At 34.4% G+C, this 71,289-nt stretch overlaps 6 protein-coding genes and 1 long non-coding RNA gene across 26 annotated transcripts in view; 2 read left to right on the forward strand and 5 right to left on the reverse strand.

Annotated features, from left to right (window-relative positions):
- The first annotated feature begins 5,223 nt into the window (after positions 1–5,223).
- LOC114182418 (peroxisome biogenesis protein 5) lies at positions 5,224–17,409 on the forward strand. 6 transcript variants are annotated; one of them, XR_003604092.1, is made up of 17 exons: positions 5,224–5,478; positions 5,560–5,688; positions 5,825–5,954; positions 6,584–6,777; positions 7,379–7,633; positions 8,510–8,626; positions 10,096–10,263; positions 11,324–11,517; positions 12,251–12,497; positions 13,150–13,234; positions 13,573–13,682; positions 14,985–15,209; positions 15,614–15,679; positions 16,376–16,470; positions 16,652–16,735; positions 16,930–16,993; positions 17,077–17,409. XR_003604092.1 is itself a non-coding variant. In XM_028069310.1 (17 exons), exons 1-15 carry the CDS (start codon positions 5,362–5,364, stop codon positions 16,731–16,733), a joined length of 2,214 nt encoding a protein of 737 aa, XP_027925111.1. In that variant the 5' UTR covers positions 5,224–5,361; the 3' UTR covers positions 16,734–16,735; positions 16,972–16,993; positions 17,077–17,409. The 6 variants fall into 6 exon arrangements, 4 of the variants coding, with proteins under 4 accessions (XP_027925111.1, XP_027925115.1, XP_027925091.1 ...); XR_003604091.1 differs by having other exon boundaries at positions 17,080–17,409; XM_028069310.1 differs by having other exon boundaries at positions 16,972–16,993.
- A 1,936-nt stretch (positions 17,410–19,345) lies between these two features.
- LOC114162914 lies at positions 19,346–20,890 on the reverse strand. The gene is made up of 4 exons (XR_003599314.1): positions 20,773–20,890; positions 19,873–20,657; positions 19,711–19,795; positions 19,346–19,628 (listed from the first exon to the last, which is right to left on the reverse strand). It is a non-coding gene; the product is annotated as an uncharacterized LOC114162914 (long non-coding RNA).
- A 2,354-nt stretch (positions 20,891–23,244) lies between these two features.
- On the forward strand, positions 23,245–26,221 carry LOC114193925 (receptor-like protein EIX1). Its single transcript, XM_028083927.1, has one exon. It carries the CDS (start codon positions 23,354–23,356, stop codon positions 25,943–25,945), a length of 2,592 nt encoding a protein of 863 aa, XP_027939728.1. The 5' UTR covers positions 23,245–23,353; the 3' UTR covers positions 25,946–26,221.
- Positions 26,222–26,442: 221 nt separating this feature from the next.
- On the reverse strand, positions 26,443–30,964 carry LOC114193931 (vacuolar protein sorting-associated protein 9A-like). 3 transcript variants are annotated; one of them, XM_028083942.1, is made up of 7 exons: positions 30,883–30,964; positions 30,632–30,783; positions 30,001–30,148; positions 29,345–29,515; positions 28,656–28,832; positions 27,371–27,671; positions 26,443–26,992 (listed from the first exon to the last, which is right to left on the reverse strand). In XM_028083942.1, the coding sequence occupies exons 1-7, from the start codon at positions 30,886–30,888 to the stop codon at positions 26,748–26,750; spliced, it is 1,200 nt and encodes a 399-aa protein (XP_027939743.1). In that variant the 5' UTR covers positions 30,889–30,964; the 3' UTR covers positions 26,443–26,747. The 3 variants fall into 3 exon arrangements, with proteins under 3 accessions (XP_027939743.1, XP_027939737.1, XP_027939752.1); XM_028083936.1 differs by lacking the exon at positions 30,883–30,964 and having other exon boundaries at positions 30,632–30,848; XM_028083951.1 differs by lacking the exon at positions 30,883–30,964 and having other exon boundaries at positions 26,901–27,005; positions 30,632–30,852.
- A 6,242-nt stretch (positions 30,965–37,206) lies between these two features.
- On the reverse strand, positions 37,207–51,424 carry LOC114186551 (mitochondrial intermediate peptidase, mitochondrial). 10 transcript variants are annotated; one of them, XM_028074505.1, is made up of 18 exons: positions 51,191–51,424; positions 50,663–50,871; positions 49,983–50,064; positions 49,381–49,433; positions 48,747–48,801; positions 47,524–47,662; positions 47,370–47,424; positions 46,854–47,076; positions 45,906–46,001; positions 44,005–44,124; positions 43,771–43,896; positions 43,524–43,679; positions 42,659–42,775; positions 40,459–40,584; positions 39,529–39,596; positions 38,499–38,634; positions 38,193–38,358; positions 37,207–37,833 (listed from the first exon to the last, which is right to left on the reverse strand). In XM_028074505.1, the coding sequence occupies exons 2-18, from the start codon at positions 50,839–50,841 to the stop codon at positions 37,562–37,564; spliced, it is 2,169 nt and encodes a 722-aa protein (XP_027930306.1). In that variant the 5' UTR covers positions 50,842–50,871; positions 51,191–51,424; the 3' UTR covers positions 37,207–37,561. The 10 variants fall into 10 exon arrangements, with proteins under 10 accessions (XP_027930306.1, XP_027930298.1, XP_027930290.1 ...); XM_028074497.1 differs by having other exon boundaries at positions 50,663–50,924; XM_028074489.1 differs by having other exon boundaries at positions 50,663–50,981.
- A 7,240-nt stretch (positions 51,425–58,664) lies between these two features.
- Positions 58,665–60,948, reverse strand: LOC114181662. The gene is made up of 5 exons (XM_028068174.1): positions 60,803–60,948; positions 60,345–60,402; positions 60,097–60,276; positions 59,304–59,348; positions 58,665–58,754 (listed from the first exon to the last, which is right to left on the reverse strand). Exons 1-5 carry the CDS (start codon positions 60,946–60,948, stop codon positions 58,665–58,667), a joined length of 519 nt encoding a protein of 172 aa, XP_027923975.1.
- A 7,505-nt stretch (positions 60,949–68,453) lies between these two features.
- Positions 68,454–71,289, reverse strand: part of LOC114177567 — a 4,434-nt gene continuing 1,598 nt past the window's right edge. For all 4 annotated transcript variants that reach the window (XM_028062981.1, XM_028062988.1, XM_028062971.1 and 1 more), the window contains exons 4-9: positions 70,999–71,039; positions 70,823–70,899; positions 70,373–70,481; positions 69,610–69,623; positions 69,201–69,302; positions 68,454–68,695 (exon numbers count right to left, since the gene is read on the reverse strand). In XM_028062981.1, coding sequence (XP_027918782.1) covers positions 68,579–68,695; positions 69,201–69,302; positions 69,610–69,623; positions 70,373–70,481; positions 70,823–70,899; positions 70,999–71,039 — 460 coding nt within the window. In that variant the 3' untranslated portion in view covers positions 68,454–68,578. The remainder of the gene's footprint in view (positions 68,696–69,200; positions 69,303–69,609; positions 69,624–70,372; positions 70,482–70,822; positions 70,900–70,998; positions 71,040–71,289) is intronic.

Raw genomic sequence — 71,289 nt, forward strand, 5'->3', positions numbered from 1 at the left:
TGACCAAGTTGGCTCAGCTCTACATCCGTGAGATAGTGAGACTTCATGGAGTGCCTAGTAGCATAGTGTCTGACAGAGACCCCCGGTTCACTTCCAGGTTCTGGCAGGCACTGCAGGAGGCTATGGATAGCAGGTTGAGGATGAGTTCTGCTTATCATCCTCAAACGGATGGCCAGTCAGAGAGGGTGATTCAGTCCTTGGAGGACTTGTTGAGGACGTGTATCTTGGACCACCTTGGTAGTTGGGATGAGGTGTTACCGCTGGTGGAGTTTACTTACAACAACAGCTACCAAGCGAGTATAGGGATGACACCTTATGAGGCTTTGTATGGGAGGAGGTGTAGGACTCCTTTATGTTGGTACCAGGACGGTGAGTCAGTTTTGGTTGGACCAGAGTTGTTGCAACAGACCACAGAGAAGGTGCAGTTAGTGAGAGACAGGTTGCAAGCATCCCAGAGTCGGCAGAAGGCATATGCTGACAGGAGGAGAAGGCCCCTAGAGTTTGAGGCTGGGGAGCATGTGTTCTTGAGGGTGACCCGAACCACTGGTGTGGGGAGGGCTATCCGCTCGAGAAAGCTGTCTCCTAAGTTTTTGGGTCCGTATCAGATCTTGAGGAGGATAGGACCCGTGGCTTATGAGATTGCATTACCACCTCGGTTGGCTAATCTACACCCAGTCTTTCATGTTTCACAGTTACGGAAGTACGTGTTTGACCCATCACATGTGTTGGAAGCGGAGGATGTGGAAGTCAGGGAGAATCTCCAGGTAGTGGTACAGCCCGTGGCTATAGAGGATCGCCAAGTGAAGGAGCGCAAGGGAAGAGCCACCCGTCTTGTTAAAGTCTTATGGGACCGGAGGACAGGTGACTCTACTTGGGAGCTAGAGGAGGACATGAGGAGTTCATACCCACATCTGTTCTGGTAAGTCTAATTTTTCGAGGACGAAAAATTTTTGTTGTTGGGGAGATATTGTAAGCTCTCTTTTTTTTCAGTAATATAAAGTTTGGGCCTGGCCTTTTCGGAGGCCCAAGGCCCTGCCCTACAGAAGGACCCTATACCCTACATTGTCCCCTCATTTTGGCTCTTGTCACTTTTTAGAAGGCTCCCCCTCCCTTAAACTCTCTGGACTCTAAGAAAGGCAGGAGCTCTGCTAGGGCACGTAGTCACCTCCCATTTCCAAGCTAGCTTAACCCGTCAGGTACTCTAGGTAAGTTAAAACTCAAGACCTTTTGTCCGTTTTTCTTCTTCCCACTGTCTTGTACGCTGGTTTTGGAAGGGTTTAACTCTGTACTCGTGTTTCTGTCTTGGTCTCCATGTTTCTAGCTCTCTTCCTTGGTTCTGGAGCTGCTGTTTTCGTAGAGTTGCGGGTCTGTTGTTTTTGGTGCTCAAACGAAGGTAAGGGAAGCTAGACTCTTCGGTCTTAAGTGTTTCTGGGTTATTTGTGGTCGTTTTGAGTTCGTATGCGTGCCTAGTATGTTTTTATCGAATGATATGGGTTTGCATGTGGGTTTGGGGGTGGATCTGGGCGGTTTCCGCCGTTGCATGTGGGTTGACAGTGGTGAACGCTGCTATTTTCGCCCAAGCGAGCTTGTCTCGCCTAGGCGAGAGTATCAGAGTACTCACCACCACGAGAGCTCGCCTAGGCGACCTGTCCACGTTCTGAGCGACGCCATGTCTCGCTCAAGCGAGGAGGTCTCGCCTGAGCGAGAAATCGTGAACAATCCCACGTTGCCCATCTCGCTTGAGCGAGAATTCGTGAAGGGGTCATGTCACGCGTCTCGCCTGAGCGAGAATGCGTGAGAAAACCCTGTTGCCTATCTCGCCTGAGCGAGAGGGTGCTATGTTTCCTTGGCTGTTTGAGTGATTTGTTGTATGTACCGTTTGAATTATTCTTTCTAAATATGATGTGCACGAGTATGATTGAATATTTGGATTAGTGTATGGCTATTTATCGCGAACATGCAAGATTTTGGTGTGTTAGCATGAGTTATGTGTGAAGTTGTGTTTGGATGGTTGATAATGAGCATGAGAAATCAATGTGGAGATAGCAAGTGGTGGTTATGTGGTGTGAAACATGAGATCGGTGTGAAATAGGCGTAATTCCATGAGTCTCGTGGGGAGACTTAATGGTGGCGTGTAGTGTATATATTAAGATAAGGATTCAAGTAAGGATTGCATCTCGAAACTCTAAAGGGTCATTGAGTCTCAGGTAGAGAAATCTGACCCAAGTGGTGAGAGTAGCGGGAGGCCCTAGTCTCTGGCAGGATAATGGCCTTAGACGCTTGAAGGCTAACCTCGTGAGTGGTAGGGTGAAACCCATTGGCAATGGCTCTGCAGAGCAGTAGAGGCCACCACGAGTGCAGGCATCCAGTGAATCCGATCTTAATATATGTATCCGGATAATTGAGTCATAGTGTCCTGTTTGTCTGCTATAACATGATATTCTGTGTTTGTGTGTTGCATGTTGAGGAATGTTTAAGTACTTGTAGTTGTAGCATGATAAGCTCTAATTGCACTAGCTTACCCTTGCATGTTTGTTGTGTCCTATTGTATGTTCTCTTTTGCGATGATCACCTTCTGGTGGGAGCAGATGGAAGGAATGACCGGGATGGACCTGAGAGAAGCAGCGGTGCGGCCTAGATTCCCTGTATGAATGTCTTAGGACCAGTTTAATGGCTGTGAGGCCTTTTTAGTGTTAGTTGCCTGGAGGGCAACCCTTTTTGCAAGACTGTTGAACCTTTAGAATTGTGTTTTGTTTATGGCATGGATGTATGCCTAAATTCTCCCTAAGTACTCCTATGGATGACTGTAATAGTTGTTTCTCGTTCGTTTCATGTTCATCTGAAAGCTTCTCGTTACTATAACTGTGTGATATTTCATTCGGTAGATTTATCTATTAAAATGGGACGTCACATGTTTCTTTGAGGAAGTGGATATGGGGGAGAGTGTGAAGATGAATTTGTGTAGATTTGGATAGATGAGTTTTTGTGTTTTTTTTTAGTGGATTTAGAGAGTAAAGTAAGTGGATTTGGAGATAAGTTTTATGAGAATTAGTGAGAGATTTGATTGATGTGATAGATAAAATTAATTGTAAAAATAGATAGAATTAGGAAGTTACCAAAATACCTTTGATGGAAAAAAAGAATAATTTTCTAATTTGTTATAAAAATAATTATAATTAATTAATACAAATTAAAAAATATTGAAATTGTATGAAATTTTAAAATGAAAAAAATATTTTTTTATGAATGTAAAAAAATTTATCTAATTATTTTTAAAAAAAAATTATACAAATTTATATAAATAAAGTTAAACAAAAGTTAAAAAAAAAAAACACACACACACGACATCGGTGTCGTAACCGGTGTCATCCCTTTCAATGTTAAGGCACCGGTTACGTAACCGGTGTCATCCACACAACACACACTTGCACACTCGCAGCACCGATGCATATCACCACCATGCCACCTCGTGCAACTACAACCACGACCTCCGTGTAACCACAACCCACCCCTTCATCCTCTTCCTCCCCTACCACACTCAACCAACTCATCTTCTTCCCCCTCCATGGATTCAACAAGGGCATTTTCGTCATCTGCCCAACCAGTATCATCGCTGTTTTGAGGGGATGGATTAATTCATCCATCCCCCAAATACGCTCTCTCATATCTGTGAAAATCATTGAAAACGAACACGTTCATACATGAAAATCCGCTCTCTCAAATACCATTAAACAGTACCAATCCCAGAAACGAACATTGCGTTAATTTTCTACAACAATAGCGAAACATGATTTTAGGGAAATTTGTAATTCTGGGTCACTTTGACCAAAAAATTGTAAAAAGGGGTCCGTTAAAAATTTTATTGTAAAAGTGGGTCGTGTCATCAGAGGGGACGACGACATTAAAGCTAAAGTCGTCATCCCAGATACCGGTTTCCCTCTTTTATTTTTTTTTTGAATGAAGTCGTCAAGCGGAGTGCCGATTTCCTCTTTTGCGCTCAGCCTCGCCCGCAGCCACGGTCTCAGCCTCAGTCAGACCAAGCCAATTCCCATCATCTTTGAAAAAGAATTTATGCCACCAACTGCTCTTCCTTGAAAGCCCACTGTGCTTTTCCGCTTTTGAAATGAATCCATTAAGCCGCCTCGTTTTGCTGCCCAACTGAATCACAAAGTTGGATGAACCATGCGATACGAAAGAGTTCAAAAGCAATTTCTGATTAAAAAAAAAAAGAAAATCGGCACTCCGCCTAACGACTTCATTTAAAAAAAAATAAAAAAAATAAAAAAAGGGGAAACCGGCCTCTGGAAGGACGACTTTAGCTTTAATGTCGTCATTCCCTCTGACGACACGACCCATTTTTACAATAAAATTTTCAACGAACCCCTTTTTACAATTTTTTGGTCAAAGTGACCCATAATTACAAATTTCCCATGATTTTATTAATGTCTATTATTTATAATAATATTTTTTCTATAAAAGCTATTTAAAACTTTATAAATAACTATTTATCTCAAATAACACGAGTGACCATTTTTAATATGAGATTAGTCCATTTACCATATTTTTTTATATTCACAATACTCAAACCTGATTTACTTGCTAATAACATTTTTTTTTTCCATATAATGCATAACTCATAAATTACCGAATAAAATGTTAATTTAGTGACTCTACACTTCGTATTATTAGTTATACACGAACTCGAAATTATTGATACTTCATTATAAAACTGAATTTGATTGTTTATTAAATAAAAGTTCGAAGATTTTGTTAAGAAAATGACCAAGTCTACATTTTTCTAGAACTATTTAAAACGGAAATGAATTGAAAATGAGTGAAAGAAAATAAAATTATATTTTTTTATAGTTTGGTTGTGATGAAAATGAAATAATACAAATTATGTGAGACCCACACAAAACTTGTTTCTCTCCAAAATCTAATGTGAAATGAGATGGATTCTCTCTCTAGTTTGTTAAATTAAAAACATACTTTGAACACAAATATATTGATATTATATTTATAATTGAAAAACTAATATAGAAAAAACTTGTTTTTGTTTTTTTTTAATTTTCATTAAATATTTTTATATACTACATTTATTTATGTTCCATTTTGTTTTTCAAATTCCAAATAAATGGAGGTAAATTAATATTAATCTAAATAATACAATACAACTTTCATAAAAAATAAAAAAATATAATAAAAGAGAAAATGACAAGTATAGCACGCAGATAGAGATAACAAAACAGCGCAACCCACGAGTGTGGCGGAAGAAGGGAAGAACCAACCAAACCATCGAAACAGGCACCGCCAATCGGAAGAAGAACGGTGGCGGAAGAGTGAGAACTGCAACGGTGGGCCATGGCGATGCGCGACCTCGTTTCCGGTGCTGCTGCTTGCGGCGACTCTTCTTCTTCCTCCGCTAATCCTCTCGCTTCTCTAGCCAACGCTCTTGTTGGCTCTTCCTCCAAAACTCAGGTCTTAGTTTCTCCTTTTTTCTCTATTACTCTCTCTTCACTCAACACTGATTTCAATTTTTTTGTCGCAAAACTATAACAGGAAAGGCTGAAGGAGATTCCGACATCCACTCCCACTGATCCTACCTCTCAATTTTACTCCACCGCTCTTCCCGTCAATCACCTTCCCGGCTCCGAATTCGATAAGCCTCTATTGGATGCAAACTCTCAGGTTCGGTTTGGATTGGATTCTTGTGTCTGTGATTGTTTGTGCCGTGTGTGTTTGTTTGTTATAATGTTATATTATGTGATACTTGTCAATAATGAATGATTTGAGTTATTGTAATTTTTGTTTTGACCGAAAACAGGCTTCGGAGTTTTTGCACAGGTTCCGTGGCGCGAGTGGGCTGGAAGAGACGTGGGATGAGATACAGCGTGAGACCGGGGTTGCCGGACCGCGGCAACTGGTGCCGGCAATTCAACAGCCGCCGTTGGATGGTAGGTTGTGTTTGGATTGGTCCAGGGGATTGTTTGGTGTCAGAAAATGTTTTCTGATTTCATTTTTATTGGCTTTCAATAGGTTGTGCAAGAATAAGTGAAGACAGGTTTTTATGTTTTTAATGTTTGTCTTGCTTTTACTTTATGATCTTCTGGAAACAGAAAATGAAGTGAAAACAGAGAATAAAATCAGAATGAAATTAAGTGATTTTTTTAGCGTTTCTGTTTTTAATTGTATTTTTTTTCCTGTATAAACTTTGCTGAACATAAGATGGAGTGAAAATGGAAAATATAAACCGAAAATGTTTTCTTGAACAAAACGGCTCTTAATAGAAAATAATTTTACCGTGGCATTTTAAATTGCCTTCTTTTTTCCTGTATAGATTCCGGAAAACAGAAAATAAAGTGAAAATACAATTTATAAACATCCTCTTAGAAAATAATGTTATTCTTTTGACTTGCCATGCTCTGGTTGTTGTGTATGGTGTTTCATGTTGTTCCTGTCATGCGCTTTAGCAAAGGTGCTGTGATTAGTGGTGGTTGTACTGTGAACTTGGTTTTTTATTTGAATGCATTGAGAAACTGAGCACAGAAGAAGAGGTGTGGAGTTGATGTTGTTTTCTCTGCAGGGACACCGCAAAGAGTTCTATCGAGTTTTTTGCACTCGTTTCTTGACAGCAGCCGTGGTGGAGTACCTTTTCATCCTACCCCTCTTCCGATGCTGGGTTTATCCGAAGGTGATAAACAATGCATACGAGACCGTAGCAGCATAATGGCTAGGCATCTGTTTGCAGATAAAAGTGAAGAATTTATCGATGCACAAGTAAGGGAATTCATGAATACATTCATCTGGTTTCACTTACTTTAGTCATACTCGTTGAGGGAAAAGAGTAGCAGAAAAATTTTTAGTTGTTTGTGTATTAGAGATTTAGAGTTCAATGTTTGATTACTGATTAGGTGCAAGGATGATCACCTAGGGTCTGGTGTGATTGCTCAATATGTTCTTTCCGTGTAACCTACCTTTAAGTTTTGCTAAGTGATTTTTCTTTTTTTTCTTTGGGTTGATAATTAATCGTGGATTAGATTATATGGGTTTGGGAGTTGCTCCTGTACCATAGCAGTTTCTTCATGTACTTTGGCTGACCTTTTATTTTATGGAGTCAAATGTCAATCAGCATCACTTCGTTCTTAAGTTATATCTTCACCAAAGTTTTACTTAAAACTTAGAAAAACTCTTCTTGTAGAGTATGCCAATCTTTCCCTTTATAAGGAATGTGCAGTGATGATGTATTCTATCTACATGTGATTAGTAATGATTTCTACCAGATATTTTGCTTCATTATCTTAAATAAAATGTTGTCTTTGCCTATATTCTTTTTATTGGTCGATTGACTCTGAACTCATCATATGTAACTACTTTTCAGGTAAATGCACTTCTATGCTCTCTAGATATTGATAGCAATGTCCGTGGTAAGGGACCTATGCCTGAAAGATTTCGGGAGCTTGAGGATTATTGGAATGAATCTCAAGGCAATATGAGACCTGGTCCTCCTCCTGCTGCAGATGGGTGGATTACTGAATTTAGTCAACATAGGGGAAAATATGATAATCCTGATTCATGGGCTAACTCCTTTGAGCAACAACATGGTGCAAATGGTTGGGCGTCTGAATTTGAACATGTGAGAAGTCTTTAATGTTCTATTTGTAGCTATAATTTGAAGTTACTTGCACTTTTTATCTGCAAATTAATGTGGTATTGAGTCTATTAATAATGAAATTGAAATCTTTGAACTTTATTGAGGAGACTTGTTGTACTTAATTGTCTGTTGATGCAAACATTAAGGATTTATTCTCATATCTACGCTTCAAGGTTGTATATAGCCTGAAAAATGTTAGACTTCCAATGCCCATTTTTGGTCAATTCATGAAATCTCCTAAACAAGTTCATCATATACTTAGTCAGTGGAAATTACTTCCCGAGCATCACTTCCAACTTGTAATTTTAGATTTTCCTGGGCTATCACGATGCTTCTACAACTTTTTTCTCCATTGTAGCTCTATTCCTCTAAAATTCAGTTTCACCATCCTACATTTTTTTTTTTCTGTCTACGGGCTTCTGTGCCAAATAATTTCTTTGATGCAACGTGCTATTTCTTCATTGGTGTCGGTGTTGGCATCCATCACCTGTAGCACACATATCAGGAGGAAAGAGCAATTTCAGGAATGTCTTCAGAATATCTGACTGCTTTATTTCTTTTCTGTTTCGAGATTATTATGATTTCAATCAGAATATCCAAAACAAATAGAACCCAAATAAACAGGTCATGAAAGAACATATAACTAAAAAATGAAGGCATGCATCATATCTTGTTTTATAGAACGTGTCTTTGATGCAATGCCTTCTTTCTTCGCTGGTATTGATGTTGGTGACACTAGACTTGGATTATACTGGTACTTGTAGAAAATAATCAATTTTTCATCGGACCTGAGTATAAATTGTTATTTGTAATTCATTTCTTATTTTAAGATTAATTTTTCTTGCAATCTCTTTGCAGTCCCAATTGTCATCAGTAGGTCAAATGCAAGGTATGAACATGTCAAACTTTGCTGCAATGGAACAGACTCGTATGCTTGCAAATACATTGGCCCAAAATGGTGATCCTAAATTTCAGGTTTCTCTGCTACACATGACTTTTATATTTCCAATCTAGTACATCAAAATATGCGACACTAGTTCATTAGTTTGTCTTTTTGCTAATTTACTCACCCTTATCATTTTGTTCTTTTTTGAGTGAACCAAGATAACTAAAAGAGAAATTTGGGACAAATGTTTATACATCAATCCCTTAATGGATAATTGTTTACTCTTGCAAACTTCGGGAAACTTCAGAATGTATGGTTATTGTGTTCCTTAGCCTTAATTTCAGGTGCTCTACACACAATTTTTTTGGTCTTGCACAATGATAGAACTTGGGTATTATGGGGGTGTCTACTTCCCACATCGAGTAATATGGGATGCTTGGTGAAGGTATTATGGGGGTGTCTACTTCCCACATCGAGTAATATGGGATGCTTGGTGAAGTACTTAAGTTCTTGGGTCTTTTCTTCAATAGCTAGCTTTTAAGGGTGCCCCAAGTGTTTGGTTACTTATCACACATTGTCCATCTATCACATTAAAATCCATTTGATTTCTTACTTATATTCAATTTATTCAGTAGTAATTATAATATTTACAGGACGGGAAAGATCATTTGGTGCTTCTGGAAACGTGATATGATTCTAGACTCTAGGCCACTTAGGACAACACGAGATTTTGGAATTAATATGTTAGTATTTACAGTGATTGCTCATTAATTTTATAATGGGCGATAATTATTCTTAAAATATTTTTTATTTTTTTAATATATTAACAAGAGTCACGTGTGGGAATAATATTCAAGTGATGCTGATATTTGATCTGTTGGCCTGTAATATGTAGGAATTAATATGTTAATATTTACAGTGACACCTAGTTGATTTTATGTGGTACTTATTCTTGAAATATTTTCGAATTTTTAAACGTATTAACTGGAGTATGTGTGGGAATAGTATTCTGGTGACGCTGATATTTGATTTTTAGGCCCAGAATGTAATGCTGAGATGGGTATCTCAGCTATCACGAGTTCTTTGACATGGAATGGTGTTCTTTGTCTCCTTGTGTGTTAAAGCTTATACTTGTGTCTGGTATTTTCATTGTTGTTTTTCAAAGGTACTGTGTAGGTTTTGAGTTAATACCTTGCATTTTTCTTTTTGTTATATTTTGTTGTGTTTTGGCTGCATTAGAAAAACGTTTTTTTTTTTTATAGATTATTCAATTATTTAAAAATCAGGAAAAGAGAGATGACAAGATTGAGAAGGGAAAACTGTGAAAAATATTGATTATACAGAAAGTTTGGGCTATGCCATAATGTTTTATCGAATGGTATCCTTGAAAGCCCTATGGATGGAACATACAACTTTCTTATTAATATTGATGAGCTTGTCTTTTCTGCGCTATAATATTCATGCGCCCTTGCTAAGAAGAGTGTTCTATTTTGTTGTTGCATTTCTTGCCCTCCTTGAAATAAGATAAAATTCAATTACATGCTATTGTGGTATGCAGAACTCAAAATTCCTTCAATTTGTGTCGAAGATGAGCCGTGGTGAGTTGATTATTGATGACAATCAGGTTAAAGAGAATGCATTACCTGCATCTGGAGATTGGGCAACGGAATATGATCAACAATATAATCGTGGTCAAGCATGGGCTGGAGAATATTTAAATGATAAGGCATGTCCAATGACCATGAAACTATATTATTCTTTTGCAAGTGTTTTATATTATTGATTGGCATATATTCTGTTATAAGTCTGATATATCTAGATATATAGTTTTTGGGTTAAAGAAGTGCCTGTGAAAAGGCAAGCATGTCACTTCAATTTGATCAACCAAAGGACTGTATAAACTGTGCAACAATGCAAATTTTGACTCATTATATGTAAATATCCTTTCAAAATTCAGGGTTTGAATCAAATAAGCTGGAAAGGGTTGTAATTCAGTTTATCTTAGCTGGGTTGAGCTGGAGTTGCAGAACAAATTTTGTTATGGTGTTTGTAAGAGTTGGGAGGCTTACTTGGATTTTAGTTTCAATAAGTTGATTTCCAATTTATGAGCAATTTCTTGAGGTTAGGATCCAGGTCTTTGATGGTAATTTGGGTTTTTGTGGACAATAATATATGAATTCGATGATTTTTTTTTTCACTCAGATGAGGTTTTGAAAGGCTTTGACTGAGAAGGACAAGATTTCCTAGCCTATTGGTGTTTATACTTTGCCATATGATCAGAAATATTATCCAAGTTTTCTATTGAGTTCTTGAGAACATATTTATATGGGAAGTGGGTGTTAGCATGGGTTCTATGGTTTTCATCCTTGAGAGTGGGTTTTTTTCCCTTTCTGGGACTATTAAATTGCAGAATTACATGTATTCTTACTTATGATTGTAATGCTGTGTGCAAACTCTTGTGCAACTGTTTGAATAGGTTGTTGGTTGTTGTTATTCCTAGCCTCCATTTTACTTAATGTTTTGATGTGGGAGCCTTGGGTGCAAAGGTAAGATTGATTTGTCTGAGCCTTGGGTACATAGGGTGTGCCTGCATATATTTGAACCTCCTTATACCCAAAACTGGTGGGAGATTCTTGCATGAAGTCACCCTTTTATATGCATGCAAGTCTGATACATCTCACAGTCGGTTTCTTTTGACTTGATTTATTTTAAGAACAAAGTAAAATCATTGATGTGTTGGCGATCCATTTTCCTAAAATTTTTGAATGCTGACTTGTGGTTTCTAGGTTTATCACGGACCTGATCAGTGGGTGAATGAATATGCAACTGAAGGACGGCAGCATGATGCAACTGATGATCAGTGGGTTAATGAATTTTCAAAGTTGAATGTTAATGATTGGGCAGATGAATTTGGTCAGCAGTTAGGTGAAGCAGCCTTAGGAGACAGCACTTCTGATAGTTGGGCACAAGCATACGATGAGTAAGTCAAACTTTTGAACAGACTGTACTAAAATTGTTTTTTTTAACAAAAAATAATTATTTACTGGATTGAGTGACAAACAACAGATTTTGTTTTAATAATAAGAATATATGGAAAGAATCATAACTATGTTTCATCTTGTGTACTTTTGGTTGGGGTAACTTTTATGAGTAGAATTGGAAGTTGCAATTTGAAAGCTGGTTTTGGCTTATGTGTCTAGTATTCTGGATTGATGTTTTAATTTGGTTTTCTACTTTTCTTTATTAAAAGAAATATGTTAACCGATCTTGATTCCCTTTTATGAACCATGCAATGCTCGTTCTGAATCAGTGAGAACTGAATGTTGGTTTGACTTTTTTTTTTCAAAATATAGATGCTGCCTTCAAATATTTGCCAAACTAAATGCCCATTCTTATGTTCCAATGTTCTAAATAAGTGATACATAGTGAACAAAAGAATCCTGGATATTATTTAAGGTTAAGATTATTGGTTGGTCTAATTTGGTTGCTCAGGAGGATAACAGTTCTCCTAAATGTACTTCACTTTTTTCATCACTTGATTATTCTTTCACTAACATTAAAAACTGGCTGTTCTTGTTCCGTTCCTATTGTGTATGTTTTTCTCTTTTTACTTGGGTTATGCCATATGTTTTCTCTTTAGCATAAAAAATATTACATACCAGCGAGGAGGTTATTGCTTTATTAATCACAATTTCTTTGGGGGTTATATGAAGGTTCCTAAATGAGCAAGTTGCTTCCAAGCAGCAGTTAGACAGTTCGAGGGGTGTGTATGTCTTTTCAGATTTAAACCCTTATGTTGGTCATCCAAATCCCCTAAAAGAAGGCCAAGATCTATTCAGAAAAGGACTTTTAAGTGAAGCAGTTCTAGCATTGGAAGCAGAAGTCCTAAAAAATCCTGAGAATGCTGAAGGATGGAGACTGCTTGGAATAGCGCATGCAGAGAATGATGATGATCAACAGGTTAGGTTATGCCTTATTGATGGTATCCCCATGTTTGCGTAGTCTGAAATCCCATGTATTATTGTGTTGTTGCAATTTTCTGGAGCCATACACATGTGATACAGAACAAACAATTCTATTAATTAATTTGTTTAAATTTATATGTCAACAGTCTATGACAGAGATGGTATTTCTGTTCCATGCATTATGCCATTCAAATTTGCTTCTTTGCTTAAACCATCAGATGTTTGTTCTAGATATAGTTTTTGTGCTTCCAATTTCATTTTGGTTCACTGAATAGTATATTTGTTGGCCATTTCACATATACAAAAAATAATAATTACCATTTTCATAACATAACGTGAATACAAATCTTATTATTTCATGAACTATTTTAAACTCTTTTTTGCGGCCTCTAAGGTCTTGTTTTAATATGGAAATCTGCCAAATCTTCAATGTACATTTTATGCAGCCATTTCATGTGATTTTATATTAGACTATTTGGTAAAAGACTGATACTTTATTCTTCTTCCTTGTCCCTTGTTACTCCGTGTAATTTGTCTTTGTCAGCACTTATCACAAATTAACCGTGTTTTGCTTTGAGCCCATCACTCTTATTTTCAAATGTTTACTTTAGAACTTAACTGTTTTAAAACTATTTAAACTTACACAGGCTATTGCAGCAATGATGAAAGCACAGGAGGCTGACCCGACAAACTTGGAGGTGCTTCTTGCTCTTGGTGTTAGTCATACAAATGGTTAGTAATGGCTTCTGATTTATTGCCTGGACGAATAACGATAATAGCAACCTAACTTAAAGATCATTTGTCACATTAAATCTTGATGCTTGAGTTAATTTATATGTACATTCCTACTCAGTTTTGGAATTTTTCTTTGGTGAAAATTTTAAAAGTTGGATATTTCTTTAAATGAGCTAATATACTTTTACTTGCTTTGGAGGGATTCTTATACTTCATTGTGTACTCGTCTTCTCTTTTACTAGATTTGTAACTGAAAGCATTGATGCAAATGACTTGTAGGTTTTTCCATTTTATTCCTAGATATAAAATATTGAGCCATCTACTGATATTTGCAGAACTAGAGCAAACAGCTGCTCTGAAGTATCTATATGGATGGTTGCGCCATCACCCAAAATATGGAACACTTGCCCCGCCTGAGATTTCTGATTCTTTGTACTATGCTGATGTAAGTGGATTGATTACCTATGTTGGGATTTGTGTAAAGGATTATTAAATACCTGTAAAAACCCCATGCATACATTTTCCGGGTCTTTTATGACACCCAACTAGTTCCCCTCTAATTGGGTTGGTTCATTTTGGGATTAAGTGATAACTCCATGCTTAAGCTGGGGGTCAAATTCCAGTCCTTTTATAAGGGACCCAAGTGCCAAACCACTTGTGACTTTGGTACACGTTATAATTTTTTAATCAATAAACAAATGTATTTGAAAAGCCTTGTGGAGATGTGTTGTCTTTGCACGTTTTTTGGGTGTTTTGTGTAGTAATAAATATGCAATAGGCTAAACAGCAACCACAACAGCAATAATAATATAAGGAACTCTTTAAAGCATACCATATAGTATAATAAACTAAACAATAATAGTAATAAAATTTTAAAATAGCAGCCATCCCACAATGTGCCTAACCTGTACCACTAGCATTTTTTAAGCCGGCCATTCTAGGCTCTATTTGGGATTTGAAGTTGTGATGTCAAAATAAGTCAAATGCACAAGAATAAATCAATTCTCTAAATTGTGGTGACTGCATCTATCATTTCTAGTGATTGCTATTTCCTTATTTCCATATTTAACATTTATTACCTCTAGAGTCATATAAGCAAAAAATTGCCATGTTAAGTGAACTTAAAATATGAGCAAGTTCCAACTTCCAAAATTCTATTTAATGTATTATTATCAAAAATACCCATATATTAATTCTAGGAACCATCTCCAATAAATATGATCTTAGTGAGTTTATGTCTAATTCAAGCTTACAAAACCAACTTATAAGGTAAGGATTGCATCCTATTTATATATTATAATCTGACCTTACTCCTAGTCAATTTGGGATATCCAACATACTTCCTCATGCTGAGCAATGAATATCTTGAATGTGGAATTAAATATTTGTGGGTGGTCTAAGAGGAGCCTAATAATAATATCATGGAACTTTGACTGGGACAAACTGTATCTTAGTAAATGTGTGTATGCCTAACTCAATCTTACAAAATGTGGTTGTAAGATGAAGATTGCATCCCACTTACAAATTATAATTTGACTTCACTCCTAATTGATGTAGAATCTCCAACATGTGATTAAGGTTAATTTAGAAAATGTACTCCCATATTATATGAAATCAAGAATACTGAATGAACCTAACCACCATTCTTAAGAGGTGTGAAATTAGTTATTTTTGCTTGTATATGAGATGAAAGGGAGTATTAAATGTGATATCTAACAATTGGAAAGATTAATTTTCCTTTCTGCAGGTTGCTAGGTTATTCAATGAAGCTGCTGAAGTGTCTCCGGATGATGCAGATGTCCACATAGTTCTTGGGGTCATGTATAACTTATCCAGAGAATATGACAAAGCTATTGCATCTTTTGAAAGAGCACTGAAACTTAAGCCACAGGATTACTCATTATGGAACAAACTGGGTGCTACACAGGCAAACAGTATTCAAAGTGCTGATGCAATAATGGCTTATCAACAGGTGCTGTGTATAGAATTTAATGCTGCTATTGCTGTAGCCTGTAGCTTTAATGTATTTGTGTCAATCAAATGTAACTTATTGTGTCAAGATTTTTGGAAATCAAATGTGTGAGCATGAGGGGGATATTTATCGAACTATATATTAGGGAGTTTGCTATGTCTCGTTCCAAATCCTTCATTTTACTTATTTAACGGTATATCACTAGCTCTTTAGATATTTCCAGCTGTCGCAATAATATGAAGACAGTCAAATGTTCTTTTATTCATTCTGTGCAAGTTAACTGCCTTTTCTATAATTATATTATGAAGGTGTTTTTGGAGTGAACATGCAATCTATTTCTTTTAGTGAATTCTATTCTTTGTCGGGTGCAATTCTCCCTTTGACTAAAACAATAATCATTTCAGGCACTTGATTTAAAGCCTAACTATGTTCGTGCTTGGGCAAATATGGGTATCAGTTATGCAAACCAGGTCAGTTCCCCGCTGGGCATTTATCTTATCTGTATCGTACATATCAAGGTAGAAGTAGAATTTTGCTTGTCATTTCAGTTTTCACTATCTTTATGGTAACTGTATTCTGCCATGCAAATGTAAAACTCTAGCATGTATGTTGCATGACAGCTATATCAGTAAAAAGAAACTCAACTTTGGTATGATTTTGGGTTCTGGATTTCAATCTTTTCTCCAAAGCACTGGGCATTACATTGTACGGTTGGTGGGTGTACATTTGGATACCCATCTATGCAGTATGTTGGGACATGTTGGGGGCGATTCTTTTTGTTGTGGAATAATGAAGCATGTCAAATATTTTGGATAAGTTTAGCTTTTGTTGTGGAGATATTATGTTGCAGTTGTTTCTCTTAATGGTTGGAGAAATACACCATTTCCCTTTTACTTGTTTGGAGAAAGAGAGGAAGGAAATGGAGAGGAGGAAGATAGGATGAAAATACCCAACTTTTACTGTTTGAGAGGATAAAAAAGAATGATTTTTGGTTGGGGTCCATATAAAATTTCCCAAAAGTTGAGTTGCTCTCTATTCTATAACAGATGTCAAAGATGGAGGAATGAAAACGACAGTTATTTAACACTAATTAGCTATTTTGTATGTTGTATCTTAATTGTCATGATAAAATTAATTTATTATACCTACCTATACACTTCCTACAGGGTATGTACGACGAGTCCATTCGATATTATGTTCGAGCACTTGCCATGAATCCAAAAGCAGAGAATGCATGGCAATATTTGAGAATTTCATTAAGGTATATTATAATATATATATATATATATATATATATATATATATATATATATTATTACTATTATTATTAGCAGAGAGAAGTATTGCAGGATTTTACTGACAAGAATAGGAAAGTGATAATTTAAATTAGGTGTTGATTTTATATTCTCGTGACTTACCTTCTGTCTCATCCTATTTTCCAGCTGTGCTTCTAGGAATGACATGTTAGAAGCTTGTGATAGTCGTAATTTGGACCTTCTCCAGAAGGAGTTTCCACTACAGTAAGGGTGCGTTTGAGTAAACAGTTTAATTAAGCTCTTATGTAGAAGTTATTTTTATAATTGAAAACTTTTCAAATAAAAGCTATTTTTATGTTTATTAGAGAGGTTGCTTATTAAAATAAGGTGAAAACAACTTATAGACATGTAATAAGCTGATTCCATAAGTTTTGACGAACACTACGCAAATTCCATTATCATAGGTTCAAATAAGCTCCGACTTTTTCTGAGTGGGTGAATTACAGGAGGGACTCTTCTACTGTCGAGGTGGTTGCTTGAACATGAATCCTAATTTTCCTTAATACTTTTGGATGAGTAAATGGTACATTTTCTGACATTAAAGCTCGCAGTAGATGTCTGCTTCCGTAGAGATTTCTAGAAGAATTGCAAGGCGATCAAGTGACTAAGCCTGCAGGTGAATACGATGCATTATTCTATCAATCTTTGAACATACGGTGTATGTATATTATAGGCACATTTACAGACTCCATTTCTTAATGTTAGAAAAGCTACTTGTTAGAGAACAGCTGCAGTACTTAAGTTAAGGAATGCGACTTTCCATAATAAAGTTGAGCTTATCGTGTATGTAGATAAATACAAGTATACAAGAATAATCACATATTATGTATCTCATTTGTCGAAACTATAAATAACTTGATGACCATCCCACTTTCTAATTAGCCTTTTTGAGAATTATACTCTATTAATTATCATGTATTCAGCACTCATTGATTTGTTTGGATAATCTTGTGTGTCAGTACTTGTACAACAAAAATAGTTTTGTTCCTCTGGTGATGTCAGCATGTGGATTACTCGAATATCTTTTGGCTTAGTGAAAGACCAAATCTGCACATGCTCGTTGTCTTTTGTCTTTGTTAAAGGCTAAATCTTCATACCAAATCTATCATGTAAGGTATATTGATGTGCTTTATGTTGGTTGTCATGAGTCTAAGACAACTATTATTCTTTATTAAGGTTTGGAGGACCAACTACGTTAACTATGGCGGAGTTAATGGAGAAGATAATAATGAGGAATATTTATTAGGGTTCATGGATCATGGATCATGGATGGGGTCTTAATTTGGTGGACTGTTCGTAAAAGTAATCGATATATGTTTTTTCAGAACCAATATTTGGAAGTTAACAAGGACATAACAATTCTTTTAGTTTTTTTAGAACAAATTGATTTCTATCTCTCTGTATGTGTGTGTATGGAGAGTACGTATCTTCATTTATAAATAACGTAGTCCATGTACTGGTGTTGAATGGATACGTATCTTCATCTTTTTAACACCATTTAACTCTGGAAGTTTTCAACAAGTTAATTAACGTACTTTTCTGTTATGAACCGGTTATTCAAACTGGTCACTACGTTATTTAAAAAATTCTTTATACAGAGTTTTCGTCAGTATCATTAAAAACTTGCACTATTAACACAAGGACGGTAATTGCTATCCAATTATGACTTGTCCTGATTGCTTTGGGAGATCCAATGAGAAAGTACCAACCCTTATAATATTGCTATTATTGGTCATGAAGTATAGTAGAGATGGAACACATACCATCTACTCTTTTCTGGAAACTCGTTTTGTATATTGATTCACATGTTACTTCTTCTCTAGATGGCCTGATGGAAAAAAAAAATAACTTCTAATATAAATGGTATTATTAGTAGATACAAACAAGGAAGAGGCAACGAAGGGAGAAAGGGCGAGGTTTGTGGGGCATTTTCTCTTACAGATATAGGCTTGTGGGGCATTTTCTCTTAGAAACTGCTCTCGTTATTCTGTTGCTGGCTCATTTGACATGCAGAGGATGATTCATTTGCGACTTTATTCATCAACTTGGCTGCTTGCATGCTCTCCTCAAATTTGATTTCGTCCATTGAAAGTGATTTGGCATTTAAGTCAACTATAAATGACGTTGCTTACACTAGATTTGTGAAATAATATTTAGCTTCTGATATGAGTTTTGCTTGCCTTCCGAACAACTTGATGAATTTGAGGTTGGAATGCAACTTTGGAGGATTTGCGTAAAAGTGACAAACCAAAAGAAATAAATCAATCAGTGTCAAAAAGGGTAGTGTAAAGTGAAGCCTATTGCGACCAAAAATCAATGAAAGGAAAAGTTCGAATTTAATCAAAACACAATTTATAGGCTCAAGACAATACCCCCGAAATCATGATGAGGCTTTACCATTCAGGCTATTACAACATATTCTTATATTTTTTTATTAAAAAAAACATGACTCAAGTTCTGTATATAAAACCTTATAAGTTGGACTGAAGCATTGATTATGCAGCATCATGGTAGTATCTCTACTCAAGAGTTCTGTGTCTTCTACACATCTACTTTGACATCAAATAATTTGCAAAGAATTATAATACTATTAGTGAAAACTCTTACAATTCGATTTTGCAACTAGGTTATGTTGGATTTCCAACACACCATCATCACATTGTGGAAGATGTCAACACAAATACTAAAATAGATTATAAATTATGTTTTAGAATTATATACAAAGCATCTTCTACACTTTGTTATGCTACTATACTGTACGCAAAGAGGATCTTGTTATCCTATCTTAAAAAAATAAGTTTAAATCTTGTTTAATTTTACGATATCGATTTATAAGATGAAATTTGTATCTACCTATTATACATAAAATATTAGGTTTAAAATCTATTCTAACAAGAGACATGAACAACTTTATATCAAATTTCAAACATTCTCCTCGCCTTTATCTTTCCGACTACCCTCGATCACTACGGTCTGCATTCAAGAAATTACATTTTACAAATTCTACAGCAACCACAATGAAAGGACGTAAAACAACCCTCTTGATCAGTCCAGTCATTCTTCTTTGTCTGTGCATGAAGGTGTTGTATGCAAACAGTATAGGCTACAACAATATAGAAATTATAATGTAATTATTCGTCCAAAAAAAAAAATGCACGTATAAGTAAATATGTTAAGAACATTACCATGTTGGCATCCCTACCATGAGGGCGAAACCCAAAACATTCAATGGTGGTTAATATCTGATGATCTATCTCAACAATGAATTGTCTGAAAAGTTTGAATAAAATAATTAGACCAATTAAGCATGGAAATTAAAAACTCAAGTTTCAATCCAAAAGAGATACCTTCCTGATTGTGAAGTCACAATCCTTCTCTACAATTCAAACATGTCTACGCCCAGTCAAGTATTTTGTGGTTCAGTGGATGGAACAATTGCCATTTCCTGAGGATTAGTTTCGGCGCCTTCTGCCACCCTTGCTGGGTTGGATTTATACGAAAAGTTGACAAAACCTAAACTAGAATCGGTGGAAAAGGAAACCGAGGAGATGAAATCAGATGTCTATACCTACGACGAGAAGGTGGCAGAAAAGAAGAACAAGAATGAGGAGACTTGGTACGTACGATTTCTACAATTTTTTTTTTCTGGAATATCACTGAAATGGTGAAATAAAGTCTCTATGACTTCTCAACTTGTGTACATAACTTTTCTATTTATTGTGGATTCAATGTGTTGATTGTCTATTTTTTGTGATAAAATGAATGTTTTGTGATTGTGTTTAAATTTTCAGAAAATTCAAAAACAGATTTATTGTTGATGTATTCTCTGCATCATCCTCTGACATTCTTCTCTTGACGCTGTGTAAGGCACGAGTAAGAAGAACCTCAAATATACCAACAACATTGGAGTGTCCACAAATTGGAAGACAAAAAACGAATCAACACCAACATCGATAACCTCATTGTATAATCACTAACAAGGGTTACCAAAACTACATAAAGTACACAAGAAAAATCATAAACTAACAATTGCATCAAATTCAAACCCCCAATCAGAGATTCCAATTGGGGATTGGTCCTTCTTCGAAAAAAGTTTACAGTTCTTACAAAATTCCTTGTTCGAGTGTCCAACCTAAAAATGCAAAACGAAATTCCACATGAAAAAAAAATAGGGGTCAATGGGGGGAACGCGAGTAGTCCAAACCTCAAAGAACAAACGGAAGGGGATAAAGGAAGAAATGAAATACCTTAAAACCTGGAGAACTGAAACAAAACGCAGTGAGCAATTGCAGAACAATGGAGTGTGGGTCTGGACAAAGAATAAGGAAGAGGGCTTCCACAAAGAACGAAGAATAAGAAGATGGACAATGGAACGCGGGTTTTCAAACCTATTCTCCCATACCATTTCAAACATTCTACGACTTTTCCCTCCATGCTGACGTGGTTTTTTTTAAAATAAAGTCTAAAATAAAAATAAAAAGTTGTCAACCACTCGTTTTCATTTCATTTTGATAACTTTTCTTTAGGTATTATTTTTTAAATGAATTTTCATTTTTTTTCTTATTTTTAATATTTCAAAATCACTTAAAAAATGATACAACAAATCATAAGAAAAAGTTATCAAAATTTAGTAATCAAAATATCATTGTTTTTTTAATAATATGGATGATCCATATTATTGTTATTAGCGAAAGCGAGACACCAATCGATTCGTATTTTTTTATTTCTATAAAAGTTTGAGAGAAATATATAATTAATTTTTAAAGTAATTATTAATTATAAAATTAGAAAAAAAAATATGTATGCAAAAAAAAATTAAAATAATTATTAAACATAAAAGAGATTTTTAGAACAATGGTTAAAAATAAAATATTTATGAAATAATTAATTTTTAAAATAATAATTAAGAGTAAAACTGAAATAACAAAATGTGGACACAATAGAGAGTATCTCTTTATATATTGTTATAGATAATTATTTTTTAAAATAATAATTAAAGATAAAACTGAAATAACAAAATGTGGAACAAAAGAGATATATTATTATAAATTATTATAGATTATAAAAAAGATATATTATTATAGATTATCCTTTTTATATATTATTATAGATCACAATTTTTTATTTTAATACATAAGGGTAAAATAAGAATATGTGATGAATATCTCTTAATAATCTTTTTAGGAAAGGACTCTCCATCCTTAACATGAGTCATGGATGTCTCTAAAGAAAGAAGAAAAATCTAAAACTAATCTTACTAAAACTTTTGATAAATCATCTTACAATCTTTAAAAATATTGTTTGATATCGATTATACAAAAAAATATAAGTGATATAGATAACAAATACATGTGTAGTACACATGAATGAGATCATCTCGGACCAAATAAAAAGACACCATGTCAACATAGGTATAAACATCACGGTCAAAACTAATAAAGATCAAGCATAGTTAAGAAGAGATTAAGACATAAGATGATTAGCGAAATCCTAAATAAATTAACAAATATAATCACTTTGATAGTTTATGCTCAACCAAATAAAAACCCATGAATCTCATATAAATAATATTGTTTACTAAGTAACTATTATATATTTATTATAACATTTATTACTATTTTGACGTATATATCTGACTTAAGCGTCATGATGTCTTCACAGGCACGTCCTGTTTCAAGACATTGGAATATCTCAACCACTGACAATGGACATTATGGATTGGATGTAGAATATTGTACCTAGATATATCAAAGATTACCTGAGTAAAACAACAAACATCATGGATTGGATGTAGAATATTGCAGAGAACTTCATATAGAGTCCATAAATAATATATTTGGACTATATAAGAACACATGTATATCGAAACATTTCAGTTTCTTTTATTAAAAAATAAATGTATATTGTACCTTAATTTATTTCAATTTGTTTTTTCCATTTCTAATTTTCTTGACAAAACAATAAATATGTAGACTTTTCATTTTCATATTAATTAATATTTAAATCTATATATCATACTACATTTTAAAAAAATACAGACATCTAAATATTATTTTTATAAAATACAAAAAAGCACAACTTTACAATTTTAAAGCTTAAATTAAAAACCTAAATTACTATCTCATTTGATACAAACGTAAAATGGAGAATCATTAAGGATTTACTTGACAGTCATATACATTAAAAAAAATCCAAACTATTAATTTATGTATAAATTAATTTATGAACGTTTTTTTATAAATTTCTTTAAATTTCACTTTTAAATTATATATTAAACTGATTTTAGTTTATTAAAAAACATATTTTATTTATTTATTACTTTTATTCTAAAATTACTTACAAAGGTCATCATTGACTCGAGCATTCCTCATCCCCTTGTATTTATTCCTTAGAAGAAAGTATAGACTAGTCAAGTCAACGAGACTCAGGACTTGGAAGAAAGTGGACACAAATTGAAAACTTGTAATCTACGCTTAGAAAACCAAAACAGACACATTAATAATAATTCTTTTTTCCTTTAATCCGTTAAGAAATGTTACTTAATATTAAAAATTAAAACTATTATTCTCAATTTTAAAAAATAGAAACTAAAATAACTATAAAGGCTAGAATTAAAACACAAAAATACATAAATATTATTGTACTTATAATCTTCGTTAAAAAAAAATGACAAAGCATAATCACTTTTAAAATGAAATTATTATACGTAAAAAGCACGATAATAAGTAATGATGAACCCTGTGGAATCTCGCATGAGTCTATATATGCAGTGAAAGAGTGAGCAGCAACGGCAAGCACACACAGAAAACAACATTGAAGCGATCAACCATGGTTTGTTTCTCATCACAATCACAGTTTCGTGTTTTACTAGTTTTGGTGTATGCAATAACGATTCACAAAGGTGTGTGTAGTACAAATGTGAAGCTGAGTTGCAATGAAAAAGATCGATCTCCATTGCTGCTATTCAAACACAGCGTCAAAGATCATTCCAACAAGCTCTCATCTTGGTCCAGTGGAGAAGATTGCTGTGCGTGGAAAGGAGTGTTGTGTGACAACACCACAGGGAGAGTCACAAGACTTGATCTGAACCAACAGTACTTGGAAGGTGAAATCAATCTATCTCTTCTTCAAATTGAATTTTTGACCTACTTGGACTTGAGCATGAATGATTTCACAGCTTTAATTCATCCACCTCTTTCTACTGCACATTTCAACTTATCTTACCTTGAATACCTGGACTTATCCTTCAATGAAGATCTTCATTTCAACAATCTTCAATGGCTTTCTCAACTTCCTCCTTCGTTGAAATGTCTAAATCTCAGTGAGATTAATCTTGAAAATGAAACAAACTGGCTTCAAACCATGGCCATGCATCATCCTTCTCTGTTAGAGTTGAGATTGGCAAGTTGTGGGTTAGTCAACATGAGCCCTTTTGTCAAGTTTGTGAATTTTACATCACTTCTCACACTTGACTTGTCTGGGAATTACTTTGACTCTGAGTTGCCTTATTGGTTGTTTAACGTTAGCAGTGACATTTTCCACATCGACCTTAGCTTCAATAATTTAAAGGGTAGAATCCCCAAGAGCTTGCTTAATCTTCGAAATCTTGAATCTTTGAGATTGTCAAATAACGAACTTACTGGACCAATTCCGGATTGGTTAGGGGAGCATGAACGTCTGCAACATCTTGTTCTTTCTGAAAACTTGTTTAACGGTCCCTTTCCTTCCACTCTTGGAAACCTTTCATCCTTAACTGAATTAGGTGTTAGCTCCGGTTTCTTGAGTGGTAATCTTACAGACACAATTGGCCAACTCTCTAACTTGAGGACTTTGTTCATTGGAGGCTCATTGTCTGGTGTTCTATCTGAGAAGCACTTCTCCAAACTCTTTAACTTGGAATCACTTGTCCTGAATTCAGGTTTTTCTTTTGACATTGATCCTAAATGGATTCCTCCTTTCCAACTTCGTGAAGTTAGCTTGAAAAACACAAATCTAGGTCCTACTTTTCCAGAATGGCTATACACACAAACGACACTAGAAGCTCTAGACACTTCTTTTTCCAAACTTTCTTCCATAAATGCAGACAAGTTTTGGAGTTTTGTAGCCAAAATCAGAGCCATTAACTTGTCCTTCAACGCAATCAGTGCAGACTTGTCAAATGTCACTCTAGAATCTGAATATGCAATATTGGCTTGCAACAACTTCAGAGGAACACTCCCACGTATATCATCAAATGTCTTCATGATTAATATGGCAAACAATTCCTTGTCTGGACCCATTTCTCCCTTTCTGTGTCATAAATCAGGCAAGAAAAGTGCATTGGGTTACTTGGATATATCAATTAATTCATTGAGCGGAGTGATTCCCAATTGCTGGGAGAATTGGAGAAGTTTGACATTCCTTTTCATTGGCAACAATAGGCTAGAAGGTGAGATTCCTCCATCAATTGAGCTGTTAAATGAAATCATTGTGATGGACTTCAACAAGAACAACTTGTCTGGGGAGTTTTCACTGGACTTGTCAAACATGAAATCGTTGGTATTCATCAACCTTGGACATAACAGTTTTTCTGGAGTTGTACCAACAAAGATGCCAGAGAGTATGCAAGTGATGATATTGAGATCCAATCAATTTAGTAGCAACATTCCGCAACAACTGTGCAGCCTTCCCTCTCTGATACAACTTGATCTTTCACAGAATAAACTTGTTGGATCCATTCCTCCTTGTGTCTGCAACGTTAGTTCCATGGATGGTGAAAGAAGAATAAGACATTTCAGGTTTACTTTCGATTTGTTTTGGAAAGGTCGAGAGTTGGGGTACAGAGACATTGGTCTGTTGAGAAATTTGGATCTCTCATCAAACAATCTGTCTGGAGAGATCCCCACTGAACTCTTTGGCCTCACTCAATTGTTGTTCTTGAACTTGTCTAGAAATCATTTAAAGGGAAAGATACCAATCAAGATTGGTGGCATGAAAAATTTGGAGTCTCTCGATCTCTCCAACAATCACCTTTCAGGGACAATTCCCAGAACAATATCCAATTTAACTTTTCTGAGTTATCTCAATCTGTCGTACAATGATTTCAGCGGAGAAATCCCATTGGGGACTCAACTTGAGAGCTTTGATGCATGGAGCTATGTTGGGAATCCCAAACTATGTGGACTTCCTCTGCCAAAAAATTGCTCCAACACACACCAGAGAGTGGGAAGTGGTGCAAACAACTCACAGAATGAGTCACTCTATCTTGGGATGGTAGGTGGATTTGTTGTTGGCTTGTGGGGAGTGTGGGGTTCTTTGTTCATCAACAGAGCATGGAGACACAAATATTTTCTTATGTTGAATCATGTAGCAGATTGGCTTTATGAGGTTATAGTTCTCAAGATCAATCATTTTTCTCGGGTAAGAGCAAGTGCTAGATGAAGTAAAAGACTGATTCCACGAGTTTTCAGAGAAGATGCTTACAAATAAATAAAGTTACTTGCAAAGATAGCAATGTCAAAGTTACTTATTAATACCTCATTTTGTCTTACAATCTCACACCTAATTAATGTTACTTGCAATTAGAGTGTAATTGTTTTGTACTGGAGTACTCTTGGGTTATATTTGTTTTTTGGTACATGGGTTATGGTTATAGTCAAAATTGTTTTTTGGTACTTGAATAATAATTTTGAACTCGGCTGTTTTCTCCGGTGATTATTTCAACAAGTCACTATAAGTTTTCATCTTTATTTCTATCTTTATCCAACGACAAAATAATTCAAGTTATGTGTTGTAAATCTTTATTTTCGTTGTGCTGTTCCACGAACATTTTTTTATAATTCAAACATAAAGCAACTATATTTGTGCTGTCTAAACAGATCAATGGATCTTATGGTGATAACTTTACTAACTTTCATATAAACAATTATCTTAAGTTATACCAGCAATGATTTCTGATTGGTTGACAATGTGAAAAAAATTCTAGAGACCATACACATCTAATAAATGTTGGGTAGATATGTACAACCAGTGGCATTCTAATTATGAATTAATTAATGGACAATGATATTTTTACTATTAAACTTTGACAACTTTTTCTTATAACATGAGGTGACATTTTCTAAATGATTTTGAAATATTAAGAATGGGTAAATGGAAAAATAGAAAACCACTTAGAAAATACCACCTAAGGTTATAAGAAAAAGTTAGCAAAATTTAGTAGTCAAAAAATCATTTTCCTTAATTAATTATGTTGGTGGGTACCTGGATGGTGTGAAATCAGAGTTGCTGCACTCTGTTTCTCTATCTGACGAAGGAGGGGTTCTCTCTCTGACGTGGAAAGACAACTAATAGCTTTGCACAGAATTGTGTACTTATTAACTAAATCCTTGTAGTCACTTAATAGCATCTCCACATCTCCAACTGTTAGCCCTTTGCTCTCTGCTTCCATGTAAGGATAATTTGATCCATGTTCTAAAACTTCAAACACTGCAACATTTTACTGTGGTTATGTTCAGGGATGAAAGCTCCAACAAGTATTTATAGAAATGGAAAACATAAATCGGCAAAATTAAAGAGTTCAATCAAATAAATCAAACTTCTTCAGTCTTAAATAAGTTAAGTAACATAAATTTTTTAGAAGAAAACATAAATTAATTCTTTGTTTCATCTCATAACATAAGTTAATCCAAAGTGACTGTGTCTGTTTGGTATGGATTATTTTTATTGAGAAAATAATTGTTATTTGAAAAGCTCTTTTTCAAATAGTTACACTAACAAACTAATTGTTTTTTTTTTAAATAAACTAAACAGTTTCACTTACACATACTAAAAAAGACAGGGATCAAGAAAACAAGTTCTTCTAACCTCCAGTAGCATTAGGTTTGTGGGGCATTTTCTCTGAGAAACTGCACTCGTTGTTCTGTTGCTGGCTCATTTGACATGTAGAGGATGATTCATTTGTGACTTTATTCATCAACTTGGCTGCTTGCATGCTCTCCTCAAATTTGTTTTCGTCCATTGAAAGTGATTTGGCATTTAAGTCAACTATAAATGACGTTGCTGACACTAGATTTGTGAAATAATATTCAGCTTCTGATATAAGTTTTTCTTGCCTTCTGAACAACTTGATGAATTTGAGGTTAGAATGCAACTTTGAAGGATTTGCCTGAAAGTGACAAACCAAAAGGAATAAATCAATCACTGTCAAAAAGGGGTAGTGTAAAGGGAGAATTTGGATTATCTGCTGGTTTTTGTGTGCTGGTTTTTTATTGTGCCTTCTTAACACATTGATTACTATTAATTTTGACATTTTAAAATATATTAAAAATATATTTAAAATATCAATACAGTGTATTTTTAATGCTCAGCAGAAGACAGTACTAAAAAAACTAGTAGAGAATTTGGACTCGTAAAGAGAAGCCTGTGGCGGCCTAAAATCAATGAAAGGAAGAGTTCAAATTTAATCAAAACACAATTTAAAGGCTCTAGAAAATGTTGCCAGGATTTACCAGTCATGGCTATTACAACATATTCTTATCTTTTCTTATTAAAAAAATCATGACTCAGGTTCTCTACATAGAACCTTATAAGTTGGACTGAAGCATTTATTATACAGCATCATGTCAGTATCTCTACACATCTACATCAAATAATTTGCAAAGAATTACAATACTATTTATTAGTGAAAACTCTTAGAATTTGATTTTTCCTATATCACTAGGGTATGTTGGATTTCCAACACACCATCATCACACCGTGGAAGATGTCAACAAATACTAAAATAGATTATGAATTAATTATGTTAGAATTAGACACAAAGAATCTTCTACACTCTGTAATACTGGCAAAAGAGGGTCTCGGTATCCTATGTTAATAAATGGAATTTAAGTCTTATTCAACCATATGAAATCAGCTTATAAGGTTAGGTTTGCGTCTACTCATGTATCGAAAGTTAAACTTAAAGTTCACCTCTTTTTTGATAGAGATCCCACATCAATTAAAGATAAGACGAATTACACTATATGAGTAGGTGCAGATCTCATCTTACAAATAGGTTTTATAAGGTTGAGTTAGACTTAAATTCACCTCTTTAAGATTCTAAAATTATATTTGACACCCAGCAAAATGTCTTATTACCAAGAGGGCTTGCCTTGATCGTAACATATATGAGCACAGGAAGAAAGTCATCTGCCCCAGCAGGAACATGCTCAGACATTGCAACATTTAGCAACACATTGTTGATGACTCTGCAACAATTCAAAATGCTCAGGAGCTTCTCATGGGGAGATTTGAAGGCATTGATTTTCAGCAATTCTTTCTCTGCAAGCTAAGTGAAAAAGGAAAATGGTGTCAATACTTATAAGTAGTTCTAATTTATAGAAAAGCCGAAGGCGCTTGGCATTATTAACTCTTGCAATTTAAACTTCATTTTCTTTCCAAAAATTCTCTGCTTGTCCTGTCACAGTTTCACATAATATGGTGCTAAGGATTTCTCAAATCAAGAAACAACTATTCCACAAGTTTAATTTATCAAATGAAGACACATGAACAACTTTATACCATATTTCTAACATTCCCCAACACAAAAGCCCTCTAAACGTAAACATAGAAAATGCACATGCTCATTCACCTTGTGTCAAAATTCTATATTTATTACAATGGGAATTCTACGAATCAGTTGATGCTTAGAACTGTTATTCTTCCAATACACTGACTGTCATACTATTCCAACTTGTTAGTAATATTATTTGCAATGATGATTCTATTTGCTTAACGTTTTCCAATTTTAATAAAAATCACATAAAAGACTTTTACATATTTTAGTAGAATGAAGCGTACCAGCAATGAAGCTTCATTTTGAAGAATTGGCGGTATATCCAAATGTTCAGGCTTCAGAAAGGTTTGGAGCAAGCTTATTTTCTCAGAGATTTCATTGTCAATCTTAGCATCCTCAGGAGTAGCAGAAAATGTTCGAGAGAACAATTTAATCATTACGTATTTTTCTAAACCCTGCAGTAAAATACATAAGGTAGTTATATTCATATAAGTCAAAAACACCCCTTCAATGATGTAATGTAAGCATAAATGGTTAGAAATTCAAGTGTGAGTTTAAGTCCCACATTGACTAGAAATGAGAAAGTAGAGTACTATATAAGGATAAAGACCCATAAACCCATTGTCTTAAGGTTTTGGGGTGAGAGTGGTGTCAATGCCTTATGTGGTTGGATTCAGGTCTTATTGGTGTTGTATCTCCCTGGCGATACCCTCTCTGTAGACCTAATATAAAAAGAGGGAATAGCAATTTTGAACAGGAAAATTACACTTACTCCTTTGAACTTAGTTTGAAATATTCTAAATTCCTCTATTTTTGTAAAAAATAAAATAAAAAATACTGCGTACCCTTCCATTAACACATTTGTAAGAGCTCTGTTGATTTGTTAATACATTAAACTGATGTAGTGTGCTATAAGATTATGATTGTTTGATAAACGAACCTCCAAGGCACAATCAATGTCTTCTTCAGAGGCAGTTGTCCACAGTGGATGATCTCGCATTGCTGCTTCCATTGACAGAAAAAAATCTTGAACTCTTTTCCCATCATTTTCAGGTTTCGGTTGGTAAAATGAAAAGGATACTATAAAGCTGATAAAATAATTTTGCCGTCAGGATTAATAGAAGCACAAAACATACAAAACAAAATCCAAACGCAAAAATTCATCACCAAAGCTTTTATTCAATTGTACTGAATAATTTTTATGTTGAACCCAAGAGTATCTTCAGTACAGTTGGTATATAAGGGATTGATATCGTGTAAGAAATTCCTTTTCATACAAATAAATTGAGTGATCGAACTCACGATCACATTATTAAAAAAGCACAGTTATTTGTGAATCAGAGCACACCATGTTGATAATAATATTGAATAATTTTACTCAAAATAGTAAATTGAATGCAATGCAATGTGATGAACGTAGCAGTGATAATAATAAAACCAATAAAATCAAACACTAGTTTCTCTTTCAACTTTTGAGTGCATAAACAGAGTAGAAAAGATGTATAGCATAAGCATTGCAATTGAATAAGAGAAAATGAAAAAGGGAAAATAGAGTGAAAGGTGGTGATTGCCTCTTGATGGATCGAACGAGGTCAAGGGAAGCAGGGTGATGCATGCGATTGAGACAATCAGTGAAAGGCGTTGTTGATCTTGACTCTGCGACAGTGTCCGTGTTCATGTTGTTGATGTTAATGGAATAATCCCAATTCATGAGAGATTGAAACTGAAACAGAGGAAGAGGGAGCATGTTTCAGAATGAAAACATAGGAGATGAAAATAATTAGGTAAAGAGATACACGTGATTCACGTTTTATGCACCTACCAGCATAAGATACTTAGTCTACTAATTCGTCAACTCTTTTCTTGTACGTGGTGATACTAGATATTACACGAAAAAGGGATAATAAGATAAATTTGTAATGCTTCAAATTAGGATGAACGTAATTTTGGTTTCCCTAATTTAGAAAGAAAATCATTTTCATATCTCAATTTTTGGAAAATATATTTTTAGTTGTTAGCACTAAATTTGAGACTGAAAATAATGTGATTTAATAACTCTGTCCTCTTTGAATAGACACTTCTTTTAAAATTTGAGACCTAAAAATTTTGGACTAAAATCATGCGAAAGTTCACATCAATGTATTAATCACTTATCACCTACCGATATAAAATAAGATTTTTTGTGAAATTAAGGTTTTCTTTTATCCATTTTGGTATATGTTTTGAAATAGAGGATATGTAAACACATATATTAAAAATCACATTGTCATATATATTTGATATCATCAATAAAGAGATATAAAAGTGAGTTTATCTCACTATAATAAAAACATGAAGATATTTATAACCTTTTCTAGATATTTATTGTATTCGTTCAATATGAGACTTGTCTTGTATTTCTCATTAGAGAAAATAATGAACTTCAATTCAAAACTTTAGACAACGTAGATTCTCTTGACAAAGATCTCACTCCTCTTTTCCTTTTCTTATTTAGTTTTTCTTTATAAGAATGTGAGACGGATTCATATTATTTTTGAAAAGGAAGAACTTCTATGTTTTGCTTACCTTACCTTCAACATTTTTTTTCATTCTGCTGTCTTTTGATTGATCCTTTTCAGATCTTCATCAATTGATGCATATCTTCGGATTAGAAGGCAAAGACAGTTCAACTACAAGTAGTTCTCACCAAAACATTTGACACTCATGGAAGGTTTAACTTAAAAGATTATCACACACAAAAAATAATTAAATTGAAAGAGGGAAGCGTGAGAGAATGTGACCTTACAATATGTAATGTGTTTGGTTATTAAACAAAACAATATAGCAAAGCAGAATGGTTTGTATGGGTGTGAATTCTAGTATGAAAAAGTCATATAAGCAGAAAATGATGAAAAAGACAAGCTGTCACAGCAGTACAACGTTCATGACAGAAGAAAAATAACATAAATGACAGAGAAATATCCCAAAGGGCCAGGAGAGAGAAAAAGACAATTCACATCCTCCCTTTCTCCTATAGCAAAAGCTGTTTTTATAATCACGTCGTACTCCACACGAAATCCTTCAGTGCAAAATTGATTATTCGTTTCCTTCCACTTTTTCGTTTACCTTTGTTTTCCTCCCACTTTGCCATGTGTCCCATGGGTCCCATGTCCTTCATCTGCTCATTACCCGCGCCATTCATAACATTTCTTCCCCCATGGAAGTCAACCTTGTCCTCAAGGTTGAAGTGAGGATACTCCCGTTGCAAAGTACTCACGTCTTCCCAAGTAGCTTCAGAGATATCCAACACTTCCCATTGGACCAGTACTTGAGGAATATGTTGATCTGCTCGTAAAATGACTCTGTATTGTAACACCTTGAGCAGTTGAATAACAGGGCCAAGTTCATGCGTGAGCAAAGGCAGAGGCATATATGGTTGTTGATGTTCTCCTTTGCACGGTTTCAATAAAGACACATGGAAAACTGGGTGAATCTTCGCTGTAGGAGGCAAGGATAATTTATAAGCAACAGGGCCAATGCGTTGTATCACCGGAAATGGACCAAAATAACGAAGGCCAAGCTTCTGATTTTTGCGAAGAGCCACCGAATGTTGCCTATATGGTTGGAGTTTTACAAACACTAATTCTCCCACTTGGAACTCCACATGGACGCGCTTCTGATCTGCATATTTCTTCATCAGAGCCTGGGCTTTTATCAAATTCTGCTTAAGACATAAAAGGGTTTGATCACGGTGCAACATCATTTCTTGTAAAGAAGGGGGCCTCGGTGGCATTTTGTTCATACTTCGGAAAAGTAGGGGGGTCTCTCCCATAAACTGCCTTGAATGGTGTCATGCCAATATTGGTTTGGAAGGCAGTATTATACCAGTATTCAGCCCAGGATAACATCTTACTCTAGCCTTTCGGTTCATCCACTGTGAAGCATCGTAAATACATTTCTAAGCATCGATTAAGAGCTTCCTACTGACCATCGGATTGTGGGTGGTAGGCGGTACTCATAGCTAAGGTAGTGCCACTTAGCTTACAAAGTTGTTGCCAAAAATTACTTGTAAAGACGCGCTCACGATCTGAAACGATTGATTTGGGCATCCCATGTAACTTCACAATAGATTGCATGAACGCCTCAGCCTCGTGCTTGCTTGAATAATCTGCCTTAAGGGTGCAAAAGTGCGCATACTTTGAGAGACGATCGATGACAACCATAATTACGGAAAAGCCATATGATGGGGGAAGGCCAACAATAAAATCCATGGCCAAGTCTTCCCAAATTTGTTGCGGGATAGGGAGGGGCTGTAATAGTCCCGCTGGTGATGTAGTGGATGATTTGGCTTGTTGGCATATCAAGCAGTGTTGGACATAAGCTTTAACATCTTGGGCCATACCCGGCCAATAGAACTGGGATGAAACTCTTGCTAAAGTGCGCGCAATACCCGAGTGGCCACCAATGGGAGAACTATGCAACTCCTGCAAAATAGTTTGAATCAAGGGGTGCTGGGTCGGTACCACGAGTCGTTGCTTCCAGAACAACAACTTGTTTTGAACAGTATAATGCGGACTTTGGGGAGTGCCTGCGTCGCAGAGTTTGAAAATATCTGAGAGTTTAGAATCAGCAGCAATCGCATCACGTAAGTGTATAATGAGATCCCAGGTAGGCTGAGACAAAGCCATGAAATAGGATCGAGACAGGGCATCTGCAGCTTGGTTCTTCTCCTTGTCGGACTTATACTCGATGGTAAAATCATACCCCAAAAACTTGTGCAACCAAGCTTGTTGCTCCGGAGTATGAATAGCTTGTTCCATGAGACATTTTAAACTTTTTTGGTCAGTTCGGATGGTGAATTTATGGCCAAGTAAGTAGTGCCGAAATTTCGCAATAGCCTCGGTGATTGCATGGAATTCCCTGGTATAGGCAGATTGTTTTTGCATTTGTGGTGACAATTTCTTAGAAAAGAATGCAATGGGATGTTGTGATTGGCTAAGAACCGCTCCAATGTCGGTCCCTGATGCATCCGTTTCCAAAATAAACGGTTTGTAGAAGTCTGGCAGTGCCAAAACAGGAGCCGTGGTGATGGCTGTCTTGAGGGTATCAAAAGCAATCTTGGCTTGCAAATCCCAATGGAACTTATCCTTTTTTAGCAAATTGGTTAAGGGAGTAGCTATGGAAGCATACCCTTTAATAAATCGGCGATAGTACCCGGTTAATCCCAAAAACCCACGTAATTGTTTCACTGTGGTTGGAATGGGCCAATTCAATATGGCTGTCACCTTGTTGTTGTCCATCGAAACACCCTTACTCGAGACAACATGACCAAGGTATTCCATTTATTGTACACTAAAATGACACTTGGATAATTTGGCAAAGAGACGGTGTTGTTGTAAAATCTGAAGGACAGCTTCCAAGTGGTGTAAGTGAAGGGACCAAGAGGTACTGTAGATCAATATGTCATAAAAAAAAAACTAACACTGCTTTTCGCAACATCCCTTGAAATATAGAATTCATCAAGCTTTGGAAAGTAGCGTTGGCATTTGTAAGCCCAAAGGGCATCACGAGCCATTCATAATGACCTTGATGAGTGCGGAAGGCTGTTTTGAATTGATCCTCTGGTTCCATCAAAATTTGATGATAACCGGAACAAAGATCTAGTTTGGAGAAATTGAGCGCCGCATAGTTCATCCAGTAATTCATCGACCGTAGGGATGGGGAAGCTATCCTTAACTGTGATGGCGTTTAAAGCCCTGTAATCAGTACAAAACCGCCATGTACCATCTTTTTTCTTGACTAAGAGTATTGGTGAAGAGAATAGGTTGTTGCTAGGAGAAATAATGCCTTCCTTCAACATGGCAGCAATCATGGTTTCGATCTGCTCCTTATGGCTGTGAGGATATCTATAAGGTCGAACTTTCACCGGTTGCGTACCAGGCAGCAAGGGAATCTGGTGATTATGAGACCGAACTGGTGGTAAACCCGAAGGTTCAGCAAAAACAGAGCAATATTGATGTAGGAGAAGAGCTAGCTCTGGGTGTAAGTCAACATGGCAGTCAACCCAGTTATCCTTTGGCTCCGTAGGAAGTTGAAGTTGTAATGCATAGCATTCATCAATAGCACGGGTGTGAGACATTCGCCGGATATGATGAAATTGCACTGGAGTGGGAAGCTTAGAGTTATCACCCCGGAGAGTAATAAATTCACCATTCAAGTAAAATTTTAGAGTTAATGTACTATAATCTGAAATATGAGGGCCTAACGTAGCCAACCACGATGCACCTAACACCAAATCTGCGCCAGCAACCGGTAATAAATACACGAGAAGAGTAAGGATATGACCTTGTATTGCCACCGTGAGTTCCTTTATCAGACCTTCAACCTTCAACGAGTTGCCATTTCCCACCATCACGTTAAAAGTGGAAATGGGTTCAACGGGTAATTGTAAGTGAGTTGCAAGTCGAGGTTGGAGAAAACTATCAGAACTACCACTGTCTAACAAAATCTGAACAGGGGCACCCTGAATGGAGCCTTGGAAGCGCATGGTACCCACTCCGTGAGATCTTGTAAGGGCATTTAGGGAGAGATGATGATCCAAGTTATGGTCGGTGGTGGTATGAGCAGGGGTGGGAGTTGGTTGTGTTGGATCGGGAGGGTCCTCGGGTTCTTTGTATTGAAGTAATAGGTACTGTTTATTAGGGCATTTATGGGTTGGGGTGAATTTGGCATCACAAGTATAACATAATCCTTTCTCTCTCCGAATTTGCATTTCCGCCGGGGTAATGTGTTTGACAGTGGATGGTTTGAAAGGTTGGCTAAATGGTTTCATGTTTGGTGGGGGTAACAAGGGTGGTAAGGTATTTGGGTTTGGGTGTGGGTGGGTTGTGGTTTTGGTGGAATACGTTTTAGGGTAGCTAGAAGAAAAGTGAGGTTTGGGATTAGGGTTATATTTGTCTTCAAAAAGTTTAGCTAATGATACCGCTTTGAGAATGGAGTTTGGGGATTGTGCCAACACGTCATGTCTAATTTCCAGTTTAAGACCATTTAAAAAACAGTCAAGGATGGCGTCAGCGGTAACGCCCGTAATGCGATTAGCCAAGGCCGTGAATTCAACGTAATAATCATTGACAGATCCCAACTGGGAGAGTTTGAAGAAAGCAGATCGTGGGCATTCGTATGGTGAAGGGCCAAATTCCAGGGTTAATGCCTTAGTAAAACCATCCCATGACTGGAAGGGGTTGTTCTTTTGCATCATCTGAAACCAAGGCACCACATCTTTCTCCAAATAGATAGCAACAATAGTGAAACGTTGGGGCTCAGGAGTATTATAATACTTAAAAAATTGCTCCGCTTTAAAGATCCATTGTAAAACATTAGTACCATCAAACTTGGGAAAATCAATCTTAATATTCCGAACCTGAAACGACAAGCTGGATGTTGAGTTCAAACCACCAGGGGCCTGTTGTTTGGAAACGTTATGGATGGCTAGCTCGAGCTTTTCAAAACGTTCTGTATAACTGAGATCACGCTTCTCCATGAGGTCAAGGATTTTCTTCACGTTAGCATCAAGATCCTTGAGGCATGTGTTTTCGACCATGGTGGTGTCGATGAAAGCACCAAAATGTAATGTGTTTGGTTATTAAACAAAACAATATAGCAACTGTGAAAGCAGAATGGTCTGTATGGGTGTGAATTCTAGTATGAAAAAGTCATATAAGCAGAAAATGATGAAAAAGACAAGCTGTCACAACAGTACAACGTTCATGACAGAAGAAAAATAACAGAAATGACAGAAAAATATCCCAAAGGGCCAAGAGAGAGAAAAAGACAATTCACATCCTCCCTTTCTCCTATAGCAAAAGTTGTTTTTATAATCACGTCGTACTCCACACGAAATCCTTCAGTGCAGAATTGATTATTCATTTCCTTCCACTTTTTCGTTTGCCTTTGTTTTCCTCCCACTTTGCCATGTGTCCCATGGGTCCCATGTCCTTCATCTGCTCATTACCCGCGCCATTCATAACACTATATAACATATGATTCCGACAAGGTTGATATCCTTTGTCATCTCCGATTTGCATTATCTCCAAATAGCATAAAAAAAGAAAAAGAAATAGAAAGGTGTAGAAAGACTAAACCAAAAGGTACTCCAGAAGCAAACTCATAAGAAAATAAAGAACACCTATTATTTAATAAAATTTAGAATACTATGCTGCCACCGATTACAACGTTCTATAATACCATACCAAACAAGTTCATCAATGCAATATTAGGATATTTGTCAGGCTTAGATGTGCCGTGTAGAATTGTTTCTTCACTTCAATTCTTTATATGTGAGTGCATATGTAAGTGACACTTGAAATTGTGCCTTAAGTCAAAATTGGATCCTCTCGTTTTTTTCATATGATAGGGTCGTGTGAGCAAAAATTTTAAGACCCCAAAACAAATTTTGACACGATAGTTTGAATGGTACAACTGTTTGAGTGGTAGCTAGTTGATTCAGTCCTATTTCCTAAAAATCACAACAAATGGACCTGCCTAGGATATTCCTCAACCAGCTTCATTTCATCACAAAGACATGAAATATCAGGCATTATCCCTCCATCTTGATACCTGTATATTCCATCTCCCAGTAGATCATTTAACAATGCATCTGGTTCTCTGGCTCCTCCATGCTGTAAGAATTTTGTTCTTAAAGCCAATCCTGTAGTTGATGAAAGTGGATCTTCCTCGCACAGTTTCTTCCATATGGTTGCAGCAAAACACTTAGCATACAAATAGCTATAATAACCTGCACAATAAATATATTAAAGTATCGACCGAAACTTCAAAACGTCAATAAATGGAGAAATTCAAGTTGAAGTCAAACACTTTTTGGTGGCATCCATTGGATAAATGTAACTTCTACCATCATAAGTGTCAGGTTATTTAAAACAAATAACATTGGATCATTATTCAAAATTCAAATTCAAAATATGCAGCCTATACACGAAGTGCGACAATGAACACAATTCACCCAAAGGAAATCAGGCACCTTCTAATTCAAAACTAATGAGTTCTGTCATTCTCACACGACTGTTTATTGAGATTTTAGTATGCTAAACATCGCTAATACAAGGAATTTTAACAAAATTAAGACTTTGGACACACCTGCACCATAATTAAGAAGATGACTGAATCGGGTCTCCCAATGTGTGCCTTCCACATGTCCATAATTGGTGTGCTCTCTTTTCAGTTCGGCGACAACAGAACTAATGTCACCATGAGGGAGTGGCTGCTCTCCAAAAAGTGTCTGGTCAACAAGAGCATAGAAGATCTGACAAAATAAGACAATTAAAGTGTTAAACAATGTAAACTATTTATCCTTCATAGTCAGAAAAATCAAGTTATGCTTATGCACTCACAACCAATGCGTCCTCTACACAGGCATGAAAAGAAAAGGAAAATATAAAAAACCTGACGCTGCAGTTCAGTTGCAGCAAACATATCTCTGGCACCCTGCATTGACTCAACCAACTTCTGAGGAATTTCTTCGCCAGTTGAATAGTGTCTAGCAAATTTTCTCAAAACTCGATAATCCCATGCATAGTATCTGTCATGAAAAGTAATACTTATATCAGCAGTTAGGTGTAACCAAATTTATTCAGAAGCAACTCTCGCCCTTCTAAATTATCAAATGATGATACCCCAAATATCTGCAATATTACAACATTCCCTTCATGTTAGTAAATGTATATCAATCATTCCCAACTTGCCAATACATTCTTGAAGTCTAGCAATGGGGAGCTGATGAGGACATGGATGAAGAGGAGATCACTCAAGAGCTTGAAGAGAGAGTCGATACCAGAACCAGATCTAAAGAACGAACAAAGGAAAGACTCCAAGAAGTAAACAACAATTATCAAGGAAGAATCACTCACTAGGGAGATGACAAGAGACCTTGGAGAGAACATCAAGAATACCTGTCTCCATAGTATAAGAAATCTTTGCTTGTATAAAGAAAATATTCATTTTTTAAAATTTTTACAAATTAATAGTTTTGTTTGGTTTCTAAGACTGCATGACAAATTGATTGATCACACTAACATGACCTTTCTATAAGACATCTTTCTCATCTTGTACTGGTGGATGTTGACATTCCAATTGCAGATCCCAATTGAAGATCGAAGAATCTCGGAATGTCATGGTTAAACTTTGAAAGTTGAAATTTCAGGGACTCACTTGAAGATGATGGTGAATGCAAAGGACTAAATCAGGGTTTCATTAAAAAGTTCAAGATACCAATGTAACACAGCTTTACAAGACTGAGATTATATTAGCTTAATTCTGCAAAATCAAACCAAAGTACATACACCATAGAAAATTAGGCACTTGCACAGCGAGTATCATTCAATTAAACAATTCATCCAAAACTTTTATATTTTATTACCACCCTGATTTCAGGGTTAAGACTTAAAGAATATAATTCTTGATGCATTCTACTCACTCAAACAGGTTGGATGGTATTTCAGCAAAATCCAGAACCGCTCTGGTGCCTGAAAAGTGCTGGTAGTCCTACAATGAGAACATGGGATCATCTCATTACAAAAATGACAGCAGTAACTACTTTTCGAAGATTATGAAAAAATGTTTGCAAAGGTATTTTAGTTCAGTAAAGAATATAGTAAGAGAGTCCAAATAATTCGAACTTCAAAATGATTTTAAAACAAATGTTACGTTAGTAAAGATTAACTCAATTTGTTAAAACCATGTTCATACTGGTGCCTTCAAAATATATGGTGAGGAAGAAATTTGACTTCTATAAATATTACTATCAAATTTTGAGAGGGAGAAAAATATTCTTATATTATTGATCTAACTGAAATGAAATGATATAAAGATGATGAATCCCTGTAACGTTACATCAGACAATCATCAAGGCCGAATGTCAGTTACAACTGCCTATTAGTGCAATATGCGAACTCGTGAATGAAGAGTAAAAGAGAAGACATTATCATTAAATGAACAAGGGCAGGGTAGATCTTATTTATTATGTATTTTTCTGTTATTTACACGATAAGATGAAATTTCTCATATATTGTAGTTATTTATAATAGTAACCAGGTAGGTAATAACTTGTATAAGTTTGTAAACAGGTTATTAATAAATCCCTAAAATTAGGGCATTGGTTTTACAACATTATCACATGCTCAAGGGATTGGACATCCTTACAGCTTAATTATAACACAGTTATCGTAGAGATATCACAAAAGTAAAAGTAGTTAACCTTGAAAACTGATAATATATTTATATTATTAACAATTGATTTGTATGGTGAATCCAACTTGCACAAATGTTTATCTTTGATTCTAACACGTCAAACAGCTTTGTCCTTATTTTGTAATGCTACTATTTCTTCATAAGTTCAAGAGGATACCGTTCTTGAAAGCAAAGAATGAAGAGCATGTCCAAACTCATGAAATAGAGTTTCTACTTCCCAATGACTGAGCCTTACAGCTGACGGATTTTGAGATCCCGAAAAGTTACAAACAAGAGCTACAATCTGCAAAATCATCAGAATCGAGCATAAATAAGAAGAATAAGAAGTCTGCCTCCTCTATGGTGAACACAATAAAAATGTGTTTAAAATGACCATTGTGCATTGATATTTGTCAAAAAAAAAAGGAAAATGTCATTATGAAAAAACTGATTGAACACAGTGACTTAGACAAATATGTTTAAAATGAGCATTGCACATTTATATTTGTCTAAAAGAGGAAAATGTCTTTCTGGAAAAACTCATTGAACAATAACACAGGTCTAGGAAAACCTATACAGTTCATTCTTAAATTTACTGCCTAAGTACCCTTAAACAGTTCAGTGATGCTAAGTGACGAGATAACAAATATGGTAGCTTTTTCTTGAAGTTCAAAAGTAAATGTTACGTTCAACTCCAAAAAAGTACAGTTTGAAAATGTTATAAACACATCACATATTTGGTAAATAAAAGTTTATGGTGCATAGATAGGCAAGAAGTGCTAAAACGGAGATTCAATTACTTACCACACAATAGGTAAAAAATGAATATGATGCCAATAAAGAATGGCATTTATGTTCACTTAAACTTGAGTTTATTGGTAACAAAAGCTTACATTTGTTTTCACCATCATTTCTACAAATAAATATGCACTTGAGATGAAAATTTAATAAACTAAAAAGGAGAGTTTTCTATGAATTGCATGAGTTGTTTTTCACCTGGCATGTTGATATTTGGTCATATAGCAAAAAACAATTTGTCTCAAGAACTAAAAAGAATTGAACTATAACCTAAAACATTATAAAACATCCTAATGTTTCCTATGTTTCATAAATTCCTATTGTTTCTCATAGAATGGGATAAATGTTCATTCAGAGCAACAGTCCTTGGAGATTGTTCATGTTTTGTAATTCAGGAAAACAACTACTGCCTAAGTTTTCCGGTTGAATTGATTTTTATCTAACCCGTTTTCTTTGTTTTTGTTGACAGGTTTGATAGGAGCATTCAAGAATGTAGTATTAGGTAAATTCATATTGGCAATGGGATACATAATTAATCAACTTATGCATCCCAAGTAAAGGGTACTTTTGTCTTCATGAAGTAATGATAGAAACTAAACAAGTTTCGCAAAATCTTTACATATACCAAATCACCTTATCTTTCTCGACTATTTGTGGTTTCCTCTCCACATAAGAGGCAGTGATATTTTCTTTATTTATTATTGTTATTTAATGTACTTTTTTGGAGCCTATATAAAGACATTGTCATGCCTTCTATAATGACAACAATCACTTATTGAATAAAAGCCTTAAAGATATTCTCTTGTGTTCCATGCTTCTTTGAGCATGAGCTTTACTTAGTTGCTATAATCCCATATTCCTTCTTGTCAAATGTCACATATCGACTGATTATCACTTTCTTTGTTTTTAGATTGTGTAGTTTGTATGCCTTTGAATTTTTGCAATATCCAATGAGCAACACTTCTTGTTCTGACAGTGCAAACAGGTCATTCCTTTGATTTTATTCATTAGTTCTGTCAAGTAAGCCGGGCCAATGAAGCTCCAAATATCGTGAGCTCTTTTAAATGGTTAGTCATCAACAACTCCAAATCATTATAATCAAGTTTTCTATCTAGCTCACTCTCTTAATATATATACTCTCACATACACAATATTTTTTTTTTCATTTTCTTATATCTACACATCTTTATCTCAAGTTCACAATAGCAATGTTGGATCTAACCAGCTTTGATACTAATTTGACATCGGTGGGGCATTACTTTGTATGCAAAGACTTTGCAAAACTTGATTAATTTCTATCATGTAGCACAAATATAGGGATAATAAAGTGCTAGGTGTTGAACAGTTCCAGTTAATTGGTGAAAGTGTTCCCTTAGTCTCACATCACATCACCAAGCATCACGTTTTTCCACCAGAACATGACACATCTCTTCTCTTTTCACTAATATCAGACCACATTAAAAATGGAATAGAAAACTCACATAGAAGGAACTACACGTATGACAAAAAGAGAAAATTATATTTATAGTTAGATGCCTCAATCTGAGTAAGAAACCGGGCATAAGCAAATTTTCACATACTGGAAGCTGGTATTCTGTCTGAGAAATTCTGCGACCCCCTTTTATTGCAAAGTGAGCACAACCAGGATACTTTCCCTTTCTTGAGTATAAATCGAGGTACAAATATCCCAAGTCACCCTGAAATGAGTTTGAATATCAGTGTCTTTGGTAATACATAAATTTAGTAAGGCCCAAAAAAGTATAAGATATTGGTAGAATAAAAAAAATATTAGGACAGCAGAAATACTTAATTAGGAAAGCAAGACAACTAGAGGAGCTCAAAGAGAGAATGGGTGAAAGTACATAAAAAATGAGATTGTGTACTTTGAGCAGTGGTTTAATAAATTACCACTCCTCCCAACAACTATAGTTTGGTGCAGAATCATATAATCCCACCACAGTAAGGCCAATCATCAATTTACTTTATAGTGTGACAAAATTGTGTTTTGAGTAAGAGAGAAGAAATAAAAGAAAATGATGGAAAGTGTAAGAAGAATGAGAGAGTGTTTCTGTAATCTGTGAAAGTCCTTTTGCTAAATTAATTGAAATAGATTTCTCATTTTATATTTTCAGTTGAAAAATGGAAGCTAGGTAGATGATCCTATGTTTGTAGTAACATACCTGATAACACAATTGCTATTGTCAGTTGTCTGACTGTGCATTTAAACATGAGATACACTCTCCCATTTAGTATAAGCAAAAAGAAGGTAATGGCATTGGTCGGAGGGCTGACATTCTTTTTTCAAACAAAGGTACAGAATGTGATAACCGACCAACCCTTGATTTTTAAGAGTCCTTATAGACAAATATTTGACAGTACAAATTAACATAAAGTTAAAACTACAGCAATATGACGTATGACTTAAAAATTTCTTCCACCAAATACCTCTTCGGGATGATGAAGAGATAGTTTAAGCACATGGGAATCCCAAGATTCATCAGGTGCTAGAGGGATGCTATGAAAGGTTGCACCAAACAATGACTGCACCAGCACCTTCAAACCCTCAATACAGTTCGAGAGAGAAAAATATGAACCTACAACCTGCATACATGATTTTTGGATTTATATGAAAAATACGAACATGGATACTAGAAGTATTGATTATAAACAAAACATGTCACACTTTAATTACCGAAGCATCCAATTTATAAGCAGAGGACTTCATCATTGTCATGTAATAGGTCTCATCCCATGGCCTTAAATCTCCATCACTTTGACCACATTTTTCTCTCTTGAATTTCGTGAGTAACTTATGCTCCTAAGATCATAAGATAAGTAAAAGAGAATAATTCTCAGTTACAGGCACAAGCAACTTTAGCTATTACACCCTCATGCCCAAGAACGTATACCTTGACGGAATCTATACCTCTCTAGTCTTAGGCTTGACCATCTTGCTCATTTCGAGTAAAAATGACATTACAACTTTTGGTGATAAAGCCATGTTAGGCTTAATAGAAAATTCAGCATAAGAACTACACCCCATTATCTGCATCAAATGATGACACAGAAAAATCATTTATGTTACAAAATCAAAATAGAAAAAAAAATAGCTGTCATTAAATACCTACAAAAATCATCAAGCAAAGTAAATAAAAATAAACATCCTACAGTTTTTTGTTGAAAAATAAAATTTTGACCTAAGAGAATTCAAACCTTGCTCAATTGTTGGAGCATACCATAATCTTTCCCTGATTTCATTGTTTCAGTTTCTATTCGTGCAGATTTATTACCCTATAAATTACTTTTCGATTTAAAAAATAATTATGACATATAGCATTTAAATAATACGACTTGCAACCAAATATAATTGTATCCACCATGCACTCATTATCAGAAAGTAATATTCAGCTCTTAATGTCCTTTTTCCAAGTATAATTCATAAAACAGAAATATCACATTCTTTTAGCAGTGGGCAAAAGTCTTGTTCGTTTTTACTGTAATCTGTTCATTTGGCTTCTGATATTTATAAAAGAATGCGGATGCTTGTCTCCTCGGGTGTATTTACTTGTAAATCCAACTTTCAGCTCATAACCCACTATCCTATTAGAGATAGCCTTTTTGAACTGTTCAAATCTAGAAAAGAGAGAAACACTGAGGTGAAACCGTGTGTTTCTGAATCAGGACAGGTGCTCTATTTATATTGAGAAAAAGGAATCATACAATAAATAGTGAAAACTTAATATCCTCTAATAACAAAGACATGATATGAGAATAAAAAAAAATGTTCCTAATAATACATATATAATCTAGATATTCGTGATTATATAGGATCAACTCCTTATTTCTATAATTATAACTATATTCCTTATTATATAGGATTAAGTCCTTATTTCTATAATCATAACACACCTCAAGCTAGAGCATATAGGTTGTACGTGCCTAGCTTATTACAAATATGATCAATTATCGGTCCTCTAAGAAACTTCATGAACACGTCAGCCAATTATTCATTTGAGATGACAAATCTAGTGGTGACATCAAATCCATCTAAAAATCCCATGAATCACAGGAAGTCAAATACTTTGAACTGATGACATGTTACATATGCAAAGACCTCACCCTGTTTTGTCTCCTAACACAACCATTATCCTTAGTTCTACTTAAGAAATGGGGTTACTCATTTCGGGCTGTCCAGCGTCTCCTTTTCTTTGTAATAAGCTGCTTGGGACTTTTGGAGAATATTAGATTTGTCCTAATAAGTTGCGGGATCAGTTTCTCCTAATGTCAGAGGCTCTGGTTTGCTGAAAGAGGTGAAACTTTTCTTGCAATGTTCTGTCTTTGCAAATTTTAGGTGAATATTACCGAAGAGAAAGGCAGGAATTTTGAAGTACATTTCTTCAACTATAAACTTTATCTACCAGAGGATTACTTTTTTGGCCACTATTTGGTGTTCAGCTCCTGGTGTATTCAGAACAGTTTTTTTGTTTCACTCAAGCACAAAGAGATATGCATGCCCAGTTACAATGTTACGAATTCCAAATTCCAATCTCTTACGTTATAGTTTCCTAATTTGTCTTCTTTTTCTTGAGAGTATTATTTATATTCTCTTTCTACAAACTTTTCTCTTTTTCCTAAATAAAATTCATCTCTACCCAAAAACAGAAAGTAACAGAAGTATCAAATATTTACACAAGCATACAAATGCTGATGGGGATCCAGAAAACATGTTGCATCAAACAGTAACATAGAATAAGAGAGAGAACACTTATGTCATGGCACAAATCAAACTGCTTAAACTGAGTCGGTATGCCTCATGACGATACAGACCTGAGCTAGCTCATGTCGTGCAGATATAAGCCTTTTAAGGACATCAACATTTGCATGTGGAACAGAATTTCCTCGTATATATACCATTTTCCTAACCTGAAAATACAGAGATAAATTGACAGATGTCCATTAGTTAATTACCGTATTAAGCTAGTTAGGTTGAAGAAATAAAGTAAGTTGCCTATAAATAAGAGGGGAAGTTGAGAACAATATTTTTAAATTGAATTTATCATTGAACAGGTTAAAGTACTACTTCAAGGTTCAATGGTCAAACTGCCAGAAATAATATAATGGTTTTACAAAATATATAATGTGGGAACAAAAATACATAACTCCATAATAAGCATTCCAAGTCTCAAGGTTTCACACTAGTTAAGGCCTCAAATGTGTGAAAATGCAATAATGTTAAGTCAATTCAACTATCACGTTTTGTAAGTTCTGAGATTATTAAAATAAAATACTTTTTAACGACTTGGATTTTTGACTAGATTTGCCAGCTTTTGACAGGTAATTTCTGAGGTTCAAATGGATTGAACATGACCAGTCCACTGATTTTTTTTATTTATTTGGCCAATCTAGTCCATTTTTAAAACATAGGTTAAGAGAGACATCATCATCACAATTGAGAGGAAACTAGAGACTTTGGGCATTAAAAGGTTCAGACCCTTTAAGTTTTGCAGCATTTTATCTGTGCAATTGAGTTTTATACCCATTTGAGGGTGGGGAAAAGACAAGTTCAGTCCCTCATGGATCATTTGAGAATACCAGCAGATCGTGAGTACACTAGAGTATTAATACTAGATTGCTTAGAAGATGAGATGTGATTACAAATGTTTTTTGTTCACATGAAGTTACTGGACAGTCCTTAATAGGACTCGTGAGTAATCCTTACAACTATCTATTATCAATATACTAAGTTAAACTTAAAAATCACCGAATAGAAACTACCTCATCATCAGATGAAAATTGTAGTACAGAAGAAAGAGTTTGTGGGTCCGTTGTAATCCGAAATCCTTTCTCTTTAAGGGTGCTCCTGGACCCTGATAAATCCTTGGTTATTAATGATACTGACCGATGTATAGGCTTTACAAGATAATGCAAATTCCTGGGGATGCGAGAAGAAGGATATATATCAACAGTTCCTGGGTCCATGACAATATTCTCGTTGTACCTAACCAGAGCAATAAATTGTAAACCGATCAAGATCAAAAAATTAGTAAGCCTAATTCAAACATACAACAGATCACCGTTGAGGAGAATATTAATTAGAGCATAAATTTATGGATTCTGACATCATGGCACCAGTTTACCAAAATAAACAAAAAATAAGGGGAAAAGACAGTAGAAAAATAAACTTATGTTCAGGGAACAGACTGCTTTCACATAAAAGAAAATTATTCAGTTTTCATAACAAGCAACAGAATTGTCACTGCAACCAATGCATCAATATCAGTTAAAACATACTCTCGGCATAGCTGAGAAATTTCAATATTTAGCGTGTTCACTCGATCTAATTTCCCTGCAAAGAAAGCACATAACATAAGAAACAATTTAGAAATAAAAAGTTCCCTACATCTTTATTGTGAGTAAAAGATGAAATAAAGAGTAAAATAATTACCAGAGCAGAGATTAATTCCACCCCTTTCAAAGTCAACACGTAAGTTTCTAACTCCCCTCTTAGCTTCCTCAGAAAGCATATGACATTCTTGCTCGGCTTTCTTAATTGCGTCATATAGATCATGATTTGTGTTCAGATACTGCATAGCAAAAGGAGAAAATAATGAGCACAGGTGTTGGAGTTAAAGCTCTGTGTAAGTATATAATGTCTGCATCTTACTTCTAGAACTACAGTGAAGACCAGATCTTCAAAGGTTAAGTTTCCCACATGATTTTTTTCTCAAATCATGATTGATTAGCAAGTTTAATCATATACTATACTTCTTGGTTTAGTGGGTCGTGTGATGTCGAATTGGTTGCTAACTAACTCTGAACTCTACACTTATTTCTGTCATGATTAAAGATATATATGCACTCGTCTTCAATTTAAAGTGCTTCTTCAGGCTTTAAGATCAGACATAACTAATCTGTCTTACTTCAGCATTCCAACCAAACCAACTATAATTTTGTCCTTAATGCCATTCTGTTGCTTACATATAGACTTCACAGAAAATAAGCATTTCATCCACTTCAATTCAGATAATAATCCATCCAACAACCTAACCAAATGCCATAGAGATCACATTTCCTTCCGCAATTAAATCAAATTTGTTGTCCACAACAATATAAATTTGGACAATGATAGATAAATTAAAAAGCAATGTCATAGTTTCCCCGTACTGTTATTCTATTTCCTCAATACTGCTACTTAACGTCAACAACATAAAATAATTAAAACGTGATCTTTGCCTTCAAAATTGTGGGACTACAAAAAGTTCAAGAAGTGTCTCTTTACCGTTCTGCCAAATATACAGAAAATATCTTACAGGGAAAAGATAGTAATACACTTTCTAACATATCCTTTAGAACACAATCCCATTGATTGAAATTCACTAGAAATCACAAAATTTTGCGAGTCCACTCCTGTCATCTGACTAGGTTCACTAAGGATCTACAGTTTTGAGTAAATTTTAACTAATAGTAGAGAGTGAGTTCCTGAACATGGAAGGAACATATAACAAAAGTACATGCTATGCCCATGCACACACACTCAAACTTTGAACACTTTAAGCAACGGAACAACAACAGTACATAATTTTTCATTTTTCTTAGGCTACACTTTTGTTACGTTAATTAACAATAAACATAAGGAAAACAAACAGTGAGCATCACCGGTCACCTCACATGTAGATATTCATTAATTCTCATCGATGCCTTGCTGGCCTCCTCAACAAACTCTCTGATTTACCAAAAAAAAAAACAGAAACATAACTTCAATCATGACAGAAGCATTACAAAATATGATGTCCAAAGATTTCATCAATCATTTACAATAGAAAAATCAACAATGTGCATGAATTAGAAAGAGAAGCCAGTTACTACAACCACTAATAACAATAGTAACAACAATTTACTCTTACATTATTAGTTAGAGTTCACAACTTTTAGTGTAGGACTCTCATTTCTATAACAGTTTCACAACATACTCTTCTCTCTCTCAGAGGTGCATTAACCAAAAAGTTTATTTCTTAAACTATTCTCCTTTTATAGTCAATTCTACTTTTTGTCTCTTTTAATCTATCTTCCTTTATCTCCGTCTTTAAATCCAATAATATTTGTTAAAGAAACTGACAATAGTTAAAAATAACCTTCTTATATCAGAGTTTAAATTGTTTATTGTAAATCCAAAATATAATTTAAACAACAAACATATCTTATTTACAACGAATTATAAATGTTAAACATCACTATCCTGTCAGGGAAAAAGCTAAAATACTACTACTACTAATAATAATAATAATGGCAACAAGAAGAGAACCTGTCAGGGTGGGTATGCCTACACAATTCAGCAGAGTCAACAACAGAGCATACCTAGAAAATGAAACATGCAAATTGCAATACATGTATTCGATAGAGTAAAAAAGTGAATACAACAAGCAAAGTACTTATTCTCTCAAGATAGTTGAATCAGGATACCAAGTGTGAAATGAAAAGCCTAGTTTTTGAATCACAAATTGAACCATATTGTGAATATTAAGATTCATGATAAATAATAAAAATAGCACACGTATACATGCACGAATGTGTGTGTATAAAACCACAAATGCAACAAAGAAAAGCACAAACCCATAACCAATAACTTAAACATAACTATATAGCATCATTCTAACAAAAAGAAACACAAGAAATGAAGAAAAAAAAACATGCATATTAACATACCCTAAACAAAATAAAAAATAACAAACAAAGGAGGAGTTGTAAAATCTCCCATGACACCACTTAATCATCTACACCTGAGTTTTAAAACAAGGCAATATAAATTTTGAAAGCATCCAATTCACAGCACCAAGCTTCCAAATCTTCCAAATTGGTGGGAGTTTATCAACCACCATGTCAGTTATTCTCAGTAGAATAACTTACAGTGTCAGAAATCTCATCCATTGCTCGCATCACTTCAGCAGCTGGCTGTTTCCTACAAATGTAACTGATGAGTTCTCCAGACCTAGCAATCCACAAAAATAAAAATCAACCATGTGGTCATGGCACCATTTAGTAGCAAGTGCAACTGTTTGACACTTTGGTTGCTAACGAACAAAACAAATGTGCATTTATCATTACAACCAAATAGAAATGTGTGCAACAATTGACCATTACAGCCAATTATCAACAATTTCACAAACGGCAATGCATAATGAGAGAATTTGTTTTAATAAACTCCCTCGGGTCTAATCTAAGAAAGGTTGTTTTTCTATTCATTTGTCATTTTTAAAAGTCAGGACAGCATCAATTACTCTTTTATACAAAAGAACGAAATGAGAATATCTGAAATTTATAGCAGTAGCAATAGTAATTGAGTGTAGACTATTTTACATTTTGTAGGTTATATAATGAAACAAATGCTCGTTTATCAAGTACATGTGCGACAATTGGCTAGTACAATGAATTACCAACAATTTAACACACTTTCGTGCATAGAGAAAATACATATCAAACTTAGCACAATACAAACGCTGAAACACACGCATGCCTGCATTAGTATCAGTTTAAGCAGTAGCAATAATATTAATTGAGCGAGGAATATGATTCGATGAGATATATACCTTTGAATGGCTTCGTCGACGAAGGATTGAAAGCCTTTTGCGGTCTTCAAATGAGGGAAGCCATAGAGACCAGTAGGAGCAGAAAACGCACGAACAGGGACGGAGAGAGCACTCCGTTTCTTCGAATGGAAAATCAACGAAGTACCTCTGCTCACCACTCTCCACATCGCACCGTTCATGCTGCTAGCTCACTGAACTCGTTCAAAACGCTGCGCACGCACATGCTTAAATATGCTTAAATATGCTGACTGTAACCCACCAACTGAGCCCAAAACATCCGACCCGAACCCGGACCGAAAGTATGCAAAACAAAAAAACACTAAAAGAATAAAAATAAGCAAAATGATTATTTGAGAAAGAAAATTTGACAAACTTTTTTTACAAAGTGACGTGACTTTTATTAATTAAATTTTTTAAGTAAAAAAATATTACACGTGTGAGAGACAAATGTGAAGGAAATTGAAATGGTGTGGTGCACATGACGATGGTTCATAAAATCATAAGGAGAGAGAAAAGAAGTGTTGAAACCTGAATCTGAGTGTGTGCGAGCGAGAGAGAAGTGTGAGAGTGAGAAATGGATGAAGAGAAAAACCAAAATGAAAACAAAACCCCTTTTCTTATTTTCTTGCTATTTATTTATTTGTAGCCTTGAACCATAGGATTGAATCCCCACATCGAAAGAAAGAGATGACGATAGAATACAACACACAAATAATAGTGATATCTGTGGGCCCCCTCAATCCCCATCCTCCCAAATGAATGGCTCCCTCCGTTGTGTGATATAGCCAATTTGTGTTAACTTTTGGTATTTCAAGATTTGTAGGTTCAATTTATTTATATTTATTTATATAAATATAAATAAAATGGTAAGTGTATATTATTATTCATATTTTTGTAAGAAAATAAATCTTTTATTATTATGTAGAAAGAAGTTAATTGAAGGGAGAAAATAGTATAATCAACAATTTTTATTATTATAAATTATAAATATAAAGAATACAAATGAATCAATGTGGTTGTAGGTGAGGTACTATAAAAATTCAATCTTTGACTAAGAGCACACGTCAGTAATAAAATATGGTTGAGATAATTATTGAAAATATATAATTTAATTTCTTAGAAAGATAATCATCAATAAATATTTTGAGGTGATTGAAAAATGTTCAAAATAAAAAATATATATTTAGTTTTATATTTGTAAGAAGCAAAGAAGAATATCATATGATAGAATATAACTTTTCTATAATATGGAAATTATATTATTTAAGGGACTAATTCAAGTGTTCTATAATCCTTCTATTTATTGTGTATTTAACATTTATTGTGTATTTAATATTTTAGCATTTATTTTGATATATTACGAGACTTGTGCATTTACGTGCATTCATTTTATAATTCAAATTTTATAGTTTTTGTAAGACTTGTTCCATTGAGTATTTTTATTTTTCTTATAAAATAAAAATGTTCATTTATATACTCATATTTAGGGTATATGGAATTATTCTCTCAGAATAATAAATATACTTGCATTTATAATTATATTTGTTCTCTTGTAATTTAAAAAATCAATTAAATATTTTAAAAATAAAAATATAAAACACTACAAACAAGCATGTACTCTCAAAGATTTAATATAAAAATGATACATATCTTTGTAATATCAATACAAAAATTATAATAGCATAAATCTCATAGTACAGTATCAAAATTTAAATAAATGAATACTTGAGATTAAAAGTTATACATTTAAGTGTAAAAGAATAAATAAATAGTAAATATAATATTAAAAAGAAATGAAAATAATCAAGTGTTTTATAAATAGTTTATTCAATAAAATGAAATTGAGATTTATATATTCTAAAAGACAATAAAACTGAACTTAAAATATAATATAAGAAAAATTAAAGAAAATGATAAATAAAATTGAGGCATATATGAAAAGTACCTGAGACAAATATGTATATTCATCTCAATCCTCTTATCTAACTTAAAAATCAAATATTATTAATATATATTCGAATTGAAACAAATTTAAATAATACTCATTGAGCAAAGTATATTTGTCATCTTTATTCTTAATTCTTAATATATAAGTTATTAGTAAGTATCAATATCATTAAAATAATATATATATATATATATATATATATATATATATATATTTTTATACTGGTAAGAAGTAAAAAGTCTGGACAGGAAGATACAATAGGATTGATTCTAACTTTTCTATATTAATTTATTCTCTCGTTTTGATTGAAAGTATATCATTTTAAGAGATTGTTTAATTCTCAAATGTCTTATATTTTTTTTTTTTCATTTGTTGTATACTTAATTTGTTGTCACTTATTTTAATATATTACTAGTTAAAGAGTTCTGCATTTGTGTGTATTAATTTTATAATTCAAAATTTATATTTTAGACAAATGTAAACTATTGAGATATTTATTAACCATCATTATTATTATTAATATCTAATATTATTCATGAGTAATAATGGTTACATTTATAAATGAAAAAAAAAACTGATAAATTAACTATTTTAAAAAGTTCAATATTACTTAATTTAATACATATAATCAATCATATTTATTAAAAAAAAATGTAGTGAGATGTCCGAAGCAAAATATATTGGTATATACATATATTAACTTCATATACCATTATATAGTTATTAATTTTTTAAAAAATAGATATGAATAAAGTATAAAAATACACATAAAAGTTCTAAATTCCTTGTCGTATAGAACTTTACAAGGAGTTGTCGAACTATAACAATAACTATTTTGTACATGAATTACCGGTGCATTTTTGTCTTTTTATGGTGTCTTATATTTTTCAATTCTTTCGTAAAAGATGTAACTGTAGTGATATTTTTGTAATCTTTTAAACTTTTATGTCTTGGTTCTAAATATTATCGAGGCAGAAAACATTTTATGTCTCGGTTACAATACACCTGAGACATATATCTTTCCAAAATTTTTATGTGATTGAATGAGTTTTTGCCAATAATTAAAAATATGTATTTTGATTAGAAGTGAAAACTTTAACTAAAATTAATCAAGAATGTACTTTTGTTAATTAGCTTTTTGCTTGATCTATAGGTAAAAGAATGGACATGATTAAGGATAGAAATATTTAATTGAGAATGTATTTTGGTTAATGGTGAGAACGACAACAAATTAATTGAGAATTTATATTGATTAATTTGTAAATCTACAATAATAATCAATTGAGCAACAATCTTTAGATAACGAATGATGAATTTATTATGAAAAAACATTATAATCAATATATTTTTCTTTATCATTATTTTTTTATATCTTATTGAAATAATTATTAAATTTATGTATGTTAGAGTAACTATTAAGTCTAAAATAGGGAGTGGTGTGTGGGGAACTACTTCCAGCTGTACTTTTGAGTCTAGTGCACTATATGAGTTGTACCTAAGTATTTAGGGTAGTCTTTTGATCTATCATCTTCCATTGTATCGGTTTTTATCATTATAATTAGAAAGTTATGAGATGGATCTATTAAGACCCTCCAATTGTGTATTATCCTTTTATTTTCACATGGTATCAGAGCAAGTGGTTTAAGTTTCTCTCGGTCCTGTTTGTGTTGCTTGCCAGCAGTTAGTGGCCGGCGGCGGCTGCCGGAGTCAAGTCTTTCAAAGACTTATGTCTGAAGTATCTTAATGTGCATCTCACTCTGGTTTTTGTTTGGTCTTGTCCATCGACAGTTGTTGTCACCGTTCGCGGCTATCCGCCGCCATCCGCCATTGTGTGTTACTGTTTGCAGCCGCCCACTGCCGTTAAACACTATCCAAAGCTACCAACTGCCATTGTTCACTAAATCGTCGTCGTCTGCCACTATTTCACCGTCGTCCGCCACTATTCGTCGTCGGCCGCCGACCACTGGATTTGGAGTGCCTCTCCGAGCGACAGCCCCTCCAGTGCCGGAACCAAATACCCGTCCACGCGTCGCTTCTTCTCCACTGCGAACAGGCGCGTGCAGTCCATGTGCCACCTTCTACTGCTCGGAACGTCGGTGAAGTCCAGAAGCCACCCTTGTGAAAGTCCCTCTAGGCTTTTTGGTTTTCCTTTACTGTTGTAGCATTTCCTCACTGTTTACCAAAGTTAACGGTTGAAGGTTGCTCACAGCGTGAGGGGGAGTCTGTTTATGGTCATTATGTCTTCACGAAGTTGCTTTTGCTGCTATGTATATGTTGTTTGTCTTGTCAGCCATGTCGTTCCATACATGTATTGTCTATTTGCCATTGTCCATGCTCGATGGTAATCTTCTAGTCTGTTGCAATTTGTAGCAATCAACCACTGTGTAACATCCCTATTGGAAATTACTTTATTAAAATAAATCAATAAAATAAATAAGAATAGATAAATTCAAATGTTGTACTTTATTATTCCCAAAACACGGGAAAATTTAAAACATTATTAGTCGTGCCATAATTTAAATAACGATTAGTAGTAATTTTATTACAAGTTCCAAAATTCGACAAGACAATGAAAATCATAAGAAAAAACCCTAGCTCAAAATCCCCAAGCTAGCCATCTCTCCACCTCAGGTGTTAGCAGCATCACCTATATCATCAACTGCTCCCGTGTAAAGAATTACAAGATCATCGCCAAACACAAACAGAAAGGGTGAGCTCAAAAGAATATAAGAAACATATTAATTAAATAATATAAATACACCCAATTATATTCTCATATCTGGACCATGGTCACATACTTAATACCCCCAGAGATTTTCAACCTCCAATTTAACAACAAAGTTAGCCATGGACTCAGGATTTCTGATGCTCACACGAACCTACCCGCACATGATCATGCCTCGACGAACCTCCCCGCTCGTAGTCCTACTCTACGGACCTGCCCGCCCCTAGTCCAACACATGTGATCCACTAGCTACGTACCTCCCCGCACGTAGCATCTCTCAATTGTGAGCACGGATCATACGAACCTACCTCGCTCATATCCCCACAGGAGAGTAAATATGTATGAACCTCCCCGCTCATACCATCACATGTTAATCGCCATCCATGAATCTACCCGCTCATGGCTCAGCATCTCCTGAGGCCTGTCTCGCTTAGGCTAAGCTTTCTCGCCTGAGCGAGCATGCTAACCTGGTTTATCTGTGAAGTCTCGCTTAGGCGAGTCTCTCCTCGCCTGGGCGACATCATCCTTCGTCTAACACCAAAAACTCTCGCCTAGGCGGCGAGTTAAGCACAACACAAAGTTAAGCACGAGGTCTCGCTTAAGCGAGATCCTCTCGCCTGGGCGAAAAGCCTTGTTGCCCAAACATCAACATCCTCGCCTACGCGAGGTGCCCCAAACAAGGTCTCACACCCCTCGATTTCTCGCTTAGGCGAGAGGTACTCGCCTAAGCGAGATAACAGGTCGCCCAAAAACCTGGCACTCCGCCTAAGCGAGTAGCTCGAGCATAACCACAAACCATGGTAAGATAATATGTTTAAAAAAGAAAATACTTATAAATAGTTCAAAAAAATCAATGTAAGCAATCATTCACAAACAATTTCTTTTAAATATTCACAATCATCTAGACCAACTATAAATACTACATTTGAATATTTTCTTGCATCGAATTAAACCTAGAGATTTTGCACCTATCATATGGATCCTAGTAGATTTTGGTATGTGATATCGGGGCTCTACCCAACCCCTCTCATATAACAAGGGTAACTCACCATGAGATGCTAAAAAGGTTCTCTTTCAAACCAATTTTCATCATAAAAACCTCCATCAACTCTCACTACCTAAATATTTTCCTTTATGTGAGTTAAAGTACTAAGTAAAGTTTTGATAATCTCTTATTTGAATCCCAATTCAATACACCCTAACACAACATGATGAAGTACTTTCCTTCTTTAAAAATAATTCCAATTTCATCACAACAGTCATCTATATATCAAAACACTTCCAATTCCATACATTTAATATATTAACTCTTCTCAAAATTAATAAAACATCTTATTTGAAAACCTTTTTCTCATTGAGCGACATCATGAGTATTGGGAGAAATTCCTCCAAAAATGTGCCAAGTGAGTGTCTCACTCGCCCTATGAATAAGACCATTGGGAGTAATTTTTAGAAATTTGCACGAGTGATAGAGGCCGTACCCCACCAAATTAAAACAGTTAAATGCAGTATGCGAAAGTTGAACCAAATCGTCTCCCAACGACCAATATTTTCGTCCAAAGCTTCAATTTTCATATGAACACAACACTATAACACAAAGGGGGGTTGACGGATTCAATATGCTAATCAACAGATTAAATTAAACGCGACAGTGATTAAAAACGTATTGATATCCTTGATTCAAACACAATTTCACTTATCATATGCTGCCAAATTAACACCTCTGCCTTCTCTCAATCCATTAGATAAGAACTCACTAAGCAAAAGTTACAATCCAGCTTCATTATGCAATTAAGCAATGTACACATCCTTAAATTCGTGACAGTCAAGCTACATACATTAAGCATGAACATAACTTAACCCAAACATATGCAATTACTCTGTAAATTAATCACAAACAGATTCACCACACGCATTCCCCAAATTCAGAACAAAGAGACATGGCAGATTTCACGAAACAAGCACAACCTCAAAGCTTCATTGCATTTTTCATCAAGGAGTCAATACATGAATTTTGCTAGACATGGAAATGGAACAATTAAGCACTTCAAATCTGAAATCAACAAAGCAGAACATCAAAAACCCTAACCTACGAATTGTTGAACGCAAATCAAGAGCAAAAGAGAGATTTTAAAGCTTCAATGGAATGAAAAACGCTGTTGTGATATATAAATCTGAAAACCCCATCAATGGGTGATGTTACAAGTCAATAAAATCCACAAAATGAGATGCCCAATCTACCAAATGCATTCAAAACGTAAATCCCACATTGGGTGTTGTCAAATGTGCATACAAATGGCAAAAACTAGTGCAAAAACATAAAAAACGAGTGGAGCACCTCCATGGACACCCACCAAAGCTGGAGAGAGCGAAAATGGAGGTTGGAAAAGAGTGGAGAAGAAGGAGTGCGGTTGGTGCATGCCAAGAGACCTAATTTTCGTGGTCTTGTCAACTCTGCCACCATTATTTATAAAATTGCCACTCTGGCACTCATAATTATAAAAATGTCACTACTGGGCTTCAAATGTGGCCCAATCACTTAGATGACATGGAAATGACGTGAAAATGATGTGGAAATGATGTGGCAACTCTCTTCAACTGAATATTAATGTCCAAGCTCAAAAATTTCTTCACCCAAATACCTAAAAATAATTAAAAACGAAAATTTGGCCAAATAATGTGAAATTAACCCAAATTCAGAACAGTGGCCCAATAAAGCCCAACAGATGAAAACACACTAAAGATAAACAATTAAGCACTGAACAAATATCAAATGGGTACACAAAGGCTAGTGGAATGGAGGAAAATGATGACTCATCAACGAGTAAGGCACACATACTTCTTTAACTTTCAAATAAAATGCTATCGCTCAGCAAGAGATTCACTGACCTAACAAATGGAGCTTCCCCCTACAAAATTGAGTTCGTGTTGCTTAACAAGTAAATCACTCGCCCATCGTGTATGCATAATTCGTAGTTCATACATATTTGTGAATAAATTCAACCGACCCCAACAAGTGTTTTTCTTTCCTCATACAAGCCAAAACAAGTTATATCAGTTCAAAATATACCAATCAAAATCACTTGATCCAAATTTACAAATCCTTGAAACAAACCCCACCAAACCCCAAATACACTTGTATCGTTTTTACCTAAATCATCAAATTAACCTTTTCATTAATTTACATTATCAAACAAGCAAAATCACATCATTCATTAGATTCAATCACTCTCAATCAGAAATTCGACAACAATCTTCAACAATACAATAAATTTTAAATATTTCATTCCCTTACCTGACTATGAGCTAAAATACTACTACTACTACTACTAATAATAATAATAATAATGGTAACAAGAAGAGAACCTGTCAGGGTGGGTATGCCTACACAATTCAGCAGAGTCAACAACAGAGCATACCTGAAAAATGAAACATGCAAATTGCAATACATGTATTCGATAGAGTAAAAAAGTGAATACAACAAGCAAAGTACTTATTCTCTCAAGATAGTTGAATCAGGATACCAAGTGTGAAATGAAAAGCCTAGTTTTTGAATCACAAATTGAACCATATTGTGAATATTAAGATTCATGATAAATAATAAAAATAGCACACGTATACATGCACGAATGTGTGTGTATAAAACCACAAATGCAACAAAGAAAAGCACAAACCCATAACCAATAACTTAAACATAACTATATAGCATCATTCTAACAAAAAGAAACACAAGAAATGAAGAAAAAAAACATGCATATTAACATACCCTAAACAAAATAAAAAATAACAAACAAAGGAGGAGTTGTAAAATCTCCCCATGACACCACTTAATCATCTACACCTGAGTTTTAAAACAAGGCAATATAAATTTTGAAAGCATCTAATTCACAGCACCAAGCTTCCAAATCTTCCAAATTGGTGGGAGTTTATCAACCACCATATCAGTTATTCTCAGTAGAATAACTTACAGTGTCAGAAATCTCATCCATTGCTCGCATCACTTCAGCAGCTGGCTATTTCCTACAAATGTAACTGATGAGTTCTCCAGACCTAGCAATCCACAAAAATAAAAATCAACCATGTGGTCATGGCACCATTTAGTAGCAAGTGCAACTGTTTGACACTTTGGTTGCTAACGAACAAAACAAATGCGCATTTATCATTACAATCAGATAGAAATGTGTGCAACAATTGACCGTTACAGCCAATTATCAACAATTTCACAAACGGCAATGCATAATGAGAGAAATTGTTTCAATAAACTCTCTCGGGTCTAATCTAGGAAAGGTTGTTTTTCTATTCATTTGTCATTTTTAAAAGTTAGGACAGCATTAATTACTCTTTTGACAACAATTACATCCTTCCTCTTCACCTAATTTTTATCTAATTTACATATATAATCAAAAAACAAACATTCCAATTCTTGGTTTATAAAACAAAACCTTAAACCACATATACAAAAGAACGAAATGAGAATATCTGAATTTTATAGCAGTAGCAATAGTAATTGAGTGTAGAGTATTTTACATTTTGTAGGTTAAATAATGAAACAAATGCTCGTTTATCAAGTACATGTGCGACAATTGGCCAGTACAATGAATTACGAACAATTTAACACACTTTCGTGCATAATAAGAGAAAATACATATCAAACTTAGCACAATACAAACGTTGAAACACACGCATGCCTGCATTAGTATCAGTTTAAACAGTAGCAATAACATTAATTGAGTGAGGAATATGATTCGATGAGATATATACCTTTGAATGGCTTCGTCGACGAAGGATTGAAAGCCTTTTGCGGTCTTCAAATGAGGGAAGCCATAGAGACCGGTAGGAGCAGAAAACGCACGAACAGGGACGGAGAGAGCACTCCGTTTCTTCGAATGGAAAATCAACGAAGTGCCTCTGCTCACCACTCTCCACATCACACCGTTCATGCTGCTAGCTCACTCAACTCGTCAAAACGCTGCGCACGCACCTGCTTAAATATGCTGACTGTAACCCACCCACTGAGCCCAAAACATCTGACCCGGACCCGGACCGAAAGTATGCAAAACAAAAAAACTAAAAGGATAAGAATAAGCAAAATGATTATTTGAGAAAGAAAATTTGACAAACTTTTTTTACAATTTTTTTACAAAGTGACGTGACTTTTATTAATTAAATTTTCTAAGTAAAAAAATATTGCACGTGTGAGAGACAAATGTGAAGGAAATTGAAATGGTGTGGTGCACATGACGATGGTTCATAAAATCATAAGAAGTTCTCGCGCCTAATTCAAAATCTTGCTGCTTTACCAAAATCACATTCTCGGTGCAGATCAAAATTTTTCAATCCCACCTGCACAAAAGCCTTTGGTCTCCACCGGTGGTTCACGAAATTGCAATAGAACCAACCCTTCATCGATAGAGAACACGAAATCCCTTTCTCACGACTGATTCAAAACCCTCTGACAGTACTTTACCAAAACCACTTCATCGCTGCAGATTCAAAATCCTTTGTCTCACCTCCACGAAAGTCGTTGATCACACTCAATCCTTCCTCCCACGGTGCTTCACCAAATCGCAGTAGAACCAATCCCAATGTGGTTGATGGAAAACCCTTCGTCATTCATTGGAAGTGGAAAGCATTAAAATTGGAGGTTAGCTTTTTCGATTCAAAAGCATTTTGCGGTTTAGGGTTTCGATTGAGAAAAAAAAAGCAATTTCTTATTCACAAAAAAAAAATATTTGCATGAAAAAACTACGTATAAAGGATACGAATATGTCCAATGCCACGCAACCTATGGCATCCAAAAGCCATGCCATATTAGCTCTGATGCTTTCCCATTCGGTGGTTCTTACAAGAATATTGCACACATGACAAAATAGCAGAGGAGTTAGAATATTGCTTAATTTCCTTTTCTCTATATATTAATTCAAATTTATTTGATGGCAGGACCAAAAGAAAATTGTGAAACAACTTGATGATGAAATAAAGGTACTTGAGTATTCTATCGGTTGCTTCTAGGCCTTATGCAACAAGTAGATTAAATGTGAATACTTGGTCAATCTGTCCTGATTTCTTAATTTATTTGGTCTTTTGCTTTTTTTCCAAATGTGTGGCACTTTGTTAAATAATAATAGAGGAATGTTAGCAACACTCTTTTAAACATTGTTGTAATATATTGTGCTACTGTGTTTTTTTTTCCTCTGAAGTGGTCATGGTGGAATGCTACTGCAGAGATTTCTCCAAAGTCGTGGCTTCAAAGATGGTGCACACTTGATGCCAGTTTTAATTGAAGGTTTAGTTTTTCTCTTGTCTGGGTTTTGATCGAGAATGAAGTGAGATTATTATTCGCCATATATGGTGACACTCTTCCTCTTATCTTTGAGAGGGCTCTTGAAGGATCTATATAGTGTCGCTTGTTAGCATATGAAGTACAACAATAGTTGATATCTCAAAGCAGTGAGATGACCATATTATCTTGGATAGTGAAACAATATAATGTGGCGTGTGTTGATATAAAACACATTTTACGAATTAAATTTTGTATGGTAATCATGTGGAAAATTATATGTAAATATGTGTTATTAGCAAAATTGGTTTATTTTACTAACCATGGTAGCATAAAAATGCTTATTGGCAATAATTTTGTTAGTCGAATTAATTATTCCATTTTCTTGCACCATTAACCATGGCAAGTGACACACTAATGCATGTGTTTTTTTCATAAATTTGGTTCTGCATTTGCTGCCACATTTGAAAGTTGTCTAAAATCATATGTCTGGGTTGTTGATGTTGTTACAAGTAGAATTTTGGTTCATTCATCATCACTTGAGAAGAATTTGAGTTGGTGTGCACATTTCTTCCTTATGTCGCAATGGTTAAGCGAAAGCTGCCAAACTAGGCTGAAAACAAGATAAGTTTGAATTTCTCACAAAATTTTTGTCAACATATTTTTGAATTCAAAATAATTTTTTATTTTATTAAATGTTTCTTTATAGATTCGGGTTCGTGATTTTGTTAAAACACAATATATTGTTCAAGTGGACTGTGTGCTAAGAGATATACATTGTTCAAAGGTAGAAGGTACACCTTTCAAATGGTGTTTGCAAATGGATAGGCCTCTAAATATCTCAAAATTGTTGTTGATGGAAATGCTAAGGAGATGGGTTCCAGAATTTAAAGGTTTTTGTGTAATGCAAAACCTAGTCCCACTTAGGTGTGTTGATGTTTGCATGTACTTAGGATTGAGTGTAGTAGGTGATGAAGTTCAATTTGATGACGAAATATGTGGGGAACTTGGATCATTGTTTGATGGTGAGGTCGTAACAATTAAAACTATAACTAAGAATATCAAATCCATGGTAAGTAGCGATGAGGTGGATGATGTGGATGGTGTTTGTCAGTTATATATATATATATATATATATATATATATATATATATATATATATATATATATATATATATATATATATATATATATATATATATTGATGTGTTTTGTTGTTTTATTTTTCCCTACTACCTCTAGTAGAATAAAAGCATTACCTTTCAAATTGTTGGATAACATTGCATCACTAAGCAACTATAATTGGGGTGGTGTCGTTTACACTTTCCTTATTGATGCCATAAGTCTGTCATATAGGGTTTATGTGCAACAACAAAATAAGCATGCCATTAGCATAGTTGGAGGAGTTTTGATTTTGCAGCTTTGGGCTGTGGAACATCTTTCCTTATGTCCTGTTGAATGGGTTTGTTGTTTCTCCAGAATTTTGGAACGGTCAACATTGACCATAAGGACAGGGAACATTGAGTTTGCATTTCAAAATAATTAGGTTTTTAATGTCCATCTTCAATTATAGTGGTTTACAATGTTGTTAAATATTTTGTCATTAGCTTTAATCATACTTGAGTAATGTATTCATTTGTAGATTGTTTGGGAATGGTCTATAACCAAAGAACACAAAAGAAATGTTATTTTGAGGATTGCGTTGAATCTCCGTGAAGGAGGAGTGATGGATGAAGAAGTTGATGACGTTCAATCCAACCCAAAATCTCCCATTTCTGCAAAACAAAAATTGAAAATTAATAACAGACGCATTGATGACTTGGAGGCAAAACTTAAAAAATTGCGTGAAGATTTGAATAAATGCGAAAAACCTCAACCTTCCCCTTGTAAAGTTAGTCTAGATGAAGTCGAAGACAACCATTGTGAACCGAATCCTGAGAAAATGCGTGACTTAGCAATTGTTCCATGCAATGAACCAGAAAAGGTTTCACTGGATGTGGATAGGAAGTTGGCACGAAGTCACTGTTGCATAATAAGTGGGAGATGAATTGATATCCTTGGTTGCATCTTCGTGCATTGAATGACCTAGCTGGGTGGATGGGACATCAATACTTATTACAATGCAACAGTACGCGTTTGGGTGATATGAAAACGTGATCAAGAAGTAAGCATTAAGGTAAATTGGTAATTTTGTCCATAGTAATTTAAATTGATATAAGTAGGGTTGCACTTCATTAAATTTTTAAGTGAAGAAAACATATCTGACTTGAGAAACCTTTCACCATAAAAGAGGTAAGAATTTCTTACTTCAATTCTCGCAATGGCGTTGTTCGTATAATTTTCCAAACAAAAATCATTTTTTTATTGTCTTCTTTTACATAAATTTCCATTAACATAATGACTTTTTTTTCATTCAAATGCAGGTGCGCAAATGGAACCGTGGGAGGGATTGGATATTGATGACTCAAACATGGAAACAATTTTCAAAAAGTGCAACTCAAATATCAATCTTATTCCTGGTCCAGCTGGTAATGTGCAAGCAGTTTTATTAAACAGGGAATCAGATGAAGCCAAAAACACACAAGAATTTGTGAAGGAAATAGCTGATGCAACATACGAACGTGACTTCAACTCCAACCCATGGAAATGAGCGAAAATGTTTATCAAGTGTCATGGTATAAACATCATACAGTTTTGTTTTACATTATAATTTAGAAGAAATTATTTATTAAAATCCAATGCAGGTTTGGTCGGTGATGGTGACATGAAATTCCCAAGCAAACTAGATGCCAAACTACATACCCAAAAGTCGTTGGATGAGGATATGTTAGCTTTTATGGCATGCATTGTTAAGGACTGCAAGCACAACGGATTGGGTGATATGAAAATCACCATCAAGGTAAGTGGTAATGTGTTTGTACTCAAAACGCAAAAGTATATCAAATGAAAATATACAAGTACTTTAATTTTTATGTAGGATCAATCTGGAACCGCCAAGGCCAGTGTCCATAAGAAAGTTGTACAAGATGAAAATTTTGGTCCAAACATTGGTATTGGCTCAGTGATGCTGTTACAAGATGTACTTTCCTAATTCTTATTGCTAACATTCCTCTATTATTATTTAACAAAGTACCATACATTTGGAAAAAAAAAGCAAAAGACCAAATAAATTAAGAAATCGGGACAAATTGACCAAGTATTCATATTTAATCTACTTGTTGCGTAAGGCCTAGAAGCAACCGATAGAATACTCAAGTACCTTTATTTCATCATCAAGTTGTTTCACAATTTTCTTTCGGTCCTGCCATCAAATAAATTTGAATTAATATAGAGAGAAAATGAAATTAAGCAATATTCTAACTCCTCTGCTGTTTTGTCATGTGTGTAATAAGAACTACTGAATGGGAAAGCATCAGAGCTGATATGCCATGGCTTTTGGATGCCATAGGTTGTGTGGCATTGGACCTATTCGTATCCTTTATACGCATTTTTTTCATGCAAATATTTGTTGTTGTGAATAAGAAATTGCTTCTTCTTTTTTCCAATCGAAACCGTAAACCCCAAAATGCTTTTGAAACGAAAAAGCTAACCTCCAACTTCAATGCTTTCCACTTCCAACGAACGACGAAGGGTTTTTCGTCAACCACCGTGGGGTTGGTTCTGCTGTGATTTGGTGAAGCACTGTGGGAGGAAGGATTGCGTGCGATCAACGACTTTCGTGGAGGTGGGACGAAGGATTTTGAATCTGCAACGATGAAGTGGTTTTGGTAAAGTACTGTCGGAGGGTTTTGAATCAGCCGTGAGAAAGGGATTTCGTGTTCTCCATCGATGAAGGGTTTTCCGCCAACCACCGTGGGGTTGGTTCTATTGCAATTTCGTGAACCACTGTGGGGGACGAAAGGCTTTCGTGCAGGTGGGATTAGAGAATTTTGATCTGCATCGAGAATGTGATTTTGGTAAAGCAACAAGGTTTTGAATCAGGCACGGGAGCTTCTTCTGATTTCGTGAACCACCGTCATGTGCACCACACCATTTCAAATGCTTTCTTTCACATTTGTCTCTCACACGTGCAATATTTTTTTACTCAAAAAATTTAATTAATAAAAGTTTGTCAAATTTTCTTTATCAAACAATCATTTTCCTAAGAATAAATTGTAAATATTATTTTCTTAACATTGGATCCCATTCTAATAATTTGAAAATTCAGAGTAAAAAATATTGTAACTATATGGTTGATTCCTTTAACCTCTATCATCATAATTAGTGATATTTAATTTTTTTTAAATTACTATATTATAAAAAGTAATGATATTGAAATTTGAAATTATATATTTGAAAATAAAAACTTATGTTATTTTTCATTATAATTAAAATTGTATTGTATTTTATATTTTTAGAATTTCACGAGACAAACATATTTTCTTTAACATTTTCAAACCTTGACTTAGTATGGCAATGCAGAATCGGTTTGAGTCATTCATCTAGCCTGCATAAATTTAAATCTTTTAAAAAATTTATATTTTGTATAATTAAATGGAAAGATAAATATTTCTATGATTAGAGGTGTCAGAGTTAGGGATAACAATACGAATTGGCCCAATCCGTTTAGGTCCATCTCGCATTTGGCCTGCAAAATGTGGATCGGACTGACCCGCTCTCTATTGAAAGTGCGGGCTGAAAACTCTGGCTCGCCCTCCATAAATGCGGGCCCGTGGGTTGGTCCAATATTTTTTTATAAATTCTTATGACAAAGTTTTCAATGTTCAACAAATTGGAAAATTTTAACAAGTTCACAAAATTAAGCAAAAACTTTGGAGAGTTGGATGATAAATTGATAATTCAACATTTTCATCATATTGATATTTGTAATTTGACATCACCATGTATTCTTCAAATTTTAGCACATTCAAAAATACATAATACTTATATTTTTCACTCATACAAGTATTTGGAATGTTCATTGAAACGTTCATGTAAAAGTCCAAAACGAAAGTAACCAATATATATGAGTGCAAGTTTTCTTTTCTTATGCGGGTCGTGGACCAGCCCAAACAAGTTGCGAGTTATGTAGGTCGGACTTTTACGGGCCAACAAACTCAATATCTTAGTCTGTCCCACGTTTTTTTGACGGGCTGGCCCGCTCGGCCAAGCCTACATTACCACCTCTAGTCAGAGTAAGCTCATCCAACTCACACAAGTTGAACCCAAAAAAGGTTAGCTCAACTTGACTAACTTTAGTGAGCCAAAAATTTTATAACTTAACTCGACCCACCACGAGTTGGTAGATTAGTGAGTTAACTCATTTACCAATGTTTTATTTTTTGTAATTTATTTTATATATTTATTGCATTACAGTAAAAGTTGTTTTACTTGATTTATTTGTTTATAATAGGAAAATCAATTAAACTAATTCTTAAAATATTATTATAAAGATAGTGGTTAAAAATTAAAATATCAACCAGTGTCAGATTTTGACCAATATTTTTTGGGAGGCAAAATAATATACTCTACTCAAAATTTATATATTTAGGGTTACAATTAATTTAAAATTTTATATAAATGATATTAGTCATCATCCTTAAAATTTTAATTTTAAACTATTTTTAACCCTAAAAAAATATTCAATAAAAATGTAAATTTTAATAAAAAATATTATAACATTTATTTATAAATTAAATTTGATCTCAATTTGGAAATGAACAAAATTACTCTATTTAAAAAAATGGGACTAAATTGAACAAAAAAATAAATATAGAAATCAAATTGAATATAAAGCATTAACAACAAGTGGCACGCAACTGAATTGACACTTGGACATTTTTTTCAAAAAATTAAAAATAAAATAAAAATGTGAAGTGTGGCAGTTACCATCTATTACCATTAACCATTTAAACATAGTTAGAAAAAAGGACCAAATTGAATAAAATTAACGAAAATTATAACCTGTTTGAACAAAAAAAAATATTAGGATTAAAATGACAAAATTAAACAAAAATTAATACCAAATATGTAATTTAACCTTCCAAAAACTATGATTATTAGGAATCACTTAAAACTTTCTTCTATAAGGCCCCAAAGTTTATTATTAGGGGTGACAATGTGGGTCAGGCCAACCCATTTAATCCCACCCCGCACTTGGCCCACCCCCGCATAAGGCTTGCTTTAAAAAAAAATAATTATGATAAAGCTCTTAATATTCAACAAATTGATAAACTTTAATAAGTTCACAAAATTAAACATAGACTTTAAGAAATTGAATGATAAATTAATAATTCAACATTAAATATATATTCATATTCGTATTTTGACATATACAACGTATTCTTCAAATTTTAGCACATAAAAAAATACATAAATTTGTCTCTTTCACTCATATAAGAATTTGGAACAACGTTCATGCAGAAGTCCAACAGGAAAGATCAACTATACACAAGTGCAAGTTTTTTTATTTGCTTTTGTGGGTAGCAGGCCAACCCACACTGATTGCAGGTTATTCCGATCAGACTTTTGCAGGCCACAGGCTCAATATCTCAGTCTCTTCCATGACTTTATTAATCATAAAATGTATTATAATATCATTATTCATCAAAATTAGATTTTAAAACTTAAATACACATTAACATTGATAAAAAAATACCAATCCAAATAACTATTTTCTCTATAAAGCTGTCTTTGATTTAATATGTTGTAATGGTGTATTGCAATTTTAAATAATATTGAAATTTAATTTAAATATAAACATAAAAAGATGGCATAAAAGAATAGAATTAGATATTAAATTAAGCAGGAATCTAGACTGAGAATGCAAAAATATGTTTGCTACAATTTAAGAGTGAGATTTTTAAGATATATTTTCTTTTCATAGGGCAATATTTTATAGTAACTCATATTTGGTAATAAAAAACTATCACACTCACAGAACAAAATCTCAGTTGAAATTTGAACAAATAAATGTAAATCAATTTAATTTTTAAGCTTAAGTAAAACATCAAAGCTGAATTTTTCCCCTTCTACAAAAGTACTTTCAAGATCTTCAAAGCTTTGCTCAACCCTCAGGTCCGTGCTAACTGTTAAACGCTCCTGCAATTATTTTTTTCCAGAAAAGTTGGTATTAACAGGTATATAAAAAGGTCTGAAGTTCCTATCTAACAAACAGATATTAGAAAGAGAACAAGGAATGCAATTTACAAATTGTATATTTTAAAATCATGGTGGTGTAGATTTGACATATGTAGCTTTCATAAACCAAAAACTGTTTTGAAGTTATACACGTATGCCATCAACTCCTCCTTAATTAAAGCACAAAGGGATCAAACCATTAAGAATATGTTTTGGAAAATTTCAAAGTAAGACCTTCTAAAAACATAAACAAGAAAAAGAATTAAATAAGTTTCTTCAGAATTTAAACTCATTTCAAACCAAACAATTTTTTAAAAAAAATTACACGAAAGAACTTTTACAAATTATTTATGTGTCTAAGGATTTCACAGATGAATCTTCCCACCAGCCATCATTCTAAATTATACTTAAACATCCTTGAAAGACAAAACTAAGAAAAGCTAGATTTCGCATATGACAAAAATACCTTCTCTACATATTCAGCTACAGTTGAGTTGATTATCTTCTTGATGACTTCCTTGAAAACTTTGGAAGGTCCAAGCACCTCTAATAAAATGTTTTTTGGTATCTGTTGAACAGAAAACATAATACAATCATACATTGAATTGAAATCCTTTATATCAAAGACTTCAGCATTTCAATTTGCATATATGTAGTTGAACTAAATCTGCATACATGATGATGTTTGATCCTTTATACAATGCTAGCGGATAATTAATAATCACAGGAACAAACTTTTCACACCCTTTGTGTAATCACAATGAGAGAATAAAATAATAACATCCATTAAGAATATAAAGGGAATACACTAATAACAAATAATCTCACAAATATAGTGGTTAAGATTTCGAAAAAGATAGATAACAGAAACTTACATCTGGTGTTTTCCCTGGTAGTCCTCAAGTTGATAATGCAGCAGTTGGCCATCAAACAAGCACAGGAAAATGTCAGTTTATTGAAATAGAAGTTACAAACGTGATGTCTAACATGAATTTTACAAAAAAAAAATTACAAAGAAAAAGTCAAAGACAAGAAAACCTAAAGAAAATAAAAGATTTTGATATTTGGAGAACTCAATTGAAATCCACGGGAATCTCCGTCAGTTCATCATATGTATCATTATAGGTTTTTATTTGTCTGTTACTATTACTCGTTGCTGAATAGTTGTACTGCAGTTTTTGTTCTGTCATTAATCAATTTTTCATTGTGCTAAAAAGGATTCATGAACGTAATATCAGGGAGTAGTATTGTGGTTTGGTAATGAGCTCTACCAAGAGAAAACAAGTTTACTGGTTTGAATCCTCACTGACCAAATCATGATCGTGATTAAAATCAAGATCAGTTATCTCATTACTAGAAACTCAAACTCAGAAAGAGATTGAATCTTACACCCGATATATAAAATTACTATAATTATCATTTACAAGATTTACATCAAATTGTATTTGGCTTTTTACCTTCTTTTGTTTTTTTTTTTTCCTTCTTTTTAATAAAGGATCTAATCCTCTTAACTAACAAAATTATGCGTAAAAGTGAACACTTATAAGTATGTAAAAATTACATGATAACAATATGATTAGCATATACACAAATAAAACTACATATACTCTCATATCTGAGTACACAGAAATACTCCACCTCCTTTTACTCTTCGAAATCCTGGGATTGGTTGAGCAGCAGCAACCATTCTCTTAAAGACATCATCAAATATCCTTTGAGTTTTGTTTCCAGATACCTCTACGCTTATCTGGACAGAAAAGTTAAAAGAGGGTTCAAGTTTTATAAGCAGATCATGACTGTTCCAAAATTTTATGAAAAGAAAACAATAGAAAAATTATATATGCTTGATCTTTGTCAAAACACTTAGCTTCAAATGAAAACATATTTATGTTTCAGAAAATTCAAGATATTGTCCACATTTATTGTGATGTATGTACCATTTATTGATTTGATCCATAATCCCACCCCATCATCATTTTCTGAGCTAACATTGTGCATCTCCTCCATGTTACACCTTTGCCTCTCCTTTTTTTCTATTCTCTATGGATCTTCAGTTTTTTTATTATTTCAATAAATATTTTGTGATACCTTAAGTTCTCTGGTATCATCCGTCTCGGCAACAGAGACAGAGAAGTCTTCAAACTGATTGGAAGAAATTTCGGCATCTACAAAAAGGAAATCAAATTCCATGAGAAATTATTTATTTATAAACCATGATTTACGATTCAAATAATCATGCAGCCTGAAAAGAAAAAAAACAGCACCTGATAATACACCAGCAGCAGGGAGGCATTTAATGTCTTGCCTGTGAAAAGCAGATGACGTTTCAAAATCAATTTGAGTCATTTAAATAAATTCAGTCAAAAATCATATGGACAACAACAGTTAGAAAATTAGCTGCATTGAGGCAATAGAGGAATGACTGGACAATAATACAATAAAAACAACTATCGAAGCCTTATCCCACAAGGTAAGATCAGCCACAAGGATTGCATGATACCATTGAACATGGTTAAAGACCAAATTTTCAGGGATATTATTCACAATGAGACCCT

The sequence above is a fragment of the Vigna unguiculata genome, chromosome 1, assembly GCF_004118075.2.
Source record: "Vigna unguiculata cultivar IT97K-499-35 chromosome 1, ASM411807v1, whole genome shotgun sequence".
NCBI lineage: Eukaryota > Viridiplantae > Streptophyta > Magnoliopsida > Fabales > Fabaceae > Vigna > Vigna unguiculata.

Excerpts from the sequence above, each read along its gene's own strand:
- LOC114182418 (XM_028069290.1), top strand. The coding sequence starts at position 5,362 with ATGGCGATGCGCGACCTCGTTTCCGGTGCTGCTGCTTGCGGCGACTCT. Across the intron at positions 5,479-5,559 it reads GCTCTTCCTCCAAAACTCAG|GAAAGGCTGAAGGAGATTCC; the intron begins GTCTTAGTTTCT and ends AAACTATAACAG. Across the intron at positions 5,689-5,824 it reads TATTGGATGCAAACTCTCAG|GCTTCGGAGTTTTTGCACAG; the intron begins GTTCGGTTTGGA and ends GACCGAAAACAG.
- LOC114193925 (XM_028083927.1), top strand. The coding sequence starts at position 23,354 with ATGGTTTGTTTCTCATCACAATCACAGTTTCGTGTTTTACTAGTTTTG.
- LOC114193931 (XM_028083936.1), bottom strand. The coding sequence starts at position 30,807 with ATGCTCCCTCTTCCTCTGTTTCAGTTTCAATCTCTCATGAATTGGGAT. Across the intron at positions 30,149-30,631 it reads CTCGTTCGATCCATCAAGAG|CTTTATAGTATCCTTTTCAT; the intron begins GCAATCACCACC and ends TTATTTTATCAG. Across the intron at positions 27,672-28,655 it reads TCATATATGTTACGATCAAG|GCAAATCCTTCAAAGTTGCA; the intron begins GCAAGCCCTCTT and ends TGTCACTTTCAG.
- LOC114186551 (XM_028074505.1), bottom strand. The coding sequence starts at position 50,841 with ATGAACGGTGCGATGTGGAGAGTGGTGAGCAGAGGTACTTCGTTGATT. Across the intron at positions 49,434-49,982 it reads TGGATGAGATTTCTGACACT|GTATGCTCTGTTGTTGACTC; the intron begins GTAAGTTATTCT and ends TTCATTTTCTAG. Across the intron at positions 46,002-46,853 it reads AATTTTCATCTGATGATGAG|GTTAGGAAAATGGTATATAT; the intron begins GTAGTTTCTATT and ends CTGTATTTTCAG.
- LOC114181662 (XM_028068174.1), bottom strand. The coding sequence starts at position 60,948 with ATGACGAAGGGTTTTCCATCAACCACATTGGGATTGGTTCTACTGCGA. Across the intron at positions 60,277-60,344 it reads AGATGTTTTGGGCTCAGTGG|CATGAACGGTGTGATGTGGA; the intron begins GTGGGTTACAGT and ends GTGAGCTAGCAG. Across the intron at positions 58,755-59,303 it reads TGGATGAGATTTCTGACACT|GTATGCTCTGTTGTTGACTC; the intron begins GTAAGTTATTCT and ends TTCATTTTTCAG.